Raw genomic sequence first — 72,089 nt, forward strand, 5'->3', positions numbered from 1 at the left:
TAATTAGTTAGCTCAGTTTACTGAGTTAAGTCCAGTTAAATTAGTTCCAAATTATTTGAGGAACTAATTGTGAGTTATCAGTCAGTTCATGCATGCATGTACTCAACTAGTGTACTCCTGATAACTGAAGATTCCCTCATCAGAAACTCATGCATGTCTATTATGAAAAAGACCCAGTTGAGCTAAATGTCAAGGATAGTGTACTATCAGTTGCATGTGTTTTCCTATAAAGGAAACTAATGCATGCAGTCAAGGCAAGGTTCTTGGAGGATTGTGCATTTTTATAGTGTGTAAGAGTAGTGTTCCACTTGGTTGAAGTTGAATCATACCATAGGAACATTGCAAGGAAATAGGAGCTTGGAGGGCAGAGAGAAGGCTTGTGAAAAGCCTGGATTACCTGTGAGCATCTGTGAGGATTGTACTGAGAGCTAGCTAGCTGTGAGAGCTAAGGATTTGTATAATTCCTATGTATTTCCACCTTGTATGATAATACAGATAGTGGTGTTTTTAGCTGAGGCTTTCCCCTGAGTATTTTCATGTGTATTGTGCATTGAATCTTCTTCTTCTGGTTATATGTGTTCAGCTCGATCTTGCTCGATCTTTAAGCTTCCACAAATTGATAGTAGAAGTAGGTTATAGTATTCTGCTTTGGTTATATTGCATTATCGGTTTAATCTACAATCCGATTTTCTACATAGGTCTTAGAGCGATATTTGTAGAGAATTTGTAGAATTTCTACATTGTATCAGAGCAAAGCTTATTGGAGCTGTGAATAGTATATGAAGAAGAGAATTAAAAGTTTGAAGTTCGGGGTTGCAGGTGCAAATCGAATTCATATCATACTTCAAGGTTGGCTAATGGTGTTTTATGGCTTGAGACTCAAGTATGCCTTGGAAGGCAGCTTGAATTACATAGCATGGAAAGATCACATGCAGGTTGTATTAGAAGACAATGGCTTGAAAGATTTCATTGATAAAAAAATCCCAAATATAGCTTCAACTAATGCACAAGAGTTGGCTGAGTGGAAGAAGTGTGTGGTGAAGGCGAGATAGATCATCCTTGAGGGAGTTCAAGACCATGTTTCTGGAGTCTCCATAGGAAGGATATTCCATTTTCAATGTGGAAGACATTGAAGGACCTCTACCAGAACAGAAGCGACCAGAGGAAATTGGTGCTCAAGGATAAGCTTTGAAGAATCAAGATGGAGAAGGGTGATACTATTTCCACATATCTGAACAAGCTCACCACTTGCAGAGCTGAGCTCAACAATGTGGGAATGACTATTGCCAACGATGATATGATGAGCTTCGCTCTCCTTGGCCTTCCAAAGAGTTGGAATAGTTACCAGGACTCTATGAATGGAAGGGAGAAACTACCGGTTTGGGAATGACTGTGGTAAAATTTCATGCAGGAGGAGATTAGGAGGAGTGAACAAGATGGTTCTTCATCCAAGGATGATGATGAAGAAAATCCAGCGTTAGCAAGTAAGGCAAGGAAAGGGAAGGGGAAATCTTCCCATTCCAAATCGAATTCTTCTCATGGAGGGAAGAAGAGTGACAAGTTTAAATTGAGATTCTTTAATTGTCATGAAATGGGACATTATATGACCAATTTCCCATCGAAGAAGTCCAAGAAGGATCCTTGGAAGGATCGAAAGGTGAGGCATTAGCGTCTCAGTTCGAAATGAACTTTACCCTCATCGCATGCATGGTGTTATTGATGATTGGTTGTGTTTTGGTATCTTGACAGTGGAGCCTCATTCCACATGACCGGTGATAAAAAATTATTTAATTCCTTGGAGGAGAATGACCTCAAGATGTGCATAGAGATGGGTGACGGCAGAAGGTATAGTGTTTCAGGAGTGGGAACGGTTACTTTTCAGAGGGAGCATGGACCTCCTATCACCTTGACAGGTGTGAAGTATGTGTTGTTGGGTAGTAGATCCCCCCACAACATGTTTTGGGGCTTAAAGCCTGAGTTTCAGTCAATGTAATGTAAAGACTCTGTGAAGTACAGGCGCAGAGTGCGAAAGTCTAGGATAAGTCATAGGGTTGTCCGCCCTAAAAATTGTAAAATAATGTAAAGCTATGTTGGCCTACCCATGGTCCGCGGACCATGGGATTGTATAAATAGAGCGAGGCTCTAAGTGTAAAAGTAGTTTTTCGAAAAGAAAGTAATAAATAGATGCAAAAGCATGGTTAGAGGATAGAAGTGGATCTGAAGGGTATTGAGTCGTAGTAGTAGGAAGAGGATCTACAGCTGAGTGCGCAGAGGCCTAGTAGCGTCTGCAGCTGAGTGCGCAGACCCCTACAGCTGAGTGCGTAGGGCAGAGTCAGGTTTGTATTGAACTGATCTTGAAAAGGATTATTAATAAAGATAAGTTTGATTCGGCATATTGTGCAACTATTTCGTGGATCTGTATTTGATGTTATGCATTAATTGTATCTACTTATGTATATGCATGCACTTGTTAAACATTGGTATGACTTCTTATGTATGAAAATCTTCTAAGCATTTAATGAACAGAACCTAATTAAGGAAGACTTGGGTAATTAACACTGGTCGTGGTGCGGCTAGTTTTGCGCAAAGCACGCAAGGGACTCATTGGTGCACGTAGCCTAGTAAGCGTGAAGGTTGAAGTGTGTCCCTATTGCCCCATATAAGACATCCCCAGGGTGCAAAAACCTGGTTCCAACACCCTCCCATATCACTTTGGGTGAGACCTCAGTCCGCGCTCCATGAACTATTGCTGAAAGGGCCAGTAGTACCGGTATTTTCTTGGATAAATCACTATGAACCTGGGTCAAGCCCCATGCAACCAACAAATGGTTCCGTTGCCAGGACTAGGATTTTCTTAAGGGATGTCTGATGTAGTGCCACTGGAATCCAGCAAAGAAGGAAATTGCAGAGTGGTGGGACAAGAAGATTCACTAGTTAGTGACACAGGAAAATAGAACCCCGCAAGTATCTGAGAAAAAGTGGCTAGATCGCTACGTGTATATGGAAATCCATGAGATTTTTTTTGCATCATTTCCTTTTGAACTATATGAGTGGATCACGAGGTTAGCTGAAAAATAGGGAAGGTGTAGGCTCGACCAACCGATAGTGTGGTCTCCAGAATTAGTACGTAGACTAGAGGTATTAGAAGATAAGATCGTGCAGGTTCTGGACCATTGGCTTGAGTGGATAATAGGGGGATTTACCACTGAGTTTGCGGTGGACATGACCGTGAGTTAAAGTGAAGTAGAATGACGCTTCCTCAAAGGACCGAGGTAAGTACATTAAGTCTTTAAATACTTGAATTAAGATGCTATTGTGTGAAAAGAGGGTCATGCGAATACAACAATGTTTGGGACAACGTGGAGCGGAAAGATATACAAAAGTAGCAAAGAATTAGGAAACAGTCCCTTAATTTCACCTTCACAAGAGAGCAAGGAAGAGCTCGCTAAGGTCTCTCTAAGAAGTGTGGTTAGTTTGATAAGGTAGTGCATTCTGCAGTTACCACCTCCACCCACGCTCCATTCACTTCACCTTCCTCACCTCCATCTCCACTCACTCCACTTCCACCACCTCCACAGTTCAATATGGCAAGCGCGATCAAACTGCCAGTATTCAGAGGGGTAGGGAATGAATATCTAGACCAATTCTGGTTCGTGGTAAGAGTAGTATGGGAAGCGCAAGGTGTCACAGATGAAAATATTAAGAAGGCTACATTATTGAGCACACTGCAAGATCGCACATTGACATGGTATATCAAGCACTCTAATGGCCACCCAAACATAGGGATAGAAGAGATCTAGAATGTGTTGAACAAAGAATTTAGCCAGCCGAAATCGGAGACACAGTCAATCATCGGGTTTAAAGAGATCGTGATGCTTCTAGGCTAGATCCCCTGGGATCTGGACTAAAGGTTGAAGAGTACGATCTGCGAGGCCAATATGATCTAACAGATGCACAACATCGTGCATGGTTCATGGCATCTCTGACACCGCACTTGAGGACGATGCTGTCACAATAGAAAATTTTCACCCAGGCTGAAGAATAGGAGATAGCGATGAGGTTGCATGAGACCCCGATACAACACCCTGGGTTGGGAGTTCAACAAATCCATGTGTAGCTGCAGAATCTATGCCTGGAAATGCAAAGTTTGAAGCAGGATAGGGCACTGTGGCCAGAGGTGCGCGAGGAAGCATGGTGCATAAAATGAAAAGGCCAAGGCCATGACAAGGATCACTATCTAGTGTTCACAAACTACTTGGCAGGAGGGGGCCAATGCCATTGATACCAGAGGCACAAGCAGGGTTGAGTGTGACACCCATGTTATGGTGCGCGATCTGTCAGATAAGAGGGAAACACATGATGGATAATTGTCATTTGTTGCAAAAGTATACATTGACACCCCAACGACTGTTTTGAAATTTCTGTAGGTCAGTAGGCCACGATGAGCGCACTTGTCACAGCTACGAGCTAACGATGGATTGGACCCCAGCCTATAGGATGCAGATAGAAATGCGATCCCTCGACCTAATTGTAGGGATGGCACGCGCTGGATTTCAAGTACGAGGTTGAGGACGAGGAGGAATGGGACCAAGAAGGGGCCGCAGACAGTTAATTTGTTACAATTGCGGAGGACTAAGGCACTATGCCTGCGATTGTACCAACCCGACAAGGATATCATGTTCGTACTGTGCTTAGTTTGATCATGAAACAATAGATTTTCCTACCTTGATCACACAGATGCGTGAAAAAGGGGTATTCCAGCCTCCTCCGACTCGAAATATACAAATGATGAGGTTTGAACCATGCGAAGAAGACTCGAACATGAACATGATGCTCAGAAGCGGTGCAACCATGGGGGAGGATAAGGGGAAGAAACCCGAAGAAGATACATGGGTTCGAAAGCTCCTGCAAAGGAACTTGACTTTGACTTAGAATGCGCAAAGGAGACATTCATGGAATCTAAGAAGAGCTTCACAAAGGCCTCCACTTCAGGTAGTAGGGATCAACTAGAGCCAGGAATGGATCCTTCCATGCTCACTACCTTTCTGGAGACATGCATGAAACTATTGCGCGACAACAAGGTAGTTAAGGGACAACAGGAGTTGATCACCAGGTGCACAGGGTCAAGAGAACCGTGCATAGTTCGAAAATTGGGAAAGCATGCATTGCACACCGGGAGGGAAATGAGATTGACTGTGCAAATTGGTGAGTATGAAATGGATCAAGTAATCCTAGATATGGGGTCGGATGTGAATGTATTACCGAAGCAAACATGGGAACATATGGGCAGGCCTGCATTACAGTGGTCCCCTATTCAATTACTAATGGCAAACCAACAAAATATTTTTCCCATGGGGAGGTTGCAAGGGGTAAAAATTGATATTGAAGGTGCAAGCACACAGACAGATTTTGAAGTGATAGATATTGTCAATGGCAGCAATCCCTATCCCATGATGTTAGGAATAAACTGGGCCATTGATATGAATAGAGTCATCAACCTGAAGAAGCAGAAGATGATATTCGAGAAAAAGTCACTACGTGTAGTAGTCCCACTAGACCCAGCTGAAGGAGCGCGCTACACTGAACCAGTGCATGACAATGAGAGCGACGATGAGTTGTATTGTATTTACAAGATATTGCGTGAGACTAGGATTGGGTGAATCCGACTGCAGATAGAGTAATCTCATGGGAGTGCGAAAGCTCCTGCACTTTGGATTCCGACGAAGAAGTAGAACGATGGCAGAATTGGTTGCACGAAGTAACAATGCTGAACTACAACATGATGGTTAGATCATTGTGCTATGTGACAACAGAGTCAAGAGAGCTGCCAACATATGATGGATTGACATCGGTGAATGAATTCTTGAACAAATTTGAAAGCGCAGTACCGGAACAGCAGAGGTTCGATGCATTGAAATGGGCATTGCGCACAACACCCGCATGATGGTGGGGTACACATCAAGGAAATTTTGAGGGCTGGTGCGGGTATAGAAGAATGATGTGCCTGTGTTTTCAAAGCCCCCAGCTTTGAACGAGAGTTGGGTAGCCAGGACGAAGCATCTTGAGCGCCCATCTATGTCGATGGGTACAGACATGTGCTATGCAGCCCACACGAATACACCCCAAACTAAGGATTGAAAATCAGAGCAAGACGCAATAGCATGAAAAGTGATGCACACCACAAATGTTCCATGTAGAAGCATTCAAGAATGTATGCAGAATCCTGAACAGGGTCCACCAGGTGAGCCGAACCGATTGGGACCTGCGCGTACTAGCAGCCCAATGGGCCTATAGGGCCATGTGCAAAAACCTGAGCGTAGAAATGATTCCAATGCTGAAGATTAGAGACAATACCATAAGAGTAGAGAAGAATCCTCATGCAACAGCTCCCACAGTTAGGACAGTACGCGAAGACCTGGATGAAGGAATTATGCAGCTACAGGAAACCATTCGGCAAGGGAACTTGAAACTTCACGAACTCGAAGAAGATCGGGTACAATTGAGGAAGAAAAGCATGTTAATGGACGTAGAAATCAACAAATTGGAAACCGAAATCGTCCAATCCGTTGTGCTGAGGAACTAGGAATATCAGGACAAGATATGGGCAACCATACTATGACATTAGAATATTTCCGCCGGGAATTTGTGGCTCTACTACCATGGCAGCGACTGCACCTTACCAGGCAATGTAACCAGGGGAGCGCACTGCATAAGGAAGAACACAAGGTGCTGACTGTCGCGAGGATAATTAAAGAGTGCCTGCGGACTAGGCTGGAAAGTGAATTGAAGCCTCGCACAGGTGGTGCAACAACCTGACTATCTGTAGGGAGCACAGTCTCAGTGCTCCAAGTAGTTGAAAGAGAGCGCGGGACTATAAAAGAGTATGTATGGGAGCTGCGCGATAAGGAGGTTTCCTGTAGGATCAGTATGTCACAGGGGTCGCGCCCACAAACAGGGCGTTGCGCTGCCGCGGGAGTAGGTTGGGAGGTGAGTGTTGGTGTCACTGTTCATGATAAGAGGTTCAATTTAACGCAAAAAGTAGTGGGCGATGGGCAATTAAGACACGAATTAAGAGCTAGATTTGGGACGATCTGCCACCAAGAAGGCATTAATGGCTCAAAAGTGGGGGGAATGGTTGAATTCAAATTCAAACGATACTATAAAATCCCCAGGGCTAGCCTCGAGGCAACACTTGGTTGCGTGAGAATTGAGCAGTTACAGAGCAGTGAGCACGAATTAAGAGCTAGATTTGGGACAATCTGCCATCAAGAAGGCATTAATGGCTCAGAAGTGGGGGAATGTTTGAATTCAAATTCAAATGATACTATAAAATCCCCAGGGCCAGCCTTGAGGCAACACGTGGTTGCGTGAGAATTGAGAAATTACAGAGCAGTGAGCGCTGCATACTCTTACCACCTTTGACTATAGACACAATGACTACTACTAGAACAAGAGTTCAATTTTCCGAAGATACCGCAGAGCCCTGTATGACCCATGAGGAGCTTGGAGAGGTGGCAGTTATGCCAGAAGTTCCAAAACCACCACGAAAGTCATGGCCATAGAAAGATAAGCAAACTACGGGGCCAGTCCATGTATCCCCAAGAAACCCACGGTTTGGAAAATTATGAATGGCAGAGAAGGGAAAAGCCGTCACCATTAAAACAAACGAGGAGGAGGAAGACTTGTAAGCTCTAATTGCTCAAATTGAGGCATGAGATGATGAGGTGGAGGATGTCTCACAAATGCCTTCCATTGCAAAGTTACCTCCGTACGTCCCCCCATGGAAGGGGAAAGCCAAGGTACCAAGGACCTGGAGGCCACGAAGAGTGTGCTCCAGACCCCGCTCCTCCCCGATAGTATAATGTTTGAAGGTTCGTCGTTGGGAAGAATACCTACCATGAAGTTCGAGGATTGGGACCTTGCGGACATCGAGAAGTTCCCACACCTAGCTGTGGAGAGGTTAATGAAGCAAAAATGATTGCGCGGTGTGGAGGAGGCTGGGTACTCCATTTGCGATGGATACCCCACTACCACTGCACGCCCATCACCATTTTCGTCATCAGGAAGCTACTATGCCTAGTGCATGACGGGTATCTCTGGATGGAGGAGCCTATTCCCATCACGACTGACCTAATTCACCAAATTTCTCGACTGCCATTGAAAGGACACGACCCCGTGGCCATAGTAGGAAAAATCAGTGACTTGGCCCTCGCAGAAGCCATGAAGGCCAAGTATAAACTAGAGAAGAAAAATCAGGGGTCCGCAATAGCAAGCATTAAGGACATAGGGGTGCGCGTAGCCACCTAGTTGTTGGTCGCTAAGCTAATGAGGAAATGTCGCGCCGACAAAGTACTAGTGTCTATGATTGCATTGGAAGAGTAGTGCATAGAGGGTGTCCAGTTCAACTGGGCATAGTTCCTCTCCGATGAGTTTTTGATGAACTACAGGGAAGCCCAGGAGCAGGGTAAGACCTTCCACTACGCGTGGTTTCTCTTATCCATCCTTTTGGTTACAGGGGAGCTACCAGAGGACAGTTAGTTTTGCACTATTAAGGGTGATCTGCCTGAGCCTGCGAGGTACACCTCGCTCTGGGCTACAAAATACGCAAAGAGGATTCACGAGACAAAGGCGTTCTGGGTGTTCATGGAGGCGAGCATCCAAATGTGGATCAACCGACGGCTGCACCTGTCTCCTACAGTTCATAACAACTTACAAAGTGTAGCAGAGTTCAAGGCGAATATGCATAACTTCTATATCCGGGCACGCAAGGATCTAGCATAGAAGTGGGTGAAGCTTCCATTCATCGCAACAGATGATGCGATCTTCACAATAATGGAGTCTTGGCCTCGAGAGTGGTGTGCCCTCAATGTGGCAAAAATGGAGAAGGCCGCAACCCAACAAAGAAACAATGCGCAGTTGGTTGAAAAGAGGTGCCAAGAATAAGAAGCAACAACATAGCAGAAGACGGCTGATGCAGCAGTAGCGGTGCAGGGGGCAGAAACGACAACATCACCAACTAGAGATCCCAAGGAGGGCCATGAGATGTCCACGGGGTAGTAGGCTGGGGAAGTGGAGAGGGTAGAAGAATGTGCGGACCCTCGTTCCGCATCGACCGAACTCAAGCAGCTGCACGACCTTGAGAAAACAGCTCCCAGGAAGAAGGTAAAAGCGACAAAGACATCCATCAATCCGATCATGCTCATAGAAGGTGATCTATTTGACTTCAGCGAAACAATCCGCGAGGTCATGAAGGACGTGCTCCATGAACTAAGGAGGGAGTAGAACACTATGTTGGGGGCGCTCAACATGTAGGTACAAGGCTTACAGGTACAGTCCCCCCAAACAGGTACAATGGCTCAGTATGTCGCAGCAGGAACTGCCGAGGCTAAACAAACGTTGCGCGCCCGTATGGACATCCCTTTCGTATTTCCCTAAGGCGCACTAGCAGTAGCAACCGAGGGTGATCAAGCTGCGATGAGTAGCATGAAAAGAATTGGCTTGAACTTGGCCACCCTCCCACCAGTTGAATGAAGCTGGTAGCTAGATAGTTTCTAGTTTCACCCCGGTATGAAATTTTGTACCAACTGTAGGATGGGGTTATCGCAGAGCTCCGCGCCCGGGAAGGCCGTGTGATCTAGGTCCTGAATGAGTAGAAAATCAACATGGACCAGCTTAGCCTCCAGCGTGATGAGTTGGTTGCATAGGCTCGCGGATTGGAGCAGGTGGTAGAGGATGTGTGCAGGAGCATCCTAGAGTTGGCCATGCCAGCAGAGTTACCAGCAGTGGAGTGGGTCCGTAGATTGGCGGCCGGAGTCCGTGAGGCCAGGGAAGAAACAACAAAGGTTCAGTTGGAGCTGAACCTGTAGATCACCGAGTTGCGATTGAAGGCGTAGAACTCCACTCCCCGAGAAGTTAGAGAGCAGCGCGCCCATGCCATCTAGATGGGGTTGGAACAAATTGGCCAAGCAACATAGGATTGCATTGGGTTGTTGGAAAAAGCACTAACCATGCTTATGCATCTGCAGGAAGACCCGATTCTACAACACCTAGAAACCAAGGCGCATGAGTTGTAGCAGGAGTATGACAGTGTCCGGGGCACCATGCAGATGGTTGTCCTTATTCAATGAATCACCAGAATACAACAGGTAAGGGCACTGAAGGACCAATTAGATGTCGCGCGTCAAAAAGAAGCCCTGCTTAAAGCACACATCCAACCATGGATCGATGAAGCTTTCATAATTACATCTACCATTGAGGGGAAGCTGGCATAGATGCAGGAACTTTATGCAGATGGATAGGAATGTGACCCTACTCATGAAGGTTTAGAGATACGTGTGAAACAAGTACAACAGACAGCCTAACAGTGTGCCATGGACACCCAAGCTACGTGAGACCTGCTGGATGGACTTCGCGCAAAGATTTTCACACTAGCAGAGTGACTTGGGACAAGTCACGATGATTGTGTTGGGGAGCCTGTTTGGAAATGGATCCCCCCACAACATGTTTTTGGGGCTTAAAGCCTGAGTTTTGGTCAATGTAATGTAAAGACTCCGCGAAGTACGGGCGCGGAGTGGAAAGTCGAGGATGAGTCATAGGGTTGTCCGCCCTAAAAATTGTAAAATACTGTAAAGTTGTGTCGGCCTACCCATGGTCCGTGGACCATGGGATTGTATAAATAGAGCGAGGGTCTAAGTGTAAACGTAGTTTTTTAAAATGTAAGTAATAGATAGATGCTAAAGCATGGTTAGAGGATAGAAGTGGATCTGAAGTGTATTGGGTCATAGTGGTAGTAAGAGGCTTTGCAGTTGAGTGCGCAGAGGCCTAGTAGAGTCTGCAGCTGAGTGTGCGGACCCCTGCAGGTCAGTGCATAGGACAGAGTCAGGTCTGTATTGAACTAAACTTGAAAAGGATTATTAATAAAGATAAGTTTGATTCGGCATATTGTGCGTCTATTTCGTGGATCTGTATTTTGATGTTATGCATTAATTGTATCTATTTATGTATATGCACACACTTGATAAACATTGGTATGAATTCTTATGTATGAAAACCTTCTAAGTAATTCACGAATAGAACCTAATTAAGAAATACTTGGGTAATTAACACTGGTCGCGCTACGGCTAGAGTTGCGGGAAGGACGCAAGGGGCTCGCTGGTGCGAGTAGCCTAGTAAGTGCGAAGGTTGAATCACATCCCTATCGCCTCATATCAGACATCCCTAGGGTGCAAAACCCTGGTTCAAGTGCCCTCCCATACTGCTTCGGGTGAGACCTCAATTTGTGCTTCGCGGATTGTTGCCGAAAGGGCCAGCAGTACCAGGATTTTCTTGGCTAAATCACTTCTGAACCTAGGTCAGGCCCCACGTAGCCAACATGTGCCTAGATTGTTGGTATCAGTTGCAATGTTGGAGGACAAAGGCTACGATGTTGTCTTCAGTAAAGGAAAGGTGTTCCTTAGACACATCACCACGAGACAGGTGAAAGAGATCGGTTCACGAGTTAAGAACCTGCATGCTCTTAAGGTTCAAGATGCATGAAAAGCCTTGAGGAGCAAGGAAAATGTTAGAGACTTGGTGGTTGAGAGGGAGAGTAAATTTCCTCTCAACATGTAGTCCCAGAAGAAGTCTCAGACAATTGTGGAGGAGCCATAACTGGAGAAGCAGAGAGGAGACCGAGTGAAGGGATATACTCATGCAGATACCTCCATTAGGGGGGATTTCAATCCAAGTGGGCAAAGGGATCACATGTATCCATACCTCTAGGTGTGAGGTGGGGCGATGTGAAGTGATAGTCCCATGAAGGTTGAAATTGGGCAGGGTCCATTGAGAGATTTTATCTCATGGATCGTACCTTACTATGGGAGCCCAAAGTACATAGTAGCAGGAGGAATTAGTGCGATTGATGCAGTCAGAGATCAAAGTGATAGAGGCTAGAGAAGTCAGATACTGAAGAGTGCAAAGAAGGATTGACAACAATGCAAAAAGGCAGAGTCAGCAGAAGCACAAAGTTTTCAGTTGATAGAGGCAATAGCAGTCAGAGACTTTGATGACAGATGCATCATACTGATTCAGGTTGTTTTTTTTTTTTGTTTCTGGAGTTTCTGGAGAAAAAACACTAGAGAGAAGTGTTGCATGCATAACATTCCAAAGGTTCACGATTGGGATCGTGTTTAATTCCTTTCTTGTTGAGAGGGAGTGTTGAAAATAGCAACAAGAAATGATAAAAATAGAATCTAGAAATTCCAATTTTAATTTTTCCTTGAATTAAAATCGAATTTAGTCTCACTAGCTACTTGGAAATAATTAATTAATTCATTATGGATTAATTAGTTGGAGAAATTCAAGTTAGAAGTCTTTCTGAAGTCATGTAAGATTTATCCCTTAAATTAAGAAGATTATCCCTTAATTAAGGAGATAAGATTGAGTTATATTTGAGTTGTAATTAGTTAGCTCAATTTACTAAGTTAAGTCCAGTTAAATTAGTTCCAAAATGTTTGAGGAAATAATTGTGAGTTATCAGTCAGTTGATGCATGCATGCACTCAACTAGTGTAATCTAGATAACTGAAGATTCCCTTATCAGAAACTCATGCATGTATATTATGAGAAAGACCTAGTTGAGCTAAATTTCAAGAACAACGTATTATCAGTTGCATGTGTTTTCCTATAAAGGAAACTAATGCATGTAGTGAAGGCAAGGTTCCTTGAGGATTGCGTAGTTTTACAGTGTGTAAGAGCAGTGTTACACTTGGTTGAAGGTGAATCATCCCAGAGGAACAACGCAAGGAAATAGGAGCTTGGAGAGAAGAGAGGAAGGCTTGTGAGAAGCTTGGATTGCTTGTGAGCATCTGTGAGGATTGTACTGAGAGCTAGCTAGCTGTGAGAGCTAAGGCTTTGTATAATTCCTATGTTTTTCCACCTTGTATGATAATATAGATAGTGGGGTTTTTAGCTGAGGCTTCCCATGAGTATTTTCATGTGTATTGTGCATTGATTCTTCTTCTTCTAGTTATATGTGTTCAGCTCAATCTTGCTCGATCTTTAACCTTCCGCAAATTGATAGTAGGAGTAGGTTATAGTATTTTTGTTTGATTATATTGCATTATCGGGTTAATCTATACTTAGATTTTCTACATAGTTCTCAGAGTGAGATTTGTAGAGAATTTTCAGAATTTATACACCATATAATATATGGTAAACATATGTCCACATTGTGATGACTCTCCAACTATGAGAATAAGACAAAAATTGCGGTTGCACCATTCCAAGGCCAATTTGGCCTAATTTGAGTTGTGACGTGGCACCATGTGATTGGACCATGTGGGAGGCTCTCATTGGTCCACATCATACACCACCTTTGCCACCTAATTGCCTTGTGTAAACTCGTGGTGTTGCCATGTCACCTGCTTGTGGGTCCACTTGATTTACTAACTGGGCTACCACATCAGCTCAGTACATCCCACCTAGCCTATTTACTTGGATGCCACATGTTATCTATACATCCTACCACATGGTAGAAGGTTGAATTTGACTTTTAATTTTTCCCATCTTTAACCGCAAGTTTGATTGATCATAACGTTCACATACGAACTCAAATTGAGGCACTGTTGGAAAGCTTGTGAAAAGCTCCTCGATCTAGTTATGATTTCGATACAATCTAAGGAATTTTATTTTTGAGCTTTTCTAGAGCCTTCTAGATCAACATGCCATCACAAGTTATCAAATGTAATGATTTTTACAATTGCAAGAAATGACAGTCAACCTAGTTAAAAGGAAATAAAAGAATTTTGAGGATTAACTACTAATTCCTAACAATACATCAAATTTTTTTAAAATATAAAAATAATTCATTCTAAATAAACAAAATATGTACCAATGGTTCCACATCAAAAGGAACAATCTCAATGATAGGGTTAATGGGTCCCTACCCTGGTATAGGATATGCACCAAGGTTCATAATTAGAGGAGTGGATATTCCATTACAAGTAGCTTGTAACTCTCACATAATAACAAGTGTATCACAAAAGTGTGGAATGTTTGGGAAATAAGGGATTTAATGGATATACATGTCATGCAAAGCACAAGGAATATTTATATGTAAATATTTATTACACTAGGATGATTCTGGAAGAGTGAAGTGTACCATTGAAATGGAAGGGTCTTGTTCCATTTCATCCAAGTTTGTAAGCTCCTTGAGCTTAGGAAGAGAAATATAGTTGGCGGTAGCATGATCATGAATATCACACAAATAATAAGGAGGTTATAGCTTCAGTGTAGGGGTTTGGGTGGCCACAACTTGAGCTATCTTGCAAGTGCCCTTTCCTTTTGGCCATGCCCCCATTTTCAACTACTTTCCTAATATATGTGGACACAGGCTATGATTTCATAGGAACTGAAGTAGTTGAGAAGGCCATAGGAATAACTCAAATGGTTTTCAATACCAAAAAGGCATGTAGTTGAGAGAGAAGGGTAGGAATTGGAGGATCCATGTACCAAACGAGAATCTAAAAAATGATGCTTGGCAAGTTTAACATGGCCATAACTAGTGTAATAACCACTCTTAATTGTGGCAACAAGAAGGGTATCTGGAAAAAATAATAATGACTAGGGGGGATTCTCTAGTCACATATGTTGAAGCCTCAAGTGTATGTTGTTGAATAGCTAGCAACAAAAAGGAGGATCCATGGCTTTGATAGGTTTGAGATCTAGACATCATGCACACTTCATAGGAGTTTGTTTTGTCAAAGATAGATGATGGATCATAGTAATCACATAACAATGCGGAGTTTTTTATACCCCTAGGCTAGTTTTTGACAGCGAAGGGATATTGGGAAACTGAATTTGGATATTCCACAGTCTTCATCTTTAATTTGTCGACGTTTTGAGTCTAGTCCAAGACTCATCATCAGGACTGATTTACAAAGAAGAGGAGCGGGAGCCATAAATATAGGAAAGGTATTTAATGGCTATATCCTAATGGATTGAAGGGATACCCTAGTTCCTAATTATAGAGGAAGCTACATTCCTAGGATTAACCTAAGTCTTAAGATCATAGTAAGTGATATGGTGTATCGTGACAATATTGTTTTTGTGAGGGAAGCTCATTATATGGTATACTGATGGACATATTTCCTTCATGATGTAACAAAATACAACCTAAGAGGAGGTAATAGTTGATAGGGGCATCCATAACCTAGACATTTATTAATACTTGTTTGCCAACAACCTCCATGGGAAAATTTTGTTACAACCCTTTAGGCTATGAGGGGTGGATATGATGTGATCGTAATTTGATTGTGGATGGTATGAGATAAGGTGATCTAAGATTTTGTTAGCCTTGGGTGGACATCACGCATGAAAGTGCACCTTTTTGGATAAAGAAACATTAACTAATGACATTATTTATCGACATTGGTTTTTCAAAAGCTATATATGTGGGGATACATGGAATGTATGCTTGATTAGAATAAAAAATGATAATATGATCATCTGAGGGATGCAAAACACCAAAATAACATAGTAGATCCTATAATTGTGAATGACATATTTAGAGGACCTATAGAGATAACATGGCCATAAGGAAATATCCCAAGTCATCTACAATGTTATATTTTTGGGTATCCCTAGCATGGGCATTAGGCATGTTTCAATGCAATGAACCCTTGGAAATCCTAGGTGTTGCCTCAACTAATGGTTGAGCTATCTATAGGATTATATTGGGTCATGAAAGAAGCATTGTAGATGGATTTAGTTGTGTCCTAGGTTAGAAAATATATTAATGTGACTCAGTGGTAAGGTTGATGTCAATAAAATCCAAAAACAAGATTTTGTATGCCCCATTCTTGGGATGATTGGAAAGTAGAGTAAGAAACAGTTCAACCATCATTCGTGGCCATGTATTCTTGAGTAGGGAATTAATTTCTAAGCATATATGACTATTCATGTAACAATACCTACCAGCCCCTTGTAATATTGGGTTGTGGAAGGAATTACTATTTTCTTCAATTTGATTTTTAATGTCTAACACAAAAATGGGGTCATGGAAAATACCATTTTCTAACAAAAATTGTGGAATTAGTTAATAATTTATCATCATGATTAGACTAGTGAGGGTTTTTTGATGATGGAAAATATTTTGTCGATCCAACAACCAGGTTAAGAGTTATGCAATGTCGTCACCAGTATGTCACGTGGAACCTAAGGTTCTCAGGTTGGTCCATATGAAAATGCCACATAGACCCATGATCATCACATTAGGTTATAACATTTTAATTCTCTCTCTCTCTCTCTCTCTCTCTCTCTCTCCATATATATATATATATATATATATATATATATATATATATATATATATATATATATATATATATATATATATATATATATATATATATATATATATATATAGATACATGGCATGGATGGAGGAACCTCTAAGGTTCTCATATGAAAATTCCACATAGACCCATGATCATCACATTATAACATTTTAATTATCTCTCTCTCTCTCTCTCTCTCTCTCTATATATATATATATATATATATATATATATATATACATGGATGGTAGGAACCTCATAGCATTCATAACTCTCATATTCTACCTTGGCATATTCCTATCAACACGGTTCCAACTATCATGTGGGGTCTACACCCTATGGCCACTAGTTAGGCACAAGACATGGCCCACCCCTCTCATCCCATCGGGGGTCATAGGTCCCAAGCTACAGTAAGGTTTGAACCATGTATATAAAATTTAACACTATATGTTACCATATATATATATATATATATATATATATATATATATAATCCACCACATCCTACGAAGTTAAAGATGGATGGGAGGAACCTCTAAGGTTCTGAGGTTGGTCCATATGAAAATGACCTCTCTCTCTCTCTCTCTCTCTCTCTCTCTCTCTCTATATATATATATATATATATATATATATATATATATATATATCTATATATATATATATATATATATATAAATATATATATATATATATAATATATATATATATATCTATCTATATATATATATATATATATATATATATATATGTATATATAATCCACCACAATCTATGAAGTTAAAGAAATATGTTGACAACTTAGAAATTTTTTAAACCTATACATTGATAAAATATATAATCCATACTAGGCTAATCATGCCTCCCACAGGGGGTTGGAGGTACCTAGATATAGTGAGATGTTAAAATATATACCTATGTTAATCAAGTTAGGCAAGGGACCCACCCAAGGCCCATTGGGGGTCGGAGGCCCCAAGCCCTTAAATAATTTTTGAAACAATGTGTGCACTACTAACCAAATATAATTTAGGTTAAATTCCAAGGTGGAGCCACCTATCACCCTATCAGGGGTGCAAGGGGTCCAATCCTTAAGGAAATAAGTTTACACCCAACTCAGGCCAACAATTGGATGTACAAGCATGATAATGTTGAGGGTAGTGAGATTAAACACTAGGGCAGACCCATCCATCTCCTCATTAGGGGTCTCAGGGTCCAAACCTTACATAACAATTTTATAGCCAACTCATGTTGAACACTAGATGTGTAATACTTGAATAGATACATAAACCATAACTCATCAAATCTTTGGTATATTAGAGTGTTTAACAAGTCGATGACTCAGTAATTTCATTATTATATGTTATGTGGCTAGGGACTGAACTCAATATATACCCACATTAGTAATATCAATATTAACATAATTTCATTAAATGAGTCCTAGCTAAGTTGAGCATATACCCATGTCGATAATATCAATATTAACACAGTTAAATTATATGAGTCATGGTTGAGATGAACAAATGCTCACATTGACAACATCAAACTTATATACAATTAGATTATATGAATCCTAGTTGAGATAACCATATGCCCACACTAGAAATATCAATCTTATATATGTTGAATTATATAAGAGGCCCTGGGGCCGATTTATTTACATCAAGTTTCAAAATTTCCTAAAGTTGCTCACAATGTTCACATTTATTAACTTGTATTGTTAAGTGGGTGGGCTATATTGACAGCCTAGTAACTGTTCTCATCTGTTCTCTCTCTCTCTCTAACGTGGGCTCTCTCTCTCTCTCTCTCTCTCGCTCTCTCTCCCCCTCTCTCTCGTCTCTCTCTCTCCTCTCTCCTCTCTCTCTCTCTCTCTCTCTCTCATCTCTCTCTCATATATATATATATATATATATATATATATATATATATATATAGATATATGTATATATGTATGTATATATATACATTTCTTCCTATACAATTATACACACAGCCCACATGTAGTTATGTTCCATACAACTTGGCTCCCATTCAATAAAAATTTAAACGATATACAAGGTTCCGATAAATAAAATTTGGCTTTTTCGTAACATATCAATGTGCTTAGAAATTTAGATTTTGCAACAGTCAACATATTTCACGCACAATTAATTACATGAGAGTTGAACATTCAAAAATAATGCACAGGCTAGGTTACTTATTTGTACAGTGAAATCCTATCGGTCACTGGAGAAGTGCTTCACATTATCCTCCCAAAAGTAGGAATTTATGCTATTACAATTTCATAACTCACCACCCTCATGCCAGGTCTAGAACCTGAGAGGTAAAATTTCTGGGAGATACACTAGTTGAGCCGAGCAATTGAAATTTCAAGAAAGTGGCTTATCAGTAACCTAAAAAGCATTGGTGGTTTCTCAGATGTAGCAAGCACCAATGGTTTATGGGCCACTGCAAGCACCTGAGACTCATTGTAAAAGTGGTTTCTCAACTAGCGATAATAACCAATGGTTTTTCAACTATAGGAAGCACGATTGGTTTATTGGTCCCAACAAGCACCTAATACTCTCTTTCAATTTCATTCCAACCTCAAGCTTGGGAATACCTTGTATAATTGGAAAATTTAGTGGGAACAATCCCTTGAAGTAGAATGCTTTCTGTGAGTTGTTACTAGCATAGGTTTTTCCTCTTGAATTCCCCATCTAAAATAAAATAACACCCTGTTCTAATTTTCTTGTATATTTATGGTTTTTTGAGCTACCTCCTGAGTGTGGCCGAGAGGGAACTTGTTTCCGATGCACTTCTTTAACACATTAACCTTTTGATTTAGTAGAAGGGAACACTCTTGGAATGACACCAACATTGCATTAATGTCCCAAGCATATTTTCTAGTTTTTGGGGTTCAACATTTAATTAAATTAGATGGGTATGAAAGTTCACATCAAAACCCATCCCCTCATAACTATGCCTCGTATCCCTTATCCTCAGATTTAATACTAATTAATTAAATCACTAATTATAAAAAATTTAATGACTAATTAATTATTTTATTAAAACATTAATTCATAAATAATTTATTCCAAGCATTAATATATGATTAGTATATTTTGGTATTAACTAGAATATTAATGCATTATTAACATCAAACATAACATTCGTACACATTGGCATCATGATAAATATACAAATAAATTTCATTAGTAATTATTTTCAATATATTAAAACAGATTTTCTACCAACAACAAATATTACATTGAGATGCTCAGTTATAAAAAAATGTTTATAAATGTCATAATCAAGGTAGGGTTGTTACAAACTCCACCCCCTTAAAGGAACATTATCTTTGGTGTTCTTACAAAAAACACAAAAAATTGCAAAAACAATTGAGCTTTATAGAAACAACTCTTTTACATCCACTACATATTAAGAAAAAAAGGGTGCAATTCTTCCAACTGATTTTCATGCTCCCAGGTTGCCTCATCAGGTCAAAAGTGCTTCTGTTTCACCTTGACATGCATTAATACTTAGTTACAGAGCATGGTCTACCTTTGGTCCAAGATACACAAAGGTTCAAGTTGGAACTCTTCCTCAGGCTACACCTATATCATATACCAATCGATCACATGATCATAATCATGCACATACATTTTCAATACGGGTATGTGGAATACATCATGTGCCTTTATGGTGGTAGGAAAGGCTAGTTTATAAGCCACTAATCCCACTCTCTCCAAAATATGAAAAGGTCCAACAAACCTGGGTGTCAACTTTTTACAGGATGCAACTTTTAGTGAGCTCCTTACTGGTTTAATGTGGAGGTACATGTGATCCCCAACTTGAAATTATGGATCCTCTATAAATATGCATATACCTTTTGTTTTTCTTGAGATACCTTTAGGTTCCACTTGATACTAATAACCTCTTTTTCCATCACCTTTAACATATCAGGTTTGAGAGTTACCCTTTTTACTTGGTCATCCTAGCTAATGGGCATATTACACCTTATTCTATATAGAGCCTTGAAGTGACTCATATTTAGTGATTCCCAATAGGCTTTATGTTCAACATCTTATTCAATATCATGGTTTATCCATCACTATGAGTATGGTATGTTATACTGAATGTCATATGACTTCCAAATCCAATTAATAATTCTTTCTAAAATTTGGATGTTAATTTGACATCCTGATAATTTTTCTGATATATTCTAAGGAAAATATTGTTATTGGCACACAAAATTGCAACCTGTAAGGAGGTATTTCATATCCATATATCATAAATTTTTGTATAGTTATGGTAAAGATATCAATCTCCAACCTTGGCTTTCTTGGTCAGATGTAAAACTCTTTTGCTTTCTGTTGAAATTCTTGGTATAACATCACTGCTAAGAGGAGATATGGACACATGCAAAAACTAATCTACAAAATTACTGAAGGAGTGTTCTTCTGAATTCTTCCTCACTGAGGAAGTCCCGTGAATGACTGACCACGGTCTTCCCTGTGCATCCAGCTTTTGTAATTGAAACTTTAATCTCTCTTCTTGATGAAATAACAACAAATATACAAGAACTGTCTGGTGTTTGAATGTAAATTAGGTAGAAAACTTAAAAAATTGATCATGAATAACATCTAATAGAAACTAACTGTAATTGAAAATGATTGAGGGATTTTGACCAGTAGAGAACATTGATAAAAATACTAATATTACTTCATCTACCCATTGATCTATAGGATAACCTAATAAGAAAGTGACCATAGAAATAAATTTCCTTGACATTTCAGGAAAGATAGAAGCAGAATATGGGGGATTAGTTCTAGGTAACTCAGAATTCTCAGGCAAAAAAGGACTAAAAAATATAGGATCATTGAGGGAAAGTGAGTTTATGATATATCTCCATGAGTGAATCAGTGGAAAAAGGATACAAGGGAGTTTGAGGATCAACCTAGAGTGCTTGACAGTTAGCTTTAGGTGTAATTGCAAATAGAGTTTCCTTGTTTTGGGAAATTACAACCCTCTGGTTGGGGAGATATTTGAGACGACACCATGTAAACAATTTTGGAAAAAAATGAGTTTGGGAAAAAATGAATTCAGGTAAGAATGATTCCCAAATGATCAATTCATAACTAACATCTAAGAACTTTTGTTTTGCCCAGTTGTGGGGTTCATACAAATAAAACTCACACTGGGTCTCTGATATCTTATACTGTGTGTCGACCAGGGGAAGTTCATCAAGGTTTATAACAGGGGTAAATGTAGGGATTTCTACAACCAACTTCGATTTTCCTTTGTGGGACAACATTTCTAACTGCAAATTAGAAGCTAAGGAATAATATTACTGGTTTGCAAAGATTGTTGGTGTAGGAGGATGATGATGTGCTTGCAAAATTCGGGACTGAACCTGCACTGGTAAGAAATGAAATAGTGAAAGGAATGTATGCAGGGTGATGTGTAGCTTTTTAAATGGGAGGGTGAATGGTTAAACTGGAAAAATAACCATTTTTGGCACGTCTCATTAGGGAAATTAGACATTGGCAGGAAGCATTAACCATTAAATGGTCATATGACTATTGCTAGGGAAATTTAATGGTTTAAATAGTTATATGGTGGGGGTAGAGGAGAGAATGACAAGTGGAAGAATGTGAATGGAGTGGGAACGAGAGTAGGAAAATCTATTTTCTAGGGGGGGGTAGGTGGTAAGCTTTTTTAGAGAAGCGGGCCCTGAACTAATCGTGGAGCTGCCAGGTATGGTTAAGTGGCTTCCAAAAATCCACTTTTCGAACCCGTGCCCCCCCTCGTTAACTTCCGAAAGGGCTGGGGGGGATTGTGCTATTGATATGAGCGAATACAATCATGTTGATTCATTGATGAAATCACTTTATCAAAAAAGACAAAACATCAAATCGTTGATTTATTTACAAATTAAATAATAATCCTCCATTTATAAAAATGATTAAAATAATAAACTAGAGCACTTTGTTTGGGACATTTCTTTTTTTATTTTTTATATATTTTTCTTGTCCTCTTTTTTATTTTATTCTTTTCCTATTTTTATTTATTTATTTCTTTTCTATTTATTTTTATTTTTGTTTCAAAAGTATAAAAAAAACTAAAGTAAAAAATAAGTTACAACATCCCTCAGAATAAATAGCTAGACAAACATACTTTGATCACTATATTATAGGACCCTAATAACCCTGGATGCCTAACCGTCTTTGAAAATTCTAACTCGCAAATAGTTATGGGCTCCTGAACTTACGGATTGGTTCACTATTTAACGTTGCCGCTATAATGAGCACCACCTCTATATTATTCTTCGTTGGCCCACTTTCCACTCATAACGGGAAACTCTAGCAAATTCCTACCATTTTTAGGTCTAACCAAGGTACTCGATTCATAATTAAAATTTCCTCTAGGATTAATAGCCCCGGTAACTGGAGAATCGCTGTCCTCTGTTGCTTCCTGTCAATTGAAAAACCCTGTTACCTGACACTTTTTGGAATTGCAATTTCAAAAACATTAGGGGGTTCTGGGTTTCTAGGTCTCCATGCTTTTGACTCTGTTGCACCACTCTAATATCTGTTACGAGGTCCCTAGCTACCGAGCCTTCTAGGCCTTTATACTTCTAGGCTTCGACTTATATTATAGCTTCCATTAATAAACAATCTCAGGATCCATTAAGGGATAGACTTCGCTCAAAGTGAAATTAGTCTAAGTGTTGTAACTTTTGCCTAGTTAAGTGTTTTGGGCTCTATCTCCTCTCGACTGTCCTTCACTCCTGGATTCTCCTCTCGGCCTTGAAGATCTCTCTTTAGTAACTCCTGTCCCTTATTCACTCCTCCTGCAACCACTCCAACAACCAATATATACACATATGTGGCCTCTCATCATTTTTAATAAAATACAATATTATTATAGTTGGATTATGTATTAATCATAGGACAATAGAAGGACTAGGTTGGAAATTAATCAAGAGACCCTATCATGCCACACTCTCGAACACCTTTTTTAATTAAAATCAAAGAGCTATAATGATTAAAATAGTCTGGTCAAGATCTGCAAATGTAGGATCAAAATACAAATTTAGAGAAAATTAAACAACTATAACTATCCTCCAACAATTAGCCTAATTTAAAAAAATTACATGGAAACTTCAAATAAATCCTATTCTAACAAACCACTCATTGAGGAACCAAATCCTATAATAAATGATTTTAACCTCTCGATTAATGAAATTTACAAATGCACCTACACCATACTCCCAAGGAACAAAGATTTCATGGGATCCTATCCATGAGTTCTTCAATAAATTTGTCACTTTTCTGCATGAGTGTGGCAAGCATCCAGGTTGCATCTGAAACTGGAATTCTCTTCCACTTAGCCAAATATTTGAAATACTCTTTGTCCCTGATCTTTTTTATTAGTCTTTTGTCCAAAATATTTTTAGATTGCAAAGGTTCAACTGCTGACAATTGCTTCTCCCATTGTACTAGTTGTTTCTTTTTATCACCACTTACTAGTTGTTCTATTTCAGGCTCATACTAATATAAATATGCTACATTAAATATTGGTGAAATTCCAACTCCGGGTGGCTATTCAGTTTCATAGGCATTAGCATAAACTTTCTTCAAGATCCTGCAAGGTCCTATGTTCTTAAACTTTAATTTGTTATATCTCCTTTTGGGAATATTTCCTTTCTCAAATGTGCAAGTACCAAATCTCCCACTTCAAAATTTTTATCCCTTTTGCTAAGATCTTCTCTACTCTTATATTTAAGACTATTTTCATATAATTTTTTCTTTACCTATTCATGGACTTCTCGTATGGTTGTAGAAAAATATTCTCTGGTTGCACTTATCTATTCTATTATGCCTAGGTTTCTGAGCTCACACACTCCTCTTGGATTTATTCCTTATAAAATTTGGAAAGGACGTTGTCCAATACTTCTAGTGGGAGTGTCATTGTCTGCATATTTAGCTATTCAACTTGTGCTAAAATCTAGTCCCACAATTTTGGATGATCTCCAATGAAACTATGCATAAAATTTCTTATTCTTCTCTTTAATACTTTAGTCTAGCCAGTAGTCTATGGGAGATAAGCTGAGCTAAACTACAATTATTTGTCATTCTGCAAGATTCTCTAGAAATGTCTTATGAATCTAGTATCTCACTATGAAAAAATACTCTTATGAATTCCATGTAGTCTTACCACCTCTTTAAAGAACAAATTAGCAAAATTACTAGCATCACTAGTCTTATCACAAGTAACAAAATGGGCCATTTTTAAAAATCTATATAAAACCACAAAGATATAATCATTACCTTTATGAGATTTTGGCAACCCCAAGAAAAAATACATAGTCACCGAGTCATTACGCCTCTCTAGAATTGGAAATGGGGTATAGAACCCAATATTCTGGCTCCTTTCTTTAGAATATTGATAGGTTCCACATCATTTTACAATTGTTTAAACATTAGCTCTCAACTTTGGCCAATATTAATGTCTTTTCAATAGATCATAAGCCTTGTCTTTCCCAAAATGTCATCCAAGGCCTCCACTATGTTTTTCCTTAATCAAATTTTCCCAAATGGAACAATTAGGAATAGACAACTAGTTTTTCTTAAAGAGAAATCCATCTTGAACCATGTAACCAAGCCATGGACTTTGATTTTGAGAAGCTCGATTCTTACAAGCTTCAAAGGCCTCCTTAAAATATGCATACTTCTCATACAACACCTTCATAAAATCAAATCACAACACTTAAATGTGACTTTCTTGCAATAATAATTGTCTCCTGCTCAAAGCATCTACAATTTTATTATATTGTACACTTATTTCCTTTAAAACAAATGTAAAATATGCAAGTATTGGACCCATTCAATGTGTTTTTGGTTCAATTTAGGCCATTGCATAATGTATTAGAGGGAATTCTTATAAATATATAAAATAAACTCCCTATACAATAAATAATTCCTCAATTTCTTAAGATCTTCAACCACTAAATAGAATTGATTGTCATAGGATGTATTCTTCCTTCTCACCTGATTTAACTTCTCACTATAGTAATAAAAGGGTTTGTCCTCCTTGTTGAGTACTAATTCAATGACATCATTGTTGGAATCACTTTTCACTTGGAAATTCTTTTTAAAATATGGAAGTGCAAGGATTGGTTGCTCTGTGATGTTTTTCTTTAGCATTTGGAACCCCCTCTTAGCTTCAATAGTCCACCGAAATGGTTGTTGATTCTTATTAATTGTCTCTACAATTGGTGCACTCATTTTGCTAAAGTTCGTGATGAATTTCCTGTAAAATCTTTTCAAACCATGAAAAATCCTGACTTCAAAAACATTTCTAGGAGAGGGCCATTCAACAATAGGCTTTATATTTCCTAGATACGTCTTCAACCCTTCTCTAGAAATGAAAAATACTATATATAATCAATTTTTCCTGCTATAAATGTTCCTCTGACTGATTGTAGACTAAGATGTCATCCAGGTAAACAATTAAAAAAATCCTTATGAATTATTTTAGTAGTTCATTAATCAATCTCATGAATGTACTAGGTGCATTGGACAGTCAAAATGGCACAACCATCCATTCATAAATTCCCTCACTAGTTTTAAAAGAAAATTTCCACTCATCTCCCTCTTTGATTCCAATATTATGGTATCCATTTTTCAAATAATTTTTTTAAAACCAATTGGAACCACTTAAACAATCCAACAAACCATCAAACATGGTAAAGGGAAGAAATACATAATTTTGATCTTATTTAGAGCTTTGAAGTCTATAAACATGTGCCATCCACCATCCTTCTTTGGACTCAATACTATAGGCTTTGCAAATGGACTAACACTTTCTTGATCATACCTTTATCTAACAACTCTTGCACTTGTTTCTTGACTTCCTGTTATGTGATAAGAAACTTTATTGGGAAAAATTTCTTCTGGTATTACATTGATATGATGACTAATACTCCTTATAGCTGGTGGTTAACTTGGACAATCATTCACAACAATGTCATGATGATCCTCCAAAAATCCTTGAATCTCTAAAGGAAAATAAAAAATAGTATTTGAAGTAAGAGCTACTCTATTTTTTCAAATAGCAACAAAATTTACCTCTATCTTCAATTGTTGTAAAAATTCCTTTTCACTCATCAACAAATCCTTTGGATCACTAGTTTCATAAGTTGCTTTTTCTTGTAATAGAAGCAAAGTATGATTGATGTCATCCTTTTGAAACTTATAAGTGTTTTTATTACCATCATGTACAACTCCTCTGTTAAACTGACACAGTATTCCAAGCAAAATTTGACACATGTCCATTGGCATGACATCACACAGGATCTTATCCTTCTAACTGCCAATCTGAAGCTCTATATCACACCGCTCATTCACCAAAATTTGATGCCCTTTTTGATGCCAAGACACCTTATAGGGTGTTGGATGATTTTTCCTATTCAACTTTAGTTTTTCCACAACCTATGTAGACACCAAGTTGTAGGTACTGGCACTATCAATCACCATCTTACAAAATTTTCCTTGAAATTTGGAAATAGTTCATGCTAGAAAATGTAGCTAGAAAGGCTAAATTTGACTTGTGCCTGAGTCAAATTTAGTAATTCGATTTTCCAAATCAGTAGGATGACTTGGATGGAAGTTAAATTATGTGACATGGATTTATCTACTAGTTTACTCAGTAAATTTGAGTTATATGCTAGAAGTAGAGTTGTGTACATAGTGATTGCTAAAATTTAGCAATCTAGATTAGTTATTTTCAGTTTGACTGAGTTAATTGAGCTCAAGCAACTAGTTGAGTCACATGAAGGTCAATTAAGTAGTATAACTATTGTTAACTCAGTGATCTCTCAATTAAACTAGACAATCAACTAAAATATTTAATACGTGGATGGAATTTGAGTTTCCTAACTAGAGTGAAGGAAAATGCACATTGTAATTACCAATTGTATACTAGTTGAGTGTACAGAGCTTGGCATTGAGCAGGTGAACCATTCCTTGGGAATAACGCAAGTAAATGGGAGGAAATTTGTAATTTTTAGGAGATAATTTCCTCCAGGACTGTGCAAGGAAATAGGAGCAAGCGGGGGCCTTGAATTTGCTAAGTGTTGGACAGAGCATGACAGTTAGTAGGAGAACAAGTTTACAGTGTAGGTTGTGCTTCAGGATTGAAGCAAGACATTATAATAGTTTCCCATTATCATCTGATTAATGAAAAGAAATGGAGGGGTTTTTCCCTATTGGGTTACCCTATAAAAAAATTTATTGTGGTTTTTTAATGGTTACATGTAATTGCATGGGTTTCTAAATCGTGATTTCCATTTTGTAGAATAGTAGAGGAAATTTGTAATCTCTTGATTTCAGTTCGATTTCATCAATAGTAGAAATTTCTATTAATTTCTACATGGTATCAAAGTAGAAGTCATTCTAGAAACCAGTTAATATATCTTCTTCTTCAGAGATGGAAGTAGTGCTTGATGATGATGGTGTGCTGGAGTACACCAAAGCTAGCATTCCAAAGGCAGTAGTATCATATACACAGTAGTTAGCCTAGTGAAAGAAGGGTACTGCAAAATCCATGAGGATCATATTGTAAGGTGTGAGAGACCACATAGTCTCAAATTTACATGGCATGGAGATTCCCTTTTCCATGTGGAAGACCCTCAGTAAGCTATTCAAAAATGGCAGTGATGCCGAGAAATTGGCATTGAGGGACAAGCTCAAAAACTTCCACATGTAGAAAGGAGAAACCATTCCACATTACCTCTTTAGGTTCACTTATGTCGAGATGAACTTGTAGGAGTTGTAGAAAATATTACCTCTTTAGAACTTGTGAGCCTATCCGTCCTAGGCTTTCCAAAATCCCAGTATAGCTACCAAGACTCTATAAATGAGAGGGACAAATTTCCAAATTGGGAGAGATTGTGGTCTGACCTGGTGTAGGAATAAATTCGACGTAACAATAGAGATGGAGTAATATCCAAAGCTAAGGAGGAAGAGAGTTTTTCCTTTGTTGGGAAGGGAAAGAAAGGCAAGGGAAAGAAGGCCCAAATCAAACTAGAGACTAGCTAGAACAATGGCAAGAGGAAGGACTTGAGCAAGATAAAATGTTTTCACTGCCATGAATTCAGGAACTATGCAACAAAGTGTCCACATAAGAATCCTAACAAGATTTTTTTAGGAGTAGGAGGTGAAGCACTTGGCTCATAATTCAAATTATTCTTCACCTTGATTGCATGCATGGTCAACAATGTAATGGGGAGCATGTTTTATATATATCATGTGCCCCATTCCATATGATGGGATGCAAATAATTTTCAGTAGCGTAGAGGAGAAGAATCTCCAGATGCATGTAGAACTTGGGGATGATGGGTGGTACAGTACCAAATGAATTTGTATCATAACCTTTAAGAGGGACTTAGGCTCCCATCTTCATCTAAAATATGTTATGTATGTACCTATGATGTTGTTTTCAGTAAGGGGAAATCATTTTTGGGACATGTAGCTACCGAGAAAGTGAAAAAAATTGGAGTTCCTGTGAAGAAACTATACAAACTTGATGTCGAAGCTTGTGTTGCACTCAGTAGCAAGGAAAGTAAGGTGCAAAGTTGAGATGTCAGAGAAATCTGGAATATGCGCATGGGGCACTTAAACCATGGGGCCTTGAAGATCATGCAGTAGATTAGCATTGGTCTATCAAAATGAACCCTTGAATAACATGATGTCTTCAAAGGATGCACATTGGGGAAATATGTCAAATCCACTTTCCAAGGTAGAGATAAAAGATGTGGATAAATATTGGACTGATTCCACTCTAATGTATGTAGACCATTTTCTACAACGTGTACAAAAAAACATAAGTATTATGTGATTTTTGTTGATACGTTTTCTAGAAAATGTTATATTTTCTTCATGTGGAAGAAGGACGAAGCTTTATCAAAACTTGTTGAATTCAAAGAATTGGTGGAAAAGAATACTGGATAGAAATTGAAATCCCTAAGAAGTGATAATGGAGGAGAATTTGTTTTTAGCACCTTCAAGGACTTTTGTGCCAAATATGGTATTAGAAGATAATTGATAACACCCCATAACCCACAACAAAATGGGGCAGCTGAAAGGAAGAATAGAAGCATAGTGGGAGAAACTAGAGCCTTTTTGCATGATGAGGGGCTTCCATTGCATCTATGGGTAGAAGCATGCAACATAGAAGTTTATTTGTAGAATCAAAGTCCTCATAGAATACTTGGCGTGATCAAACCCGAAGAAGATTTCTCTGGGAGGAAGTTAGATGAGTCTCGTTTTAGGATTTTTGGAGCTACAGTGTATTGTCATGTCTCCAAGGATAGAAGGAAGAAACTTGAGCCTTCAACTAAGATGGGAGTCTTTGCAGGATACAGAGAGACACCACATAATTACTAGGTGTATTTACCCTCACTCAAGGTGACATTAATGAGGAGAGATGCCAAATTTGATGAGAAGGCTATCATATGCTCTCTAGAGCGAGAGTTTAGTATCCCACAAGTGGAGGAGCTTCTAGCTCCTAAGGAGGTGCCTCATGTAGAGCTTTAGGACGTTCTGGAGGATCCACATTTGGAGGAGCATACAAGAGCCCAAGTGGAGGGACCCACTCAACCAAAATATTTCAGAGAGGGGAGGAAGAGAACTAGAGAAGATGATAGATTGGCACAAGATGAAAAAGATCATGTGGGAGCTCCTTCATCTTAGCGTTGGAAAAGGAGGTCACCAAATAAATACACTGGATGTATGGCTCTCATGACATAACTCATTGGTTGGTTGTAGATGGATCTATAAAGTGATTTATTCAGCTAATGGGAGCATCGAGAAGTACAAGGCCAAATTTGTGGCAAAATGCTTCTCATAGGTAGAGGGAATGGAATGTTAGGAAAAATTTGCACTAGTGGCAAGATATTCCTCAATCATATCCATTCTAGCATTAGTAGCATAGATGGGGTGGAATATATATCAAATGGATGCGAAGACCACCTTCGTCTATGGTGTTGCTGAGGAAGAAATTTACATAGAGAAACTAGAGGACTTTGAGACATATGAAAGGGAGACACATGTATGTAGAATTAGGAAAGCCTTGTATGGTATCAAACAGGTGCCTCAAGCATGGTTCACATATATCGCTACATATCTCAATGGATTGACCTTCACAAAAAGTGAAGCAGATTCCAAATTCTATCACGTTGTGGTAAATGACAAGTTTCTTATCCTGGTTTTTTATGTTGATGACTTGATACTTACATGAGATGAGTAGTTGATCTGCTCTTGTCGGGCATGGGATCCCCCAAGGGAAATTCTAGGGCTAAAAGCCCATATTTTGTAATCCAAGTGTAAAGACTCTGCATTTTGTGGTTGTGGAGTGCGTAGACGTTAAAGAGTCATAGGGTTGTCGCCCTTATTTTGGAAATGTAATGTCGGTTGTAAAAGATCTACCCATGGTATGCAGAACATGGGATTGTATAGATAGATCTAATCTCTAAGTAGTAAGAGAAGAGTTAATGAATAAGATCGCCATGTATGAGAGATAACTCTAAGCAAAAGTATAAGTTTTGGGTCGTAGCATAGGTAGAGGCTCTGCAGCTGAGTGCGCAGAGGCCTAGAAGTCCACAGCTGAGTGCGTGGACCCCTGCAGTTGAGTGCGTAGGGCAGGTCGAGTCTATAATTGTTCAAAATTATCAAGAAAGATAAGTATTCTACAATTTCTGTGTCTTTATTTCCTATTTATGCATCTAGTTATGTTGGGTATGAATTTCACTTATAATGCTTATATGATGCGCAAATATATGTGACTGTGTTGGTTAAGTAACACAAGTAAGAACATCTGTTTACACAAATATAACTAAGATCTTTTAATAAGACAAGTAAGATACTTACTGTAGTTTGGGAGATATCACAGCTCGCTGCCCTAGCAGCGTGAAAGTATATCAGCCCCTGGGTAGGTCTGCGCAAAAGTCGATTGTATCCTTTCACGAAGGTACTGAAGGGTGGAACAAAGGGCTAAGAAACCTACGTGCAGGTTGCTTAGCCCTCTATTCCACCCTTTAGTACCTTCGCGAAAGGATAAAATAAGATTTCTCGGAGCCCTAACCGGGGGTCGATATACTTTTGCGCTACTAGGGCAGCAATTTGTGATATCTCCCAAACTATGCTAAGTATCTTACTTGTCTTATTAACAGATCTTAGTTATCTTCGGATAAACATATGTTCTTACTTGCGTTACTTAACCAACAAAATCACATATATTCGGGAATCATATAAGGATTATAAGTTAAATTCATACCCAACATAACTAGATGCATAAACAAGAAGTAAAGACGCAGAAATTGTAGAATACTTCTCTTTATTGATAATTTTGAATAATTACAGACTCAACCCACCCTACGCACTTGGCTACAGGGGTCCGCGCACTTAGTTGTGGACTTTTAGGCCTCTGCACACTTAGTTGGAGAGCCTCTACCTACACTACAACTCAAAACTTAGACTTCTACTTAGAGTTATCTTTCATACATGTCGATCTTATTCATTAATTCTTCTCTAACTACTTAGAGCTTAGCTCTATTTATACAATCCCATGGTCTGCGAACCATGGGTAGATCTTTTACAACCGACATTACATTTCCAAAATAAGGGCGGACAACCCTATGACTCATTAACATCTATGTGCTCTGCGACCACAAATTACAGAGTCTTTACACTTGGATTACAAAATTGGATCAAAATATGGGCTTTTAGCCCCAAAACTGCCCTTGGGGTATCTCGCGCCCAACAGCTCTTGTAAGGAGTACCTTGCAAGAGAATTTGAGATGAAATACATGGGCTTGATGCATTACTTCCTTGTGTTGGACATATGGCAAGGTGATGGTGAGGAGAATGTGAAATACTTCAAATATTTCACATGGAAAAACATAAGTTGGACAGACCTCTAGCTACAAAGTAGAGGAAGCAGAGTGCTTGTTCAGGAGAAGCAGTAGATGCTACCATCTAAATATAGCTTGTGGGAACCTTGATATATCTGGTGAACACAATCCATGATATATGCTATACAGTTAATCAGTTGAGTCAAGCCATGGTGAAGCCTACCAAGCTGTGTTTGAAGGAAACAAAGCATGTGTTGAGGTACCTTAGAGGCACAACTGAGTATGGGTTATGGTATAGGACGATAGAGGGAGTGAAGCTCCAAGGCTTCACTAATGCAGATTGGGCAGAGAGTTCACCACACATGAAAAGTACTTCAGGTGCTATCTTCAATGTTGGGTCTACAACTATTTCCTCGTATAACAAGAAATAAAGGACGGTGGCACTCAGCTCAGAAGAGTCTAAATAATTGGTTGCATGTCAAGAAACATGTGAGGAAATATGGATGAGGAAAATACTTGTGGGTACTTTTAGTCAAAAGATGGATCCTAAAATGATTTATTTTGATAATCAAAGTTCTTTCAAACTCTCTGAGAATCTAGTATTTCATGACAGGTCCAAGCACATTGATATCTAGTACCATCACTTACGGGATTGTGTGCAGAGGAGAATTATGATGCCATAGTACATTTCAATTGAGGAGAAGGATGTAGATATCTTGAAAAATACATTGTCAAGAAACAATTTGAATTCCACAAGTACAGGATATAGGTAATGGAAATCCATTTATTACTATGAGGGAGTGTTAGAAAATGTAGCAAGAAAGGCTAAATTTGACTTTGCACATCAGTAGGATGACTTGGATGGAATTTAACTTATGTGACATGGCTTTGTCTACTAGTTTAATTAGTAAATTCAAGTTATAGGCCAGAAGTAGAGTTGTGCATGTAGTGATTGCTAAAATTTAGCAATTTGGATCAATTATTTTTAGTTTGATTCAGTAAACTGAGCTTAAGTGACTAGTTGAGTCAAGTGAAGGCCAGTTTAGTAGTAGAACTGTGGTTAACTCAGTGATCTCTCAGTTAAACTAGTTAATCAACTAAAAATATCCCAGATTGCATCAAATTTGGGTTTCCTAGATGGAGTGGAGGAAAAGGCACATTGTAATTATCAATTGTATACTAGTTGAGTGTACAAATCTTGGCATTGAGCAGGTGAATCATTCCTTGGAAATTGGAAAAGAAAATAGGAGGAAATTTATAATTTTTAGGAGTTAATTTCCTCTAGGATTGCCCAAGGAAATAGGAGTACGTTGGAGCCTTGAAGTGGACAAGTGTTGGCCAGAGCAGGATAGTTAGAAGGAGAACACGTTTATAGTGTAGGTTGTGCTTCATGATCGAAGCAAGACATTGTAATAGTTTCTCATTATCATCTCATTAATGAAAAGAAATAAAGGGGTTTTTACTTGTTAGGTTCCCCTATAAATCATTGTGTTCTTGTGATTTTTTAATGGTTGCATTTCATTGCATGTGTTTCTAAATTGTGATTTCCATTCTGCAGAATAGTAGAGGAAATTTGTAATCCCCTTATTTTAGTTTGAATTCATTGGTAGTAGAAATTATATTAATTTCTACAGTTTAGAATAAAGCTCTCATTTGAGCTATCTCAACCACTTCTTTCTCCTATTTAATCAACACATTTTTCATCATCAAGGCATCTCTTGTCTCTGGCACATTTTCAGCTTCCTGCACCTCCACTTTCACCTCCTCTAATGGAGTAGAGACAAGGTTCCTTTGCCCTCTTTCTCTATTCTCTAGAAAATCATATACATTGTGTCTAAGCTTGCCACACCTTTAGTGATGAACCTCTCTCTACCTATTCCTTATCCTCTGGAAAAGGATCTTCGACCTCAGGTTTCTCCCTCTTGTTTTCATTATGGACATGAGCTACTAGCTCCATCTCTTAGTGCAGTAGATATCCCTCTGTTGGTTTGTTGTCCTCTTCATATATTCACAATCTTACCTCTACTAACTTTCTTCCTTGTAAGTTTCTCTCCAACCTTCAAAGCTAACTATATTCCTTGTCGAAATTGCTTGTAGATTCAAACTGCTTATCTAATATGCTAAAACAAAAGACATGAATTTATTCTACTCATCAGTGGAAACAATTAAACGATCAAGAAATAAAAACATAAACATGAGACAAGATTCAATCACATATGCTCAAATATGTATCTAAGGGGAAAGAAATTGCTCAAAATCCCTTCCTATCTGTATTGCATTATTAAGAAAATAGAGAATAAATATAATGCTTGTTCAATCCTGAACAATCTCTACACAAGTATAATCTATCTCACAACCTCACAAGCCAACTCTAACAAATACTTAGCCAATTCTGCTACCCATTAAGCTCCTATTTCCTTGCGTTGTTTCCTTGGGAATCATCCCCTATTAATTAGGGAAATTCCCAATTAGAATTGTGCAATCCTTAGAGGCCCTTCTCTGACTACATGCACCACCTGTACAACTTGGAAAATTATACAACTGATAATACACTTCCCTTGAACTCCAATATCAACTGGGTAACTTGAATTTAATGCATGCATGAGTTAAATATGGTTGATTTATCAATAAACTGCTTGAAAACTGAAGTTGCACCCCACTACTAGACCTGCTACTAGTTCCTTCAGCAACTGGAACTAGTTTAATTGACTTTAACTCACTTTAACTGAATTAAATATCACAACTCAAATTAAACTCAACCTAAGCTCCTAAAATTTAGTAACTTCTCTACATGACTAAATTTAGGCCCTCAAAACAAATTAATTGATCCAACTGAGTGAAAATAACTTATTTAACTCATTCTTGTTGTCTTGTGATGTGGAATTACAATTTTCTATTAATTTAATTGAAGGGAAAATTAAATCAGGGTTTTCTTATTGCCATTTTCAACACTCCTTCTCAACAAGAAAGGGATTCACATCTACCTCAATCCAACACCTTTGGAATGTATTTCATGCAAAACTTCTCATTTTTTTTGTTGCTACTGCAAGATCTGCAACTAAAGAGCATAATTTTTTTTTTTAAATAATCACTGAATCAATCTGCGACTGTCCAATAGGAAAATTATGTTATTGTTGAATTTTCTACTGAGATTCCTGCTCCGTTTTCAACTCTTCTTTTCACTCCTCAGTATTTGTCTGAAATTTATCCTCCTACTACTAAATATTGTGGGCCCCTATAGCAAGGTAATGATCCATGAAACAAAAACAACTTAATAGACCCTACCCAAATTTTTGCAACTCTTGGGACTATTGCTTCACATCGCCCCACCTCACACCTAGAGGTATGGTTGAATGTAATCCGTCTTCTCGCTTATCTAGAAATTAGCCCTAGTGGAGATCTCTACTTGAGTGGATGTTTCCACTCTGTCTCCTCTCTACTTCTCCAATTGTGGTTGCTCGACAACTTGTTGAGGTTACTTCTGAGGCTCCATTTTGAGAGGTAAATTATTCTCCCTCTCAACTACTAAGTCTCTAAGCTTTTCCTTGCTCCTCAAGGATTTGCATTCATATTCAACCTTAAGTGCATATAGGTTCTTGAATCACTCATTGATCTACTTGACATGTCCCTTGGTGATGTGTCTAAGGAAAACATTTCCTTTTTTGATTATCACAGTCAATAGCCAAAGTCTTCCAATAGCGCGATGAAAATAAGTTTCTTCTTTAGACCTGGAAAAAACATCACATCATTGAGTCTGGAACAAACATACACCCTATAAAAAATAACTGGACTGATACCGATAATGATATACCTCCCATTATCTCTAAACTCAATGTTCTGCTTGTGGTCTTTCTCCTCCAAGTCACTAAAGAGATATGTATTCCCCGTCATATGTAACGAGGCACCTTTGTCGAGATACCATATGCTTCCCATTATTGTTCTTTCCATGCATGCAATGAGAGTAAAATCAAGCTTGAATTGTGAAGATAGAGCTTCACCTGATGCTGTTACTTCAAGCTCCTTCTTTCTTGCCTTGTTCTATGGACACTTCATTGATTATTGCCTGAATTCATGACAATGAAAGTACTTGATGTTGGACACATATTTCTTCTTTCCCTCGTGACCCTAGGACTTCTTTCTCTTGGATTTATTTACTTTGTTGACTAATACAAGGTCCTCTTCCTCTTATTTGGATGAGGTCCCATCTTAGTTGTCTTTCCTTATTACTTCCTGCACTAGATCAAACCTTAAGTGATCCCAAATCGACAGTTTGTATCTACCATTCACGGAATCCTTATAACTATGCCAACTCTTGGGAATACCAAATCAAGCTAAAGCTACCCAATCTTCTTCAGGGGTAGTCATGCTGACCCTGCAAAGTTCATCATGACACTGTGTAAACATGCTCAAGTACTGTGGAATTGTGTCATTCTTTTGCATCTTGATACTCTGAAGCTTGTCCTTGAGTGACAACTTCCTGTGGTCACTATTGTTTTTAAGCAAATGTGTTAGTGTTTTTGACATCACAAATGAAGTTTCTTTCCCATGGAGATTCAAGACAATATGATCTTGAAATCCCTCCAATATAATCCTCCTCGCTTTAGATACATCCTTCTTCCATTGAGCGAGATTGTAGGCATCAACTGTTGGGGGTTTAACTACATCTATCTTGATTTAATCTAGTTGCCCATTATCATCTAATACTTTCTCCATACAAATATTCCATGCCACAAAATTTGTGGCTCCTTCAAAAGAATACTCAAGCCCAAGTCCATTAGAAGTCATCTTCACAGTCCTGCAGGAAACCTACAACACTGATCTTGTAATTCGAACCTCCTACACAAACTTCAAATTCTCTTTTCTTCTATTATGATTCCTGCTCTGATACAATGTAGAAATTCCTTGTAGATTCAAACCTCTTATGTAATATTCTGAAACAAAAGGCTTTAATATATTATAATTATGAGTGGAAACAATTAAATGATCGAAAAATCAAAACATAAACATGAGACAAGGTTCAATAACAATTGCTTAGAGATTTATCTAAGGGGAAAGTAACTGCTTAAAACCCCTTCCTATATGTATTGCATTAGTAAGAAAATAGAGATGAAATACAATGCTTGTTCAAGCCTGAACACGCTCTATATAAGTATAATATATCTCACTTCCTCACAAGCTTACTGTGCCTAATACTTAGCCAATTCTGCTACCTGCCAAGATCCTCTTTCCATTCGAGAATCACGATTACTGTTAGACCAAAACCCACAGGTATTAGTCAACGATCACATCGCCAAAGATAAGGATCCACGAGAGGTAGTTATTCCATGTCACGAAACACACGAGGAGCATTGGTTTATCCAATGTCCAACAATATCCCCCCCAATGCGAGTTGGGTGTGTATCAAACTCGTGAACTATTCTCTGATACCACTTGTTGGGAGTCACGATTGCCGTTAGACCAAAACCCATAGGTATTAGTCAGTGATCACATCGCTAGAGATAAGGATCCACGAGAGGTGGTTAGTCCATGTCATGAAACAATTCAGGAGAATTGGTTTATCCAATTTTCAACATTTAGTTGCATTGTTTCCTTGGGAATTACCCCCCTATTAATTAGGGAAATTCCCAATTAGAATTGTGCCTTCTCTGAACTGATGCACCAACTGTACGGCTTGAAAAATTATATAACTGATATTACAATACCCTTGAGCTCCAATATCAAATGGGTAACTTGAATTTCATGCATGCATGAGTTAATTATGGTTGATTTATCAGTTAACTAGTTGAACATTGAAGTTGCACCCCACTACTAGAACTCCTACTAGTTCCTCCAACACTTGGAACTAGTTTAACTGAATTTAACTCAGATTTATTGAATTAAATTATTATAACTCAAATTAAACTCAACTTGGGCTCGAAAAATTTAGGAACCACTCTACGTGACTCAAGTTAGTCCCTCAACTCAAATTAGCTGAACCAACTAAGTAGGATTTTATCCTAATTTAATTCAAGGGAAACTTACATCATGATTTTCTTGTTTTCATTTTAAGCATGCCTCCTCTAGTGTCTTAGGTGACAATACACAAATCACATCTTGTATGTCCAATCTAAGCCCATTTATATACCTAGTATTCTTCTCTATAGGCTCCTCAACATATCCTACTCTAATGTTCACCTTGTAAAAGTATTTTTTGTACTCTTTGACTGTCATAGATATCTACCTAAGGTTTTTCATGCTCCTGAACAAGGTAAGTTGGTTATGTTTCAGAAAAAAGTTGCCTCTAAGTTTTGCCACCATCTTGTCCAAAATTTTAATCTTTTGCTTGTTCTTTATCCTTCTCTACACCTTTACACCATCCCACGAGAGAGTTGCATGTCCCTTTAGCTTAATTACAACAAACTTGACCTTATTGTCTTCATCCATTTATTCATACTCAAAGAATTTATCCCTCTATGTGATCTATCCAATAAGATCCTCTAGATTCATGCTTCCTATATAAGAATTCAAATCTGGTTTGGATTTCATAACAAATCCCAAAACTGCTTTCAACACTTTAGCTTTTGTAGGTTCTTCTACTGCTTCTTCTTTTTCTTAAGATTCTTCCTCTTCAAGACTCAAATATCTTACATATTGTTGTCTCTGAAAACCAGTTTTTATTTCAGCCATTCTTACCTCCAATCATTGCATCGCCCATAGTACTTCTTTATTGGAAAACAACCTTTTTATTTCTCCTCTTGTGCCTTGTCTAGTGCCTCGATGAAATTTGGGACACATGATTTATTTTTTTCCTGAAGTAGATGCAGGGAACGTTTCGATACCACTTGTTGCAAATTTAAATTAGATTCACTCTAATTGGCTCTTTAGAGTCAATTCCCCTAATCAAAAGTGAAATTCCAATTGGCATTGCTTCAATCCTTTGTATATGACCAATTATTTAATAGTGGGAGGAGTTATAAGGGTAGAAAGTACCCACATAACTGTCCTCGACCTTGTGCCCATGTTACCTTATATACTGTGCTTGTGACCTTATATGCTTGACACTTTCGTAAATAGTTATGGGTTCTCGACGTTATATGCTAGCCCATTGTCTATGATCATTCATATAATGACCTCCTCCTCTATATTATTCTCTATAGGACCATTATCCAATCATAACATGAAACTCCATCAAATTCTTGCCATTTGTAGTCACCGCCAAGGTGCCTGACTCACAATTAAAATTTCCTCCAATATTGATAGTCCTAGGCAATGGGAAAATTCTCATCCCTTGCCACCTCCCATTAACTAATGAACCCTAGTGCCTGACACTTTTTGGAATTGCAATTTAAAAAATGTTATGGGGCTCCAAGCTTCCGGGCCTTCCGGGCCATTGGGCTTCTGACTCTGCTACACCACTCTAATCTTTGTTATGGGGTCCTAAGATACTGGGCCTTCACACTTCTAGCTTCCAACTTATGTTACGGGTTTTGTTAAAAAATGGTCATGGGATTTTTAAGTGACAAAATTTTCTCAAAGAGAAATTCGTCTAATTGTTGGCACTTTCGCTTATTTCAGTGTTTTGGGCTGCAACTCCTCTCAATTCTCTGACACTCTTGGATTTTTCTCTTGGATTTTTCTCTTAGATTTGCGCCTTTGTCTTGAGAAGCTCCTCTCCCTTCTCCACTCCTCCTACAACCACTCCAACAACTGAATACACATATTTGGCCTCTTGGCCCTGTCAATAAAATATACTATTATTATAGTTGGATTGTGTATTCATCATAAGATTGTTGAAGGACTGGTTTGGAAATTAATCAAGTGCTCCTCTCAGGCCACACTCTCAAACCATATTTTTTTTTTAAATCAAAGAGATATAAATATTACAATAGTTCGGTCTAGATCCCCAAATGTAGGATCAAAATACCAATTTAGGGAAAATTAAACAACTATAACAATCCTCGAACAATCGGCCTAATTTAAACAAATTACATGGAAATTTAAAAAAAAATCCATCCTAACAAACCACTCATTGAGGAAACAAATCCTCTAGTAAATGATTTTGACCTCTCAGTCATTGAAATTTACATATGACCCTACATTAAGAAAGGACCCAAATGATATTGTAAGGAATAAGGTAGATGGGTGGAAAGATTCCTTCCCCCAGCAGATTGCCTAAGTTTCCTTCTGAGTATAATTTTTTAACAATTGTCAAAGAGGAAGGAACAAGCTTATATTGATTAAGGTACATGATTTTTAGAGGATTCGTGTTCAGTACATATGGAAAAGAGACTGAGACATGAGGTTGGAATTCACCCCAAGGACGCTCAGCTAGATACGTGATCTCTTTAATAACCTCTTCAGAGGGGAGAATAGTGTTGAGAAGATCAATACAGGGAGTTTCAATGGGATAGTTCATAGGATCATGGGCTCCAACCAAGGAAAGAGGAGTTTAATATGTACACTGAATAACTTGACTAACGAGTTCCGATGGTGACAACAATATCTGATCTCCATAATAATCGAAAGTGGAATGGGTCAAGATGATCCCTAGATCCATAGATCTAGTAGGTATAGAAGAGACCATATAAATGGCCATAGGAACCTCAGGTGGTGGTAGAGGGAAACACCTTAGAAGAGAGGAGTCTTTCAAAAGACTGATACCAATACCAACAAAAGGTTTAGGAGTACCACCTATTAATGGAAAATTTCTAAAAGTCAGCAGTTGAAATTTCAGGGTGCAGAAATACAACTTGTCCACTGTCATAAATTTTCCTTGGTGAGGAAAACATATAAGCCATAATACCAATGAGATAATGGATTTCATGGAATAGGTCCAACTATTTCCCAACAAAAGGTTGTAATTGACTAGGAAATCAAAAACTTCAACATCAATTACAATTGTTTTCTCTCCAAAAGTGATGGGAAAAGCGACAAGATATCCCTTAGGGATGAAAGTAATGCCATAAAAATATTTAAGGGAGTTAAATGGTGAAATGAGGGTGGGAAAACCGAGAGTGCACAAATAGGAAGTAGCCATCACACAAGTAGATGCATATTCTTCAATGATGGTGTGCTGAATGGATTTGTCCTTTTCATGAACCTGCACTTGGAATGAAATTTGATGCGAAAGGCAAGGTCCACTTTTCTCCAAGTCAAAGACAACTAAACTGGAATCCTGAGGGTCAAATCCACCTATGGTTGTAAGAAAAGCCTTTTGTTGCAATGGATAAGTTAGTAACACTTCCATAGTGGACATGGCACAAAGCAACTACGTAAGGTCTTCTATAATTCCATATTTTTGTGCAACGTGGATAGATAGATGGTGTGTATTATGACGAAGTGTCCCTTTGGGGGTATGAATCACAAGGTTTACAACAAGCCTCTTGATATGTAAATCATAAAGTGGAGGTAAGGTGGAGCTTGATGAGGAATCTAGAGAGTTAGGGATAGGAGTCCCATTATTCATGGCTTGAGTTTGTAAATCAACTACCTTAAAAGCGTAGATAGTCGAAGATCCTTCTCCAGAAGGAGGGGGATGCGAAACATTATTTCTCCCTTGTGGTGGTGGGGGTCGGTTCACAATAAGGGGTTGCTGCTACTAGGTAGGGAAAGGGTTATTAAGGAAAATATAGATATTGGAATCCTTTTGAGTAAGGAGATATGTGCATTCTTGTAAACGAGCACAATTGTAGGTCAGATGGTCCTTAGCATAGATATTTCAAGGAAACATAACCACTTTATCATTTCCTTTATCAAATTTGGTAGCGGCCAAGGATTTCTGTGTTGGGGAATTTTGAACAACTAGCTCCTCCTCAGAAGGAGTGTATTTCTTCTTTTTATTACTACTGGTTGATTGTGTAGATTGTATAGAATTGATTGCAGTGGTTGGAGGGGAAATTAGGTGAGCCTTTGTAGTTGAATTCTGAGATGCGGTAATGGATAACTAAGTAGTTTTCCCACTCAACTAGTTTACAACAACTGCAATCATTGCTCCATTGCAACTGTCAGTGTGTGGACTAGGATACTAAGTGGTAGGAGCATCCAAATTTTAGGGAGAATTAGGGATCAACTCATAAAGAGTGGTTGATTGCAAATATATAAAATCGAGATGTTGGGCATGTCTAATGACCCAATCTTCAGTGATGGCTCTGGACATGGAAACATCATTTGCAATGAAAAGTAAAATAAATTTATAGAACCAATTGGCAAGTAAATAGTCTGTAATGGGTGCCTTTATTAATCTTCGTCATCTTATACATTCATGGATATGATCAGATATATGGGTGGACGCATTTTGGCAAAGATTAGTTAATAATTCTGTTTCGGTTTCGTAACAGATTAGTAACTAAAAATGTTTAAGGAATTCCATGGCGAGGGTGTTAAATTTGTTTATCGAGGCACATGGTAATTCAATGTACCACTTAGCAGCATTACCGGTCATGGTATGAGAGAAAATCATGAGCTAGATACTGTCATCAATCATGGAATTAGAAACAGACCAAAGATGGTATGTAGTGACATGTGTCACCAGGTCATCTCCCTACTTTCCTTCAAACATCGAAATGTCAGTAGGAATTTTGTGTAGGGTTGGATGCCACAAAAATCTATGCTTGATGGGGCCATTAGTTAAGTTTTATAGATCTGAGATGTTGAGAGTAGCCAAAAATGGAAATAGAGTAGGAATTAGGCATCTGTGGTTCATTTATTTTAAGTTGAATCTCAAAGTACCCACAGTAATAATCATACTTTTCAACGTTTAAAATCCCAACAGGGATCCATCATTAGGACAATTCTTGAATGACGATAATTACTGTGGGTATTCCGAGATTCAACTTAAAAGAGTAGGCATCATTGAATTTGACTAAGGAAAACTAGGGTGACCTAAAGGACTAGAAGGTCTAGCTATAAATTGGTTTTTGAAAGGGTACATGAGTGTGGTCAAACAATAATTCACTTGTGGTGGAGGTGGATTCGTATCAAGTGGTAGGACATATGGCATGTCCCCAACCCGAGGAATGTTACCAGTGAACTGGTTACCCCCAGAATAGAGGTTTCCTCCAACCGGTATTGATGGTTGAGTTGGAAGGCTAGCCTCCAAGGAGATGCAACATGCCTAAGATATGGGACATCATTAGCCACATAAAGTAGGTTAGGTGTAGGAATACCACCTTTTACAATAAATGGGACTAGCATTAATAGGGTAACCACTAATAGAAATATAATTGATGAAAAATAAAACTTGTTCTATTGTAGGTTACGTGGGGGGAGGAAGGCACCTAACTATTAGATAAGTAGTAAAAACATTACCCCTACCTTGTGGTGGAGGTGGGGTTGAACTTAGAAGCAGATTCCAATTGAAAGGATTATTGAAGGTTAGCGAACTATCCACACCAAATGGTATGTGAGTCGAGGGTCCAGGAGTTGAAACAAAAGGAGAAGGCTTGGTAGGAGGAAAAAATTGCAACCCAACACCCATAGTTGGTGTAGCTAGCGTTCCTGGATTAGGTATACCATGAACAATGGGATAGCCTAAAAATGGTGTAGAAGTTGAAACATGTGGGGTATGTGACAGTTGACCAAAAGTATCCACGAAAGACCATGACTCACCAGTATTCATTGGGATGTTTAGAGTGGAAACATGCGAAGACACTATTTCACCTCAAGAACCAAAATCCTGATGAACCTCATTACCGAATTTTAGATCTTGGTTCACTATATTTTCGGAGATATGATCTGATGAAGTTATGGTTTTTGAAGGCTCCTGAATTCCATGTTAAACAGGCGACGTTGGGCATCTCGTCATATATTTCTCTCTGAGAATTGGATTCAAATTTTGTAAATAGTGACAAAAATAGGACAGACTGTAGTTTGTTGGGTATCATTTTTAGGGTTGATGGTTGCAAAAGTGACACATGGCACATCTTACAAGTTCACTCTACTAAACTAGTCTATAATCAAGTCGTCATGGGAGACAGGGCATAACTCTTTCTTGAACAATTAAATCTTAATCAAACCTGTGGGGTTGGAAAGAGGACTTCTAGGGATACCACAACACGAAATATCAAACCCTGGAGAACCGAAATTACATAGATACAACAGATTCAATATTGAGCTCCTAGAAGGCAAGAAAAATTAGCATTCAAGGATCATTGCAGTAAGAACCACACATCAACAGTTAAGGGTAAGTATCCTACAACAAGGTATGTATGATTAGTGTTTACATTTGAATTTTGACCATCATCTTTGAGATATTATTTTGTAGGACAACATAAGTATATATAGGGTCTCGGTTATATCTCTATGTCTCTATATGTCACAGTTAGTTTTGATACCACATTTTAGATGTCCTCTTCTCGATACTACACATTTGATGCTACATATTCTTGATGCTACATCAAGTCTGCTAAATCTATATGATGTTGTAAGTTCATGTTACTTGTCTTGTCATAGTTGATAGAATGGTCTTTGGTTTTGTACTTAGAACTTGGTCCATCACAAGTCCAGGGTATGTCATTATTTTTTATTGTATATATCTTTCGGTCAGTTTTGGATATAGTCTTGCATAGAGTCCAGGCCTGTATCAAGAGTGGGAGTCTTTATCTACTACTACAACAAGTCAACAATGAAATTGACAAGCACACTTCAGGTACACATTGTAATTTTAATTTCTATTTATTCATTATTATGCACTTACATGTGTTTTGTAGGTATAGGTAAGTTGAAGGGTAGTTTGTTTTGTTTTGGGATTGGTTTCACCGGGAAATTTTTTCATGTAGGTAGAAGAAAATTAAAGTACAACATCAAGCAAGAATTCAAGAGAAGAAGTGTCAAATCAAAGGAAGCATTGCAACGGGACATTCTTGAAGACATGACATCCATCCGGATGTCGTGAAGTATTCTTAAGGCCAAGAGTCATGATTTTAAATTTGTAAAAGAGTCATTTATGTAATTGTAAAAGTTGTAAAATACTCTTGGGATGATGTCATTGTTGGATTGCAAGTCATAGAGTGATTGCGTATTTGGTCAATTACACGAAATATTTGTACATATTATTGTATCGTGGATTGTTTTGCCTAGTTTGTGAATCCACAGTCTTGTCTTATTTCAGTCATTATAGGGTGGCAGGGAGGTTCTAGGCAGGTGTATGAAGTTGCCTACAGGTTGGGGCCTGTGAACACTTCACGGTGGTAGGGTGGTGCAGGTCGAGTTATGCCTCGCTAGGGTGTTGGGCCATCCATTCAGTTGATTATTGAAGAAACCAGGGCATTGGGGTGTCCTTCTAGTGGTAGATGGAGAAGAATGATTTTCTAGAATTCTAGGAAGTTGTTTCTTTCATTTCAGTTGGGGTTGAAGATTAAAGAATTTATTAGAAAAGCGTTCATTGGTTTTTGACCCAGAAGGGGTTTTCCACCTAAAAATATTGTGCCTACTATGTTCTTTCATTTACTATTATTACTTCATAAACATTAATAATAATTGAAGATTAAATAATGCTCTAAAAATATTTAAAAGTGATAATTGCTAAAGAATACTGATTCACGCCCCCTCTCAGTATTTCCAACAATTGGTATTAGAGCTTGGTTCCTTCAATAGTAGTCTAACAACTAGAAGGATATCATGGAGTATACTAAGAATATAGTTCCTTTGTTCAATGGAAATAACTATGCACTTTGGAGTGGAAGAATGCAGGTTCATTTGTTGGCACAAGGATACAAAGTATGGGAAATCATTGACAAAGGCTTCACACCGACCCAGGATGAACAAGGTAAGAAAAATATGGTATATGATGCAAAGGCTAAAGATATTATTATCAATGGGCTTATAAAATTTGTTTATATTAAGGTATTGAGTTGGAAAACTACTAAAGAGGTATGGGGCAAGCTTGAAAATGTCTATGTAGGTGACTCAAAGGTGAAAGAAGCAAAGCTTCAAATTTTGAGGGAAAAATTTGAGTAACTCAAAATGAGGGAATATGAAGATATTGTTGCATACTTTCAGCATGTTGATGAAACCACAAATACATTGGAAGGTTTGTGAGAACCTATTGAAATTAAAATTGTTGTCCGAAATATCCTCAGAACCTTGCCACCAAGATTTAACCCTAAGGTATATGTCTTGGAAGATAGATCGAATCTGACCAATCTAAACATAGATGAATTACATGGAATTATTACGGTATATGAAATGAGGATTGGAGAAGAGGATGGCACATCTCACTTAGAAACAATATTTTCCACATCCAAGAATAATAGTAAGGACAAGCAGATTCCGAAAGAAAAAACTTGCAATTGTAAGGATGAGGAAACGGAAGAAGATGAAGAAGAATTCTCAGATAAAGAATTTTCCTACTTCACGTGGAAAATGATAACAGGTACAGGAAAATTCAAATGTAAACTTCCATTAATATGTTTTGAATGTGGTTAGGTTAGGCATTTTGTAGCCAAATGTCATAAAAAAAATGAGGGTGTTACGAAAGGGAAGGAAAGTCCTAAGAAGTTCAACAAGCAAGGCAAGAGAAAATGGTTTAAGAAAAGTTTATTCTCCAAATAAGATAGTTCCTCATCTGAAGAAGGCAGTGATAATGAAGAAGAATTCAACAAAAGAGTATTATTTATTGCCAAGTAGAATAAACAAGAGGCATCTAACGAAGAAGGATACAAAGAAGAAGAAATCGCTGAAGTCAAATTTCAAAACGAAGTAATCAAGGTTATCAAAGAGCTAATGGTAGAAAAGAAGCATGTTAAAACTCTTGAAGATGAATTGAAGACATAAAGGGAACATGTCTTTAATCTTAAAATCGAGGTTGAAGAATACACATGAATTGAGGAATCACCCAAGAAAGAAGTAAAGAAAAGAAACAAGAAGAGAGAAGCATTGGAAGCTAAAATAGTTTCTCTGTGAAAGGAAGTAAAAAGTGGAAAAAATCTTCAAGAATACGCCAATAGTTCCAAGGATTTTGGCGAACTCATCAGAAACCAGTAATCATATAGTGACAAGTCTGGTCTTGGTTACAAAGAAAAATTTGAACATAATGTGAGTCCTTCTATGACAATTAAAGAAGATGCATATGCAAAATCTACCAAGTGAATAGATATCTCAGCTAAATCAAGAGATCAAGACTCACAGGAAGAACCTTGGAAGAAAATTCCTTGAAGAATATTTCCTCCTAGGTACCAACCTATCTTTTATGGTCATTTTTATTCATGTGGAAGGTTTGGACATAAAGCTGTAGAATGTTGAATGTATGTTTGGAATGAATATAATTCCAAGAGATCCTTCACAAATGATATTCTAGAACTCAACATAATATCAACAAATTTTATCATTTGAGAGATGATGTAGAGTGTTACAAATGTAACAATTTTGGACATATCATTAGGGATTGTGAAGTTCCAGACATGTACAACTATTATCGGCAAAACCCTAAAAGAAAATTTGCAGGATCACGATATATATAACAAATGACATCTTCTATTAATAACATTGAATGTTACAAATGTCATAACTATGGACACATAGATCGTAACTATAGGTACAACATGGTATCCACCATGAATGAAAAATAATGACGACTAGAATAAGAAGGTTTGGAATGTAAAACAAGTACACGATGAACAAGTACAACATGAGCAAGAAAATAAAGAAGGGAATAAGGTCCCAATAGTTATGCTTTCACGATTCGCAACGGATTGTCAGGAATCAGTAACTACTTCGGTTAATGACTCGAGTCAAAATAGTCCATTAAATGACACACTATTCTAAACAATTCAGCTTATCAACTCCTAGAAATTTGAAGATGAGGAGTCTATGCAACCATATATGACACAAATCTACGATTGATAGATAGGTAGTTTGAACAAGATTAAAGTTTCATTACATGTTCAGGGGGAGAAGAATAGTTGAAGTATTATAGATTCAAGAAAGGAAGTACCGGCAAGCAATCTATATGTGAAAGTGGATCAAGAGAATCTAACGATCATCAAGATATCTCAGCAAGATAAAGGAATATTCATATATCAAATCAATTACATCAAGGAAATGCTCAATAAATTCAAGATGGAAGATTGGAAGGCTATCCTTACCCCCATGGTAATAGGTTACAAGAAGAGTCGTCAACAAATGTGGACCAAATGTTGTATAGATCCATGATTGGTAGTCTCCTATATGTGACAGTCTCCCTGTCAGATGTGACATAGGCAGTTGGACAAGTAGCACGATTCCAAGGAACACCAAAAGGATCTCATATCGTTGTTGTCAAAATAATTCTTCAATATCTTAAGGGCACAACGAAATATGGTCTTTGGTATCCCAAAGGAAATGATCTGGTCATCCAAGCTTATACATATGTAGATTGGGTAGGAAGTGTTGATGATCGTAAGAGTACCAGTGGGGCAGCGTTCTACTTAGGTGGTGTCCTTGTCTCATGGTTAAGTAAAAAGTAGTCTTCAATATTGTTATCCATAGTGGAAGCAGAATACATTGCGGCAACAGCTTGTTGTACTCAAGTTCTTTGGATGAAGCAAACCTTGCAAGATATTAGAGTGGTAAAGTGTTCCTGTTTAAAAGAAGGTGGATTGATTTTGGAAACAGTTCCAATAGATTCATACTTGAAGGAGGAGAATGAACATGGTACAGTTTTTGAGGCAGAGAATTTTCAAAAAAATCCATGTTTCCTATGGTTAATTAGAGATTTTGTTTATTTGGAGTTTATTATCAAATTTCTATTCCTAAATATTATAAAAAATTTAGGATTAAGTTATATATATTATTTCATTCCAATGTAAGAAGGGTTTTCTTTTCGTCCCCCAAAAAATTTAATCCATATTTGAAGACTTTCCTTTTTTGTAAGTTTAACAAGAAGATTCTATTTTTCAGCTTATGGAAGTGTGTTTTCTCTCTAAATGTAATTTATTGTGTTTTCCATAATATTTTATTCATAAATTTCTAATTGTGTAGATGATAAGGAGAGGTTAAGCTGAGTGTCAACCTCCCTTAGTTCCCCTATAGCAGTTATATTCATAACTGAGCAAACTAAATAGACAAATTGTCTATATTGATTCATCTACTTTCAAAGATTGTTGCCTTCTATGTAATTAGAAATTAGAGTGTTTTTTAGCCATCAAATGATATTCTATGTGCTTTCCTTTAATATAAAATAGTTAATATACCAAAGATGGGTGTGTGGCTATTGGTTATACTTCTGCAATCTTAATTTCATCACTTTCAATTCAATAATATTTGAAAAGATTGAATCCAAGGCTTGGTAGTTTTAAGCAAAGATTTGAAACCCTAAGAAACCATTCCTAAAAACCCCCAAACCTGGTCATTGTGCTTAAAATGTTGTTGTTTATTCCCATGAAAAATCATAAGCCTTGTAACATTTGAGGGAACCCCCTCTGGTTCAAGGGCTAGCTTGAGCCTAATGTAGGGTGATTTGATTTCTTGGCATAGTTTGGAACGAATAAATTTTCTCCAAGAAATAGATGCAACATTTGGTAGTATTTACAAGAAACATAGTAATGAATATATTTACTTGGAAGAACGATAATTGATTAGATCTATTATTTGATGGTGAAAAAATGTTATGCATTGGATATTGGTTGCATTTCTTGCACTTGACAGCTCCATTTTATTTCTCCTTGTAATTCCATGAGCTGAAGATTACACTGGTTTCAAAGTTAGATGCATTCGTTTCTATGCTAGCTCAAGGCTTGGTTGTTAGGTCCCTATAATACTAGTGTAACCCCTTATTATTATTAGTACAACCCCCTTATTATATTGTTGTGCCCATGTGGTCCCCATATTGTTATTATTGTGCCCTTACATTATTATTGTTATGTCGGCTCCGATTATATTATGACCCCTTAGATGCCTATATATAGAAAGGAGGTCTTGTCATTTGAATCATCTAAGAATTGTTCATTTGTGTAATGTAAAGGAGGTTTCCACCTCAAAGAGGCTTATTTCTAAGGCGTTGATCTATCTTTTCTATCTTTTTGTGAGCTGGTTTCATAACATTTGGTATCAGAGCTTTGGATTCTAGGGTTTCGCTGCTCCAAACAAGTCATTGTGGCATTTTTACTATAACTTTTTTTCTGCAATGTTTCAGAAGCTAAAAGGAAAACCCATTTGAGAAAAAATCGTTCTGAACCTCAGGTCCGAATTTTAGATCTTGTCTCGCTATATTGTAGGATATATGATCTGAGGAAGTTAGGGTTTTTTGCATACTACCGAATTACATTTTAAAAAGGTTACCTTGGGAAAATCATCATAACTTTCTCTCTAAGCATCATATTTAAATTTCGTAAGAAGTTGCATAAAGAGGACAGACTATAGTTTTCTGTGTATATTTTTCAGATCCGAAGATCAAAACAGTGCCATGTGGAACTTCATACAAGTTCGATATTTTGAAAAGGTATATAATCATGTGAAATTGGGAGATTGTTCTTAACTCTTTCTTGGGGAATCTATTTTGATCATACTGGTGGCATTGGAAAAAGGATGCAGAGGAATACTATAGGTCGGAATTTCAGAACTTAAAGATATGAAAATACAGAGTTATAGGCGTTTCAAGATCAAGCTCCTAAAATCAAGAAAAAGCGAGATGAGGAAGTTTGATGGTAAGGATCTGGTAAATTGGATACTACAGATGGAGAAATATTTTGATCTACATGGTGTACCACTTTACAGAAGGTATGTATTTCATCTTCATATTTAGAACTGGATCAATTTTTATGGTATAAAGGTCTTTGTTCTCTTAAATCATTTGTTACATGGTCAATTTTCACAGAGGAAATGATAACACATTATGAGGATACAAAGAGCAACACCTTTTTTGGCCAATCGATAAATGTCAAACAAAAGGGTTCAATGGCAGAGCACATTGAGGACTTTCAAAAATTGAATATAAGGGTAAATGATATTCTAGAGAAGAAAAAGATAAATAGTTGTATCTATGCCATGAAAGCTAATATCGATGGTATGAAAGCATATTGGAAGAAAGGCATGGAAGATTTGAAGAAATACATGGAAGGTTTGAAGGAAGGTGGGACAAATATGGTACAAGAAAGGCCTCCTAATGACGAAAGGGATCAATAAACATCAAAAGAAGAGGATATACACTAGGAACCAACCCTAGAGAAAGAACAAATGAATCTGACCATATCTTGCACTGCAATGGTAGGAATTACCACTCCTCAAACTCTCAAGATAGAAGTACATATCAATAAGAAAAAGGTTCAAGAAGTGAAAGATCACATCGAGAAAGAAGAAATGAATCCAACCATATCTTGTAATTCATTGGCCGGAATTACTACTCCTCAAACTATCAGGATTGAAGGACATATCAAGAAGAAAAGTGTTCAAGACGTGAAAGATTACATCGAGCATCAGGAAATGAATCTGACCATATCTTGTAATGCATTGGAAGAAATTAGCACTCCTCAAACTCTCAAGATAGAAGGACATATCAAGAAGAAAAATATTCAAGCAGTGAAATATCACATCGAGCATCAACAACATGTTCTCCAACTTTTAAAGGATAATGCCACTTTGGTGTACAATCGAATGAAACAACAGGTAGATCAACATTACAGTGAAAGAAGTTTTTATGTAGGTGATTGTGTATTTTTATGGCTACATATCAATCAAGCTATTTATGAGAAGGAAATGTTTGAAATACTACATGCACTTAAGAAATGGCGACCTTACCTAATGGTAAGACATTTCAAGGTAAAAATGGATCATGATAGTCTTAAATAATTTTTAGAACGAATATTATCTTCAGAAGAACAGAAAAAATGGGTCACAAATATGTTGGGTTATGACTTTGAAAACATCTACAAAAAAGGGAAGAAAAATGTTTTTGCAAATGCACTCTCAAGAAAGGATGAGGATGTGGAAGCATCGTTTTGTGCTACTCCTATTATCCAACCAGATTGGATAAACAAAGGAAGGGATGAATGGAAGAAGGACAAAGAAGTGTGGCCACTCATTTAAAAGTTGCTGAAGATCCTTGTTCCAACAATATTTCCAGAACTTGACAAGGAAGGAAAAATCATATGGGGACCTGAAGCATTCACAGAACCAAGAAGTCGACAACTACAAAATCAATCAATTTTAGAGTATCTCATCAAGTGGAAGAACTTACCCATTGAAGATACCACATGGAAGGATGAGAATTTTATACAGAAGCATCAAGAACTACTCAAGCATTGAGGACAATACTTTTTGAAAGAGAGGGGCATGTTAGGTACCTATACTACTAGTGTAACCCCTTATTATTATTAGTACAACCCCTTTATTATATTGTTGTTCCCATGTAGTTCCCATATTATTATTATTGTGCCCCATAGAAGCCCACTATTGTTATTATTGTGCCCTTCATTATTATTGTTATGTCAGCTCTTTTTATTTTATTACCCCTTAGACTCCTATATATAGAAAGGAGGTCTTGTCATTTGAATCATCTAAGAATTGTTCATTTCTGTAATGTAAAGGAGGTTTCCCCCTTGAAGAGGCTTATTTCTAAGTCATTGATCTATATTTTCTATCTTTTTGTGAGTTGGTTTCATAACATTGGTAATGATTACATTGAGAAGTATAATTTTCTTCCTCTTGGCAATAATAATTTTTTTTAGATATTTACAGAGGATGGTTTCAGGGTTCTTCAACAATGTGTGTTTCAGTAGGTTAATGATTTGCACATGTGAGTATAAGCTCTTTATGGAATCTGAATTTTTGTTTCAACATGTTTATTATTTTCATGTTTTTAGTTGTATGTAAGGTGGTTTATCAGAAAATCCACGCCTCACCTAGTTGCATTGGAAGTTTTACTAGACTTAACAAGAAAGAATTTCAATTCAATTTGGTAGAGGTGTGCAATAGATTGATTAAATAGTGACTCCATAGCCCAATAGTAAAGGAATAGGTCTACATTTCTTTGCATCCCATAGGTGGAAGCAGTTTGCAGTTGGAGCCTATGTTGTAACAATTTCTTAGCAATTTTTCACACATTTCTTTTTGAGCTTTACCATAAATTTTCCAACATTCATGGGTATACCTGATTTTTTTTTTCATATGTAAAGGGAATTTACTAACTGATATACATTATCAAGTTGATTCAATAGTATATTTTGATCAAGTAAACCCACAAGTAGAGGAGGTTGAAGAAAAATTGCAATGTTTAATTTGATAAATGGAAGAATAAAAGGCTCTTTCCTCAAACAAATATTGTGCAAGAGGAGCATGAAAATGGAAAACTTAGCACCCTACCTACTTCCACATAGGAATTGGCCATTGCTTTTTGGGCTTATCAACTCCTTCGCAGGTGCATGGTTCCAATTCATCAAACACTTTGTTGCATGCTTGAATGGCTACACTACCAATTTGGAAAGAAATAGTAATGCTAATAACTTTCGTTGACTTTCATTAATGACATATGTTTCACAACTTGAGGGGATCTTGGCATGTATAGGATAGACATGACATGATCTCTAGGGATAGAAAAATCATTAATAGCCTTTTCTTCTTCTACTTTATGGATTCTGGTCATTACTTGGTCTTCTATGTATTTTGCCATTGACACCAATAAGAATTGGGTTAAACTATGAAACTTTACATGTATGCATGGTATAGGATTTCATAATATTTGCATGATATCAAATGAAGCTCAAGAACAACAATTTTTTTGTATCTATAATTGATTATCAAGTTTACCAGATCAAGAATTGAGAAAAAGTAAAAAACGAGATTTGAAGTTTTTTAAGATCTAACTGGATATATGAGATCAACGATTATTATAAAAACTGGAATGCCCGATTATCTGATGTTTAACCAAGGGGGGTCCACTAGTGGTTATTTTGACAAAAACAAATTTGGTTATGTGGAAACGTTTAGTTAAAAGTAGGGGCCCTTGCAAAAAATTAATAGAACGAGAACCACCCCCCCCCAATCATACTATTCCATTCATGATTCTATCGCTGAAAATGTTTGATGTAAATGGAGGTTATTGTTACCCATTGTTCAAAACTTATCATAGTTTTTGGAGATTCAACTCTCTAGGGAGTAATACATTCAACAATCAATTTCAATCACTTTGGTAAAGAATGGAGAGAAGAACGAATTACCGATGACATTGTTGTTTATAAATTTGATAGCTATCATTTCTAGATCTAAGTGTTTTATGCATATTGTTGTGGGGAAAAGTATCCGACTCGGATGACCCTATCCCTACTCTAAGGGTGACAGTCCTTAGCAACAACTGAAAGTAAAGCTTTGATATTTTCCTTTATGAAAGTACAGAGAAGGAAGAAAAGATTGACCAACCGGTGTCTTTCGCTTTTGTCGATCCTGTCCTCCCTCTTTGTCTCTTGTTCCCAGCTCCTTGCTCCCTTTGCCGGCCCAGCTACACACAGATCCTGCACAAACAAGAGAGGGAAACTACAAGAAACATGTACTCATAACTGATGCATGGATTAGAGTGAATCAGATATACAAGTAAATACAATACATCAATGCAATACAAGTATATAGGAGAACATTCAAAGCTTTATTGATAGAAGTAAAAGGGTTCTGAGAAGGTTACAACCATCAATGGCTCCAATCCAGCAGCACCTCCCCAGCAGCAAGAAATCTCCTCTTCACCTCTATAAAAGCAATCACCCAATAGCTCTAACTGTAAACCAACAGCACTTCCTTGCTTTGCACAAAATTCCAGCCTCCTTAGACCTCATAGAAGAGCTCTATATATAGGATAGAAGAAGAAAGGATGAGTCAGCTTGAGACTGACATGAAGCTGCCTTGTGTCCTTTCCCTCTTCAGTTAAACTTCAGTTCTTGAGTCCACTTGGAGATCCTTGCTTACACATGGAGATCAAGTACCTCTTACTCATCACAGGGAGAATCCCTTGAACCAAGTGTCAGTTTGGAAGCTTCCTGGGCAGTTGACACCTTGCAGAATGACTGTGCCACTTGGCCAATCTCGCCCAGCGCAGGTAGCCTTCATTGGTTTTGACTTTCAGCGCAGGTACAAGGAGGAGCAGTTGCATTCCAGCGCAGATGCTCAGTGGAGCAGCTGACATGATCCAAAAATAGCCTGTTTCTGAGTGTTTTCAGGTGGAGAACTGATGGGAAGTGCTGTGGTTTGCTGACCTTGTTCTTTTAGGGGTAAGAACAACATGTTTAGGGACTGAGGATCCCTGTAATTATTGACATTTCATGCCCCATGCTGCGAGGCACAAAAATGTCTATAACAGTTGCCCCCTAAAGTATGAGGCCGTTTATCGGGTGAAATGCTTTATCTAGAGGGTCTGAAGTTCATTCCAGTGCTGAGGAGGCGCCCTGTAATACAATACAATACAATACATTACTTTTCATTCTGCTTTCATGATCTAGCTGAGGCGGGCATTCCCATGCTCAGCTTTATAAATACATTTTGGTACATAGAACAGACGATCGTCTGATGGTAGACTGATAATTTTCTGCTGAAATTATCATCCTTTGAATAGGATGATCATCTGCTGCAATGATGTACATGACAAATGCTTTTATATTTCCTGAATATATATCGCAGCCCGGATGGATGAAACTAGATCCGGGGTCTTCAAACTCGTTCGATCTTCACTCTAAGTACAGGTCGATCCATGTGAGAATTGCGCTGAAGTCGAACATGGAAAGACATCGCTTGATTACCGGTCAATGATGAAAACCGTTAACAAGCGCGAGAGGAATCACCGATAATGATAATGACCCTCAAGGTACTGCAGTACAATTCACGTGGCGTGAATAAAGGACTTGGCGTCGAACGCCACGCAAAATCTTCTGGTCGAAGGTCATTGATGTATACCTGTCGTCGGAAGTGAGAAACTTGCCATTGAGGCATGCAAGCTTCAAAGTACTGATGGGGTTGTTCCTAGATCAACTTCTTGGATAATGAGCTGAAGTCGACAAGAAGCGATCCGTCAAAGGAGGGCCTTAATGAATCCCACATCAATGACACGGAACGGAGCTAATGATTTTAGTGGAGGTGAAAACAAACTGTGACATATGATTCAGGGTGGCGATCATGAATGGATGAAGGATAATGTATGGTAGTGGATGGGACACGGTTGACACTTTCAGAATGACCTCTCTTGAACATATAACGACACTGATGCGATGGATCGGTAGCATTACCCCAAAATGTGGATGGTTTGGCGAAGACCATGGTGATGAGACCGGTGAATGAAACAACCCAACCCGATGTGGTACGGAAGAAAAGTGTCATGTTCAAGAGCGACTTGCTACCATTAAGCTTTGATGTTCTCCCAATTTTTCCCCAGTCATTTCTGACCAGTACCTCTTTATTTTTGTCAAGCTTGAGGAGGATAACATATGCTTGTTCTATAACTTGCCCTTCGGGCAAGCCCATCGCTATGATTTAACGAGCTTAGCGATAGGGAAACTCGTTCTCGTCTAAAGACAAGTTTGTCGCTATTTAATCATTTTAACGAGTCTAACGACAAGGAAAACTCGGTCCTTTTCATTTTTAGAGAGTCTGAAAAGGTACAGAAAGTTAACTCCATAATTCCTTTTTCGTCATCTAATCCCTTAAGTCCGAAAAAGTATAAAACAATACAGAAGGGATGGGTGTTCGGTACTTTTAACGAGCCGAACAAGACAAGCGCTCGATCTTTTTGTGTAATAATCCCTCAGATCCAAAAAGATTAAAGTCTAAAAGAGGGATAGCTCTTCCGGTCCCTTTAACGAGCTGGAAGGCCAGAACTCGGCAAACTTTTCATATTTTACGAGTCAGAAAAGAGCTCAAAGATGACTCGTCTTTTGAGGAACGAGTGATAGACAAGGATAGCAACTGATTCCAGGTACAAATTGGAATTTTCCAATCACGGCAGTGTCACAAGGATGGCTAGGTGAAATCACTCTTCGCAGATGTTCCTCAAAATGGGTAAACACACAAATGGAAGTGAATGATCGGCCAAATGACGGTGGAGGTGACGGTGCACAAACACGACCAAGGCTTTTATGGCTGATGAATTTACGATCTCAAAAGGGTATTTACCGGTTCATTTTTCTGAATGAGCTTGAACTCTAAAGGAAAGCCTGCTCATAAACTTATGTTTATTTTTTAACGAGCATGAACTATGCGCTAAAACTGCTCGGATCTTGCGTTTATTTTTTAACGAGCATGAACTATGTGCTAAAACTGCTCGATATACCAGTCATAGAATAAGAACGCCTCCTGTGAGATAGCTATTTTTTAAGGAGCTTTATCTCACGAAGCTATGCTCCAAATTTTGGCAAGTTTTTACCTTTGCCCCACAGGCTTTCTTCATGCAAGGTCGGAAACGGCTAATCCTACGAGTTTAAAGGGTTAGACCTACAGGTTTAAAGGGAGGACCTAAAAATTTAAAAAAATAAATAGTCGTCCCTTGCTTACATTCCAAAAGTTTGCATGCCCCCAGACATAGGATAGAATTTCGAGGCTGCCCCTCCTCTCCCCTACCTCTGCTTTTCTTTGGGTGTTCACAGCTACTTGTCATCTTGCCAATCTAATGTTAACGATACTAGTCTTCTCGTTATTTTAGGGGGTCTTATGCGGTACTCAGGCTTCCCGTCGGCCCATCTTTTAACGAACAGCTATTTGTGACAAGAGAAGAACACTACTCAAAGACAAAACATTGGTATTATTGAGGGAGGCTTGCTTCTTTCTTATTATCCGAAGAGGGTTCTATTTGCTGCCGCAAATCAATCTCTTTCTTCGGCGATGTCTAACATTAGGTTACTAAAGATGGTGACCACCTGTTGTAGCAATAGAATCTCTTTCTTTGGAGGCTGCCCCTACTTATCCTTCAAAACATATGTTTTAATGGGTGAGGCTTGTCTTCAAAGATGGTTACTACTTGCTACCGCAAATGGTCCTCATCCTCGGTATCCTGATTATCTAGACAAGGGGAGCGAGAAGCTGATTATCTCACTCACATAACTTTGACAAAAGAATATTATTCTAGAACAACCCTCTCTTCCTTCTTTCGGACGGGGTACGGACTAGTCATATTCTTCTGCGGAAATTCTACCTTATACCCAGGGTTTCTTCTGCCCGAAGCAGACCAGGGTGCATGCCCCCTGGGTCCTAGTCTTTCTTTCCGAATCACTCGCACTCATCGGGAAGGAGGACTGGGGGTGGAGGCGTATCTTGAGTGAACAGACCATTTAGGATTGGTATTTGACTATTTGCGATGCGAGATCCCGGAAACGAAAGTTGGTCTACGAGCTTGACCATCCTTCCTTCGTGTGGAAAACACATTACTCTAAAGAGTGAGGAGACTATCGCTCCCATGCAATAAATATAGTCGCGTCCAAGGAGTAGGTTATAATCCAAGGGTCCTTGGACGACCAACACGTTCATATTAACGGTCTTCCCTTTCAATGTAACAGGTACATTGGGGAGGATTCCTAATGGTCGACTGGTTCCTTTATCAAAACCTGAGAGATTTCTTAACTCAGGTAAAAGCGCCGGGGAACCCAGTGCTTTCCAAGCAATAGAGGAAAGGATACTCACAGACGCCCCTTCATCAATGATAGTACCAGCCATAATCATTCTATAGATCTGGACAATGATTCTGAATGGTATACTGGCTGGTAACTGGGGTCTGCCTAGTTGATTCCAATCAAAGGATACAACCAGGTTGCTTGGTGGTGGGACCGAATATACGGCCGGGTATGACCCTGATGATGTTCCTTCCTGCGATAAAGGAATGGGCGCATTGCCCTGACGCTCATCAGAGTCGGTGCTAATGAAAAGAACCTGGATGGTGTCATCCTTATTCTCTTCAATGAGGGTGTCGCATGAAGATGACTCTTCGGCGACGGTGTCATTCGAAGATGGGTCTTCAATGACAGAGTCATTGGACGATGAAACCTCTGAAGGAAGAACCGGGTCAACTGCCGTTTCGACCTTTAGACTTTCGTCTGGTCTGGATTCAGTAGGTTGATTCTCAATGACCGACACTTCAGCGGACCACTTGGGCGGGTCAGCTGGATTTTCAACTATCAAGGGATTAGGCGCGAGTTTTTGGTATTCAGGAGGAAGTCGTAACGGTGAAACCGGACGATCTTCCAAAACTCTCTTTGCCTCATCTAAGAATAGACATTTGTGGATGGCATGCTTGCCTTCACACAATACACAGGGTGATCTTGGTCTCCCTCTTCGTCCTTCACTCTCGCTAGTTGACAGACTGCAATCAACATGACTATCAGAGGTTGATGCTACCGGATTGTGCAACCTTGGGGACCAGTCCCTTAGTATCCGGGGAATACAAGGACAATCACGATGGAAGTGGGTCCCTTTGCAAATGACACATGGCGATTTAGGCCCGGTCGGTGCAGTGTGTGGGTTTTTGTCAGCTTTCTCCTGCTTGCCCCCAGTCGCCTTCGCCATAGGCTCCTTCTGCTTCTTTTATTTCTTCTTCTTTTCCTTCTTCTCCTTGGGAGGCTGACTTTTGCCAGCTCTACCTCGCGAAGATGAAGGATCAGAGGAAGTATCGTAAGAAGTGGAAGGCTGGTGGGTAGTTCTAGATTGTTCCGACTGTTGATTCGACTGCTCAGGATTAGTGGCGATCTGGACTACATTAGTTGAAAAGAGCCATACAGGGAGGCCGATTGTCAATCCTGGAAGTGACAATGTTGCCATATGAGGTGCACCAACATCTCCCCAAGAGGAGAAGGGATTTGGACTTCCGCCAAGGTTGCTTCCTTGGTTGGTGGGCTCCATACTTTTCAACCAAAAGATCAACGTGGGAATAACAGGTGATTATGTTCCGCTTAAAATAAATTTTATTAACGACGCTTTTAGACACAAACTTGCTTTTTCATGTTTTAAGAGTCGAGAAAAAGCTAAAGATGACTCTAGTCGCCTTCGATGTATTAACGAGCCCGAAGTGACAAATGCTCGGTTGGACTTTTTCAGTTATAGAGTTTGAAAAAGGCCAAAAGAAACTGCTCTGGAGATCTAGGCAGAGGGTGTGCCAAACCTTTCGCGAAACCACAGAATACGTTTTACGGTACGGGTGGTCGATCTTCGTGAATGCTGTGTTCACTGCATCGCGATCAGTAGGGCGGCCGACACGGCTTCCTAAGGATAAAGGATAAATGCCTATAGGGGTCTCCCAATATACGCGACGGTACGCGGGAGCACAAGTCCATATTAGTGCCACCGACTCTCAGGAGGAATCACCCACCTTTGTAGAGATCGACAGTCACTATGTTTAACGACGTCGGAACACGTCTCTACCTAGACCTCTATATGTTTGCGTTATGTTACAAAGCGTTGTTATGTAAATTGGGTTTATTTTAATGTTGATCTTGCTTAGCAGTTTGCCTTTAAGGATCACCACGAGATGTATATATACAACTTCCTAAATGCAATCTAAGATGAGAAGCAAAACTTTTCAATCTTTCAACTTTGAAAACCTTAATCTACTGAGGGAAAAGAGGATATCAACTTTTCTCACAGATCATAGAACACACACTAAATGCACTTTTCCTAAATCGTCAAGCACACAGTCAAATGCAAAATGCACAATGCATGTATTTCTTTTCGTTATCCTTAATGTTGATGTAAGACAGAAAGCAAAACTGTTGTATAACTTTGAATCTAATTTCAAGCAGAAGTAAACAAGCTTGTCCAAAATCAAAAGACACCTTAAGATCAACTTGTTTAGACACTGGAAATGTATAGATTCAAACCATAAAATGAAAAACAAACAAACTCAAACAGCCATGAACAGTAATAAAACTAGCTCTTAAGATCACAAAGACACTTTTACAGTTCAGGATCTAAGAGGCCACAGCTATACTGGTTTGCTTTTCACAATGGGAAACTGTAATTGAAGTAAGAAATACTGAAAGAACAATCACAATTTCATCACACAACTGAGGCGGAATAATGTCAAGGAAAGTTGGTTTACAGCAAGTACAATGACAAGCAATCAGCAGCAAAACAACAGTGAAAACAGGGCTAAGACACAGTGGGAAACCTCAGGAGGACATAGCCTAACTGGATCAGTGCAGGCTCTGGTCTGTCAAATTGACTCTCAGCGCAGTTCCCGAAGGGAGTACCTGCGCTGGAATGCAGACTGCCTGTGGACAGCCTGCACTGAGACACGAGAGTTGCGTTTACAAGGATTTCCGGGTCATAAAAAGCTCAAAAATTCACTGTTTTTGCTGAAATAAAAAGCTATAGGTCAAGTACAAGCTAAGGGATGATCAAGAGGATGAAAAGCTATCACAAAGAGTACAAGAGTCTTTTGTAGATCAGCTCTTCAAATCATGAATCTGCTCAGAAAATGAGCAAGAGTAGCAGCCCCTCTACTTCGCTTTTGATATAGTCAAAAGCTTTTCGATTTGGTACTCTTTTGTTCAGGAAATGAATAGCAAAGATACTACAAACACCAACAAGATACTAGATTCCCCAGCGGAGTCGCCAGTTTGTTGTGGGGAAAAGTATCCGACTCGGATGACCCTATCCCTACTCTAAGGGTGACAGTCCTTAGCAACAATTGAAAGTAAAGCTTTGATATTTTCCTTTATGAAAGTACAGAGAAGGAAGAAAAGATTGACCAACCGGTGTCTTTCGCTTTTGTCGATCCTGTCCTCCCTCTTTGTCTCTTGTTCCCAGCTCCTTGCTCCCTTTGCCGGCCCAGCTACACACAGATCCTGCACAAACAAGAGAGGGAAACTACAAGAAACATGTACTCATAACTGATGCATGGATTAGAGTGAATCAAATATACAAGTAAATACAATACATCAATGCAATACAAGTATATAGGAGAACATTCAAAGCTTTATTGATAGAAGTAAAAGGGTTTTGAGAAGGTTACAACCATCAATGGCTCCAATCCAGCAGCACCTCCCCAGCAGCAAGAAATCTCCTCTTCACCTCTATAAAAGCAATCACCCAATAGCTCTAACTGTAAACCAACAGCACTTCCTTGCTTTGCACAAAATTCCAGCCTCCTTAGACCTCATAGAAGAGCTCTATATATAGGATAGAAGAAGAAAGGATGAATCAGCTTGAGACTGACATGAAGCTGCCTTGTGTCCTTTCCCTCTTCAGTTAAACTTCAGTTCTTGAGTCCACTTGGAGATCCTTGCTTACACATGGAGATCAAGTACCTCTTACTCATCACAGGGCGAATCCCTTGAACCAAGTGTCAGTTTGGAAGCTTCCTGGGCAGTTGACACCTTGCAGAATGACTGTGCCACTTGGCCAATCTCGCCCAGCGCAGGTAGCCTTCATTGGTTTTGACTTTCAGCGCAGGTACGAGGAGGAGCAGTTGCATTCCAGCGCAGATGCTCAGTGGAGCAGCTGACATGATCCAAAAATAGCCTGTTTCTGAGTGTTTTCAGGTGGAGAACTGATGGGAAGTGCTGTGGTTTGCTGACCTTGTTCTTCTAGGGGTAAGAACAACATGTTTAGGGACTGAGGATCCCTGTAATTATTGACATTTCATGCCCCATGCTGCGAGGCACAAAAATGTCTATAACACATATGATCTAGATACAGATAAACAACTCTAAACATTTTGCTTTCTATCTTCTTCTAGAAGATTTAGGAGCAACATCAAGATCAATGGATTTTAGCACCAAAATGGATGCGCTTACAAAAGATGACTTGCACTTTTTTGTGCACAAACACATTGTTCAAGCATGCTCTTTTTATAAGAGCACAAGTCTTTTACCCATTGGGAGACATAAGAAGATACAATAACATGATTTCATGGTGACCAGGCTATATTGAATTCTAATTTTGATTCCATAGGTGTGCATGCCAATTTCAAGTAGACAACAAAGGAATTGGTAGAGGAAGTAAAGCGAATAGCATAAATAATTTCAAAAAATGATATGTCAAAACCTAGAACTAGAGAAAGGATATCTGAAAGGAAATTCTTGCAGGGGGAAATTGCAATGCCTTTTTTTTTGGCATAAAAATGGGTAACTATCCATGGTTGAGGCCATATCACTATTTATAATGTATATTTTTTTCTTCTGATATTATATGTTAGATTAATTGTCCGCATGTCATTCTTGTAGGAAACAACGACAATTATATATAGGAGGTTAAGATGTAAATGAAGATGAGGTCATTACGTAAACATTTATTCAGATTTATAATGATGCAAGTGACAATCCTAGATAATATAGGAAACTATAATTACGCTATCAAAGAACCTTTCAGAATCATGGCCACACTAAGGAAATACTGCAATTGCTTGTAAACTAGATAATTTGAGGAAATTTTATCTCCATCAATATTAATATAACTCTTTAGGATATATAATTTTTTCCTTACAATTTATTTTGGCTATCGGAATCCTCACTGATAATGAAGGACATTGATGCATCTTATTTCCTTATTCAGTCAACAGGTATTCTTGTGCATTCTTAAGGATTCAAAGGCATTGAGTGTAGAAATTAATGTGTATGTTCAATATTTCTCATAAAATTTTCCAAATCACAAGACTTGAAGTTACCGTACTGAACTGCGGAAGTTAATTCACCATATAAAACAATAATCATAAACATGCAAAAAGAAAAATCTCACATGCACAGAGATTTATCTAGGGGAAAGAAACCGCTCAAAACCCCTTAATATTTGTATTGCATTAATCAGAGAATAAAGAATAAATACAATGCTTGCTCAAGCCTAAGCACAACCTGAAAATGTATAGTCTATCCCTTTTCCTGACTAGCTGAACCTGACCCAACACTTAGCCAATTTGAAGCCTTCCCAAGTTCCTATTTCCTTACGTTGTTCCCTGGGGAAATTTCCTGTATCTTCTAGGAATTTTACACTAAGGAATTGTACAATAACCTTAGGTCAATCTATGACTGCATGCACCACTTGTACATATAGGTATATGCTATAACTGATAGTATACTGCCTTAGAATCTCCATCTCAACTGAGTAACTCAAATTCTCTACATGCAACAAAGTTTTTGGTTGATTTATTAGTTAACTAGTTGATCATTGATTGTGTTTGAAGTTACACATCTACAACTTGACCTCCATTAGTTCTTCTGACAGTTAGAACTAGTTAAACTGACAATAACTAAAATTAATTAAAATAGATTGATACAAATTAGCAATCAATCATGTAGAACTGAGCTCAAGTCTCTCCAACTTGAATTTACTAAGTTAACTAAGTGACAAGAGAGAGGCCATCTTAGTTAACTACCTACAAATATTATGCTCAAATAGAAATTCAAATTTTAATCTAGTTGACCAAGGAAAATTCAAAACTAGATTTTCTAACTGCATTGTCAACACTCCCTCCCAACAAGAAATGGATTATTATATACCCCAATCCTACTTTTATGGAACTCGATTTTTCCTCTTGATAAAGCCATTGCAGAAATATTCACATATTTTTTCCTCTATCGACATCCACTACAACAACATAATCCGCCTCTCCACACAATCTCGTAGATGGTGATACCAGATGTCGATATGCTTGGATCAATCATGAAATACTGGTTTCTCAGAGCGTTTGATACAAATCTGATTATCACAGTAAATCACTACAGGATCCATCTTCAGACCAAATAACGCAAAAATAATCTTTCTCGTCTAGATAGCCTCACATGTTACCTGACTTGCAGCCATGTACTCTGCTTTTCCTAAGCTAAGCGACAAAGATGTCTAATTCTTGTTGTAGCAAGAAATTGTTGTTGACTTGTTGTAGGGAAAACTCAACACCCCCCAATTTTTACTTCTTTACTTCAAATAATGGGGATCCTTTCCATTAATTTTTGGCTAAAACCCTTTTATGATTTTCATTTGAGTTAATTGTCTTACAATTTTCTCATGTTTTTTGTCGGATTTCTATTTTGATTATTTCATTGAACTCGGATTTTAGCAAGCCTTCCATTGGTACTTGTTTTGCCTCATTTGTTTAACCGGATTGCAAATTGCACTCCTTTGAATTTCGATCATTGTGTTGCCTGACTTAAAAAAAACGTACAAAATGTACAATATTTTAATCTTTGTAATTAAAATAGTAACTCATTGTAAATACTAACTCCTAATTAGTTTTCATTACTTTCTTGGTTTTTCACTAACATTCCTACAAATCTCTCAGCCAAATTGTAGAGCAGTTAAAAAAACTAAGAAATTAGTTTTTCATGTATGCAGAATATCCAGAATATCTTTTTGGTCTTTTTCTTTCTCTAAAAGTTCCTTTCATTGGTCCATGTCCTTTGACATCTTCAAGAGTAGCTTTTAACCATTCTTTCCTTTTCCTTGTGTCAGATATGATCTTAGGTTGAATATTCTCACTTGGTCCTTCTTCTTCTTCTCTTGATTTGTAGTAGGATTGTTGTAGTTCTCTTCTTCTTCGAATAGTTGAATGTCTTCATCATTGGAATCAATAGGAATATCTTTGGATCTTTTGTAGGCATGATTTTCATCAAATATAACGTCCCTTCTTACTTCAATGTGTCTTCACTCTTTTATGTAGATTCTATATGTCTTTAAAGAAATACTCTAGCCAAAAAAAATCCCTTTAATGCTTGTAGAATCCAACTTCTTTCATTTGTCCTTTGGAACATGGATATAGGCGGGACATCCAAAGGTTCAGAGATGGTCCACACAATGCTTTCTTCTTTTGAATGCTTCTTCTGGTGTCATATTGTCGATGATTATATGAGGAATTATATTTTGAATATATACAACAATCATCACATCTTCTCCCCATAAAAATTTTGGAATATCTTGATTAAAGATCATTGTTGGAATACATTCTTCAAGTGTTCTTTTCTTCCTCTCCGCAACTCCATTTTGTTCGGGATTATAGTGAAAAATGAGCTCCCTCTTAATTCTTGCTTCTTTTTAATATGAAATTATTTCTTTTGAAGTGTATTATCCACGATTATCAGATCTTAAATCATTTATTCTTCTTTCAGTTAAGGTGTCTACTTCAGACCTAAATTCCTTGAACTTTTCAAATGCGTCATCCTTTGTATTGAGTAGATAGAGCCATGTCTTGCTAGAGTGATCCTAAATGAAGGTTAAATAATAGAGATGACCTCCAAGTGATTTTTCATACATATGCCCACATACATATAAATGTACAAGGTCCAATATTTCTTTAGGACTTGTTTCACTGCTTGTAAATGGTTTCCTTGTATTCTTTCCGAAGGCACATCCCTTTCATATTCCTTCACATGTCATTTACCAAGTTTTTGAGAGAGGGAATAACATTGTAATGTAAATTACCATATATTCTATGCCATAGTTAGAGGGGATTGATTTCCAAGTGAACTAGGGCTTGAGGAGATGGTGTTAATACTCTATATAAACTTCCTTCATGAATTCCAATGACTCTAGCTTTATCAATGCTTGAATCTTAAACCCAAGCCAAAACCTTTCCATCTACAAAATAAAATCTATTGCCTTTATCTTCAAATAAAGAATGTGAAAGTAAATTCTTTTTCAAACCTGGAACATATAGTATATTGTTGAGATGTAGCTTTGCTCCAATGTCGAACATTAAAGATGTTGATCCCATGCCTTTAACAACATATCTTTTGTTGTGTCCCAATTCCACGACATGAGAATATTGTTCCTTTGATAGAGTATGAAGTTATTTTCTATCTACTTTCATGTTTCTTGATGCTCCATTATTAATAATCCATGCGTTGTCATAATTGAGTGTATCCCAAATGCCTTTGTCTTTGACTTTGTTGAATAATTTGTAGACGCCTTTTATCCAACTTCCTGCAATGTTAAATCCCATTTTAAAGTATCTTATAATAGAGGGAGTAGTCATTTCTCTCAAGTCAATAGAGTCATCTCCAATCTTCCCTGACCTTAGCTCCAATACCATGTTGAGCAATCAATGTTAGTAGAGTAAGGGTTAGATTTCTCTTTCTTGATAATTACTTGTGAATTGTATTGGCTTCTTTTATATTTATGTTTCATCAAGTAATTACCAAATTATATATGTAGGGAGATCACAAGAACACGAGACACAATATGTAGTCACTTTGCCAGGGAAAAACCCCTATCTAGGGGAAAACCCACTCAAACTTCTTCCTTCAGTAGTTAAGTTGAGATAATCTAAGACACTTCAACCTAGACACAAACCTCATCCAACCACCAAGTCAGCCCTTCCTTCCAACAACTTTGACCTATATTTTCAACCTTGTAGCAACAACAGTTTGACCCAGCAAATCCCAAATTTTGACCTTCTAGCAGCAAAATCTTTGACCCAACACTTTCAAAATTTTGACCCTCCCAACAATAGAACTTCAATCCAACAACTAGCCTGGTAAATTCGCATAAAAGAGAGAAAGAGATAGCCCAAAAGCTTCGACTTGTATTTCTTCCTTCTTCACCTTGAACTTCACATTTTTCTATACTTCCTTGATGTAGATCAAACTTGTTGAGTTTATGTCTCCAAATGAATTCAAACTGCTGGTATATATAGGCTTCTAGTGAGGTCAAATTACCCTATTTGAGGTTGAATTGGCATGGATGTGAGAAATACCTTATTTGACTCAATAATAAATCTTTTTACTTGATTCGAAAGCCTAAGAAGGGTCTCCTTAAATAGAAAATGACCCTAATAAATTATAATAAATCCTAGAAGTCCACAATGGGGACTTTTACCTATAAAATGATAACATAAGCATGAAACCCATGCCTTAATAAGACATTGTAATGATAATAATAATAAGTCATTCTTTGACTCAAATAATAATAATAAGACCAAACCTAGTTACATTCTTCAACACTTTCCTCTAATTTACTACTAGAGGAGTCTCCATGGGTTTTCAACTGTCCATGTGGAACCTCTAAAGTATTTCATTGGCATAGTTTCCCTAAGAGACAAACAATTCCCCATCACCTTTCCATACTTCCAAACCATGGAAGTAGTGCATGAGGCCCATGTCCTTCATCTTGAACTCTCTTACAAGGTCCTCCTTGCAATATCTAATCAGATGTTCATCACCAGTAAGGATCAAGGCATTGACATATAAAAAAAATAATCAATAATTGACCTTCTACCATAATGTGATAAAGGTTTTCATCTACTTCACTTTTTTTTAAGCCCAAACTGGTGAGATAGTTATTGATCTTGGTATACCAAGCATGGGGTTCTTGCTTGAGCCCATAAAACACTCACTGGAGTTTGCATACATGTGAATGTTAGTCAAAGGTCTCAAACCCATTTGGCTTCTCAATATACACCTCCTCTTTAATAACTCCATTATGTAATTCTATCCTCACATCCATATGGTGGATCTTCCACCCCATCTCTGTTGACACTATTAGAATTGACCTGATGGATGAGTACATTTCCACTGGAGAAAAGGTATCCTCATAGTTGATTCCCTCAACCTGAGAGAACGCCTTGACCAAAAATCTGGAGTTTTTTTCTCTATGCTTCCATATTTTGCATGCTTTACCTTGTAAAGCCATCTCAAACCAACCTTGATTTGTTTTCTAGTCATGGGACCACTTCCCAAACATTACTTCTAACAATCGAATCATATTCCTCTACCATAGCAGCAACCCATACTAGTTTCTCTACATCTTCCTCAAATGAGGATGGCTCAGTCTCTACATGATCACTCATGAGAGCCATGCAACCAGTATACTGATATGGTGACCTACTCTTTTTGTGTTGTGATTTTGGTGCTCCCACATTCTCTCTAGAATCCTGCAATAATCTATCAATTTCTCTGGTTTGCTTCCTTCCTTCTCTAGATGTCTCTATTTGAGTGGATGTCTCCAATCATTGCTCCTTGTCTTTTAGTTTCTCCACAACTTTTTGAGGTTCTTCCTTTGGGGGAAAAGGCTCCTAATTAGGTTGCAATTGAAGAACCCTATCAAGAAAATGCCTCATTTACTTCTCCTCATCAAATTTCACATCTCTTCTTACCATTGTCTTCCTGAGAGATGGAAAGTACACACAATAGTTATGAGGTGTATCTATGTACCCCACAAATATTCCCAACTCTATTTTCAGCTCTAACTTTTTCCTTGCTTCCTTGGAAATATGGTAGTAAACTATTGATCCAAAGATCCTAAAGTGTGACATATCTAATTTCTTCCCTTAAAATTATTCCTTTAGTGTACTCATGCCAAGAATCATATGAGGACTCATGTTCTACAAATAGAGCATTGTGTTGCATGATTCAAGCCACAAGTGCAGAAGTAGGATTTTGTCATGCAAAAACACCCTTGATGCTCCCATAATACTTTTGTTCTTCCTTTTAGCCACCCCATTCTATTGTGGGTGTTACCACTAGAAAAACAAGCACATGTTTGCACAATCTAGAAGACACTAAAGGGTGTCTAGCAGAATGCGCAAGTGAAGATTTTCCAACTGAATACATCATGAAGTTTAAAAAGTTAAATTTCTCCTAAGGTCTAAAGTTTATAAATTAGGTAAAAAATTGATGTCTTGCGGCTATTTATTTGATAAATGTGTGCATGCAGAATATCCTTCAAAATCTACACGGTTGCAAAAATTGATGACTCAATGATTCAAGACCACTCCACACACTTGGGGCCAATTCTTTGACATGAGCTCATTCTAGTACAATCGAATTCGAGTCTCCCTAAAGATATGCAACCCTCAATGGAATCATATTGTCCTACACATGTGTCATTATCATGCATGAACCAAGAGGGGGAAGATGGATTAAAAAATTTCTATATAAACAAGCCATGGGAGAGCCAAATTATGAGACATTGTTATGCTGTCCAAATTTATATCAGAGAAAACCACCATTCCATTGTTGAAGCCAAAGAAGGGAAGAGCACTAGCATACTAGCCATATTTCTTCTAAGCAATCCATCATCCTAGTGAGAAAAGAGGAATACACCATTGGAGATTCTTCATACTTCTTTGAGAGAGAGGAGAAACTTTCAAAGAGATTGAGGGAAAAAAACCCCTTGCCGAGGATTTTTTAGCACCATAGCTCAAATAATTCTCTTAAATTGTCTAAGATTCATCTATTGTATTTAACCTCTACTACCAGCAGCCAATAAAGGGAATTTTTCCCATTATTTTATTGAGTTATTTGCTCCATTGAGAATTTTTTATGTATTTATCTCTTTGTTTAATTTATGTTTATGTATGCATTGTTTCCACTATTTACAATGTTCTGTTTATTTAATTTGTCCACTAACAACACCAATTCTTCATATGATCCTTTGCAGGGAACAATCAACTGCTAAGGAGGTGTCTTTTGGTACACCATTGCCACAAAAACACTACCACAAGAATGTCTACCATATTGTTGCTATTTCATTAATCTAAAGATTGTTTTTGTTGGACCTTCTCTCTGCACAACCATCCTACAAGGAGATCAACACCTCTCTGGAATTTTTATAGACCTCAAAGACCTGTTCTAAGCCCACATAAGTGAAATTTTATTTTTCTTTTCTCACCTGTGCAGCTTTTTCTCTGATAGACGCGCACACACATCTGTGTGCAGCTAAACTTTCCTAGTCACCAGAAAGAAAAAAAGGAGCCTTGTATTTTCTCTTTTCTGTATTTTCTGTTTAGTATCCTTGGTTTCTTTACCAAACTTAATTGGTGGAGCAATTAGAGTATTTTTCATTTGGTATTTTCAATACAAAAATAGCTTAATTAGGGAGAAAAGTAAGTGGCCAAATCCCACATATGTTTTCAAAACTATTTTTCTAACATTTTCTGCAAATCACATAACTTAATTAGTACAAAAGTAAGTGGCCCATCATCCAAAAATCTTACTACTAACCAAATCATTTATTTCTTCATTTTTTGGGACTAGGAGAAAATGCTATTAGAGAAAGTAAGTAATCTTTGCTTCCCTTGCGTCTCTTAGATGAACTTGGGCTTGAATATGAAAAATTTATTAAAAGCATTTGAATTTCCATCTCCCTTGTTAAACTCCACATAGTTTAATAGGAAAAGAGTAAGTGACCCATAATCCACAATATATTTCTTTTTCAAATGCAAGGAAAAATCAACACTTAGTGTAATTAGAATGATATTGTAAAGGGTCGCCGCATATCTACATCTTATCACACATTGTACGCTCACTTGCATCACACACTAAGCTTCCATTCACTTTATACTCAAGGACATCTAGTTTTTGGAGCTTTGGGTACTTAGTCTATTTTTTATTAAAAAATCACTCCATAAGGGAATTAAGAATCCTTAAGAACAACCAAAACTTGAACCAACTAAGTTTCCCCATAGGGGCCACCAAAAAATTTATAGTTTAGGTTAAGACCATTGAGGGTAGGCATCCCATAAGCCACCATGGTCATGCTAGACCTTTGGAACATAGTTGTTGACTTTGCAAGGAGATTAAAATGCTTCAATCACATGACGGAAAAGAATACCCGAGCATGGAAGAGAAATGATTTAGAGGGGGTTTAGCTTAGGTCCAGTGCATGTAATACTCTTTGGGGCTACCTAACCCATCTAGTGATTGGTACTGGTAACTGACTACCAAGAAGATAAAGACTCAAATGCTCACGTGGGACGAAGGTACTTTAGTGACCAAAATCTAGGGCATCCTTTCCCTATAAGCGACAATGCGGGAAACACTTGAGCGTCATTACCATTACCTTGGTTGATTCTTCGCCTGCTGGAAGGCATCACCAGTTCTTTCGAGACATTTCCTTGGGACCCATTAGAAGATATCTTCACAAGGCCCAGTTACTTTGAGAGTGGTAAGGATGATTAGGCCTACATATGATATTTTATAATACAAAACAAACAAAAAACTTTTTTCTTTTTTGCTTGATCAAATAGCTTAATTGTAAAAGGAAAATAACCATTTATATTTTCAATTTGTGTTGGGCCTTGGAATTGGTATAATTCTTCACCTCATTTCC

This window comes from Pinus tabuliformis, chromosome 1_2 (assembly GCF_031772625.1).
Source record: "Pinus tabuliformis cultivar Carrire ecotype Pingquan chromosome 1_2, CPIR1, whole genome shotgun sequence".
Classification (NCBI taxonomy): Eukaryota; Viridiplantae; Streptophyta; class Pinopsida; order Pinales; family Pinaceae; genus Pinus; species Pinus tabuliformis.